At 42.0% G+C, this 72089-nt stretch overlaps 1 protein-coding gene across 1 annotated transcript; it reads left to right on the top strand.

Annotated features, from left to right (window-relative positions):
• Positions 1–25397: 25397 nt before the first annotated feature.
• LOC140208171 (protein-glutamine gamma-glutamyltransferase 2-like) lies at positions 25398–70284 on the top strand. Its single transcript, XM_072276664.1, has 13 exons — positions 25398–25500; positions 45904–46077; positions 46802–47041; positions 48304–48422; positions 49455–49583; positions 50977–51154; positions 52577–52712; positions 57282–57385; positions 58656–58898; positions 62582–62851; positions 64762–64922; positions 66681–66817; positions 69224–70284. Exons 1-13 carry the CDS (start codon positions 25491–25493, stop codon positions 69372–69374), a joined length of 2052 nt encoding a protein of 683 aa, XP_072132765.1. The 5' UTR covers positions 25398–25490; the 3' UTR covers positions 69375–70284.
• Positions 70285–72089: the final 1805 nt, after the last annotated feature.

Genomic DNA, 72089 nt, shown 5'->3' with positions numbered 1-72089 from the left:
AATACATACACAAATGTAAAAGACAACAGTGTAAATGGCAGCCCACTTCCAACTAGTGTGGACACCTCACTCGGTACGGGATATCATGTAAACAGACAGGTGAGCCCGGATCGTCATACCACTACTGTCTGCAAGAACAAGAGACTGCAAATTGCCACTTGGCATAGAAACATAGAAAATAGGTGCAGGAGTAGGCCATTCGGCCCTTCGAACCTGCACCGCCATTCAGTACGATCATGGCTGATCATCCAACACAGAACCCTGTACCTGCCTTCTCTCCATACTCCCTGATCCCCATAGCCACAAGGGCCATATCTAACTCCCTCTTAAATATAGCCAATGAACTGGCCTCAACTGTTTCCTGTGGCAGAGAATATCATAGATTCACCACCCTCTGTGTGAAGAAGATTTTCCTCATCTCAGTCCTAATGTTCGAACCCTGCACCAAGCTGGTAAGCTAGAAAACGTAAAATTAGAAATGAAGAGGCTAGAAGTCAGCATCCTAGGCCTAAGTGAAATAAGATGGAAAGGCACTGAGGTATTCCAATATTCCAACCAGACGACTACAAGATGATATACTGTGATGGAGATAAACATGAAAAGGGTGTTGCAATTATCTTAGACAAAGAAACATCCAAGAGCCTTCTCGGATACTGGATATCTCAGACAGAATGATGCTGATCAAACTAAAAGGACAACAAAACAACATCTTGATCATCCGAGTATATGCACCCACAATGGCAAGCTCAGAGGAAGAAATTGATGCCTCCTACCACTCCCTAGACAAAGCACTAGAAGAATGCAAATCACAAGAAGCCATCATAGTCATGGGCGACATTAATGCAAAAGTTGGTGAGGGAAGAGAAGACCATATTGTTGGAGACCAGGGACTGGGAGAAAGAAATGAAAGAGGAGAAAAGCTTATATCATGGTGTAAAGCAAACAATCAGATAATCACCAACACTTGGTGTAAACAACATCCAAGAAGAAAATGGACATGGAGAAGCCCAGATGGGAACAACAAAAATCAAATCGACTATATAACAATCAATAACAGATTCTAAAACCTGATAACTCAATCTAAAAGGTACCCTGGAGCAGACTGTGGAAGTGACCACATTTGCAAAATGAAAATAAAGATGATAAAATTAAAGAAACCAAAAAGATCAGAACCACTGGATTATCAACAACTCCAAAACAGCCCTCATCTGAAGACAGAATACACAATCAAGGTGAAAAACCTTTTTTAATTGCTGCAGGATGAAGGAGGCAAATCTTCCTGGGACATACTGAAGGAATCCATGGTTGTAGCTGCAAAAGAAACCATCCCACGAAAAGAACAGAAAAGTAAGAAGAAATGGATAACTGAGGATATAATACAATTGATGCAACAAAAACAGATCATCAAACCAAGAGACAGCGAAGAATACAAACAACTTGATAAGACAATAAAAAGAAAATGCAGAGAAGCTAAAGACAGATGGCTAAATGAGAAATGCTCAGAGATAGAAATGCTACAAACCCATAACCCTGGATCAAAGTTGATGCACAATAAGATTAAAGAACTAACAGGGAAATTACCTTGCTCAGCAAGTGGATGCATCAAGGCAAAAGATGGCAACTTAATTATGAACAAAGAGGAAATCCTAAACAGATGGACAGAATATATAAAAGAACTTTTTGGAGACCAAAGAGGAGAAAAACCGAACATAAAGAAGAATCTTGAAGGGCCTAGTGTTCTAAAATCAGAAATTCGAACAGCCACAAATAAAACAAAACATAACAGAGCAAATGGTCCAAACAACATCGCTATTGAAATGATACTGGCCTTAGAAGATTTTGGAATAGAGAAAATAACAGAAATAGCAAAAGAAATCTATGATCATGGGAGATACTTGATGATTTAAGTAAATCAGTGTTCATCACACTTCCAAAGAAAGAGGGAGCAACAGAATGTGAGTTACATCGTACAATAAGCCTGATGAGCCACGTGGCAAAAATTATTCTCAGTGTAATCATGATGAGAGCAAGACGCTGTATAAAACCAGAAATCAGTAAAGAACAATGCAGTTTTGTGGAAAACACTGGAACCAGAAATGCAATTTTCATGCTACGGATGATCTGTGAATGAGCCATCCAGGTACAAAAAGACATCTACCTATGTTTCATCGACTATACAAAAGCTTTTGACACTGTCAGACAGCAAGATCTTCTGGAAATACTTCAAGATCTTGACATAGATGGGAAAGATATACATTTCTTAAGAAACTTATACTGGGACCAGACAGCATCCATCAGAATAGAAGGAGAAGTGAGTGAGTATGTGAATATCATGAGAGGAGTCAGGCAAGGTTGTGTCTTTTCGCCAGACTTATTCAACCTGTATAGCGAAAATATCTTGAGAAGTATCAAAGACATCAAAGGATTCACAATTAGAGGCCATAATATAAATAACATCAGATATGCTGATGACATCGTACTAATAGCTGACTCAGAAACAAAACTTCAAGAACTACTCACTATAGTGGCAGCAGAAAGTAATCGCAGAGGCCTCTCAATCAACACCAAGAAGACAGAAAGCATGGTCATCTCCAGAAAGACAAACATCCCATAATGTGTGATCAAGATCGGAAATACAAACATCAAACAAGTCAACAAATTCAAATAGTTTGGCAGCCTAATAACAAGTGATGGCAGGTGTGACACAGATATCAAATACAGAATAGCAATGACGAAAGAAGCTTTCCAAAAAATGAAGACCATATTAACAGACAGAAAGATGAGCACGTACTGTACACTAAAAACAGAATACTGCAGTGCTACATTTATTCTATCTGGACGTACGGAAGTGAATGCTGGACCATTTCTCCAGCAATGGAAAAGAGACTAGAAGCAGCTGAATTGCAGTTCTACAGGAGAATGTTAAAAATATCATGGACAACACACACATCAAATGAAGAAGTTCTCAGAAGAGCCCAAGCAGTTCGATCACTCATACCAACAATAAGAGAAAGACAACTCAGATTCCTGGGACACATCATGCGGAAAGATGAACTAGAAAATCTCATACTTTCTGGAAAGATTGAGGGGAGCAAACCTAGAGGAAGACCTCGGCTTATGTACATCAAAAGCATAGCCAGGTGGCTACACATCGAGGAAAAGGAAGTCATCCAAAAAACGAAGGATAGATCTATATGGAAAACCATGGTCACCAAAGTCCGCATCAGATATGGTACCTAGACAGACAGACTCTGGTTTCCTCCCACATTCCCACATTACTGAGTTGTGGGCATGTTATTTTTGGTGCTGGAGAAGTGGCAACACTTGCAGGCTGCCAGGTACAATCCTTACTAATTTGATTTGATGCAGTAAACATATTTCATCATGTGCTTCGATGTACATGTGACAAATAAAGCTAATATTTAAAAACATGTTTAGAAAGAATGCAACTTGGAGTGGACGCAGAAATTGTGGATAATGCAGCTGATGATAAAATGTCATTGTGTGTAAATTCAGCTTGCAGGCTCAGTCTCTGAGGGTGTATGCGCACTAACAATTGTGCCCTGCATAGGTAATTTACTGATCCTGTGATTTTTGGAAGGTTTATATTGTGACAGATGTTACTGAACTGTGCAACAGTTCCACTACAATACGCAGCAGCTCCTTGCTTAAGTAACCAGAGACCTTTGAATGCCTCCCTTTCTATGGAGAAGTCCAACCTTTCACCACTTGCCTGTGCAGTGCATGCAATAAGATTTATGTGCTCTTGCCTGCTCCCTACTTATCTGAAATTCTGAAGAGTTTTAATTTTAAGGAATGAGTGAAATCAGTTTCACAAATATTAGCCTGTAGATCTGGAAGAGTTCCCAGGCTAACATGAAATTTTGAGTTGGTGATTTAACATTAGCTGATTTGACTTCCTGCACTCCAGAAGCTTATGGAATCATGTGAATTTCTGGACATCAGGACAAAGCAATATTTTATAAACAAAGAAACCCCCACTCCCTAAAAAAGCAGCACAGAATAAGAAAATAATTGTTTGGGAAAAATTTCCGATAGGTAAATAGATCACAAAGCAAATTACAGTGTCACAGTAATATTATAAGTGCACAGGTATACAAATATTAGAAGAAAAGTAAAAAAGAATAAAAAAATAAGTTACCTCAAACAGTCTAACAGAAAGAGGTCATCACTTCCCCAGCTACAGGGACCACACGTGATGTTTTTCACACAGTTGGGATCCTTTCCAGGCTGAGACTCAGATTGAAAATGCCCTGGAGAACGCCACACAACAGCTCAGCACACTCCTTCAGGACCTTGGGGTTCACACCATCTGGTCCCAATATTTTGCCGTATCTGATTTTTCCCAGAACTCTTCTCACCTGATCAGTAGTGAAGATGAATCCATGATGACTGGGAAGTTGGTGGAAGGTGGGTCTGGGGTAGGTGAAGGTTGGGACAATAGTAGTTGGTATGTGGAGGTGTGGATGGTAGGCGCAGGGCAAGGACGGGATGTAGACAGTGATAGCCTGTGTTGTTCATCCACTTGTTGAACTGAGGGGGGAGGAGGGAGTAGGGGAGGCATTGGTGCTGAGGGAGAACTAGGTGCCTCGGCACTTGGACTGGTGTGAACAGGAGGGCAACTGTCAAACCTATTGAAGAATTAGTATAACTCATTAACCCATTCCCGGCTGAATTCCAAGGCTCTCAAGCTAGGCTGATTGAAGCCAGTGATGTTCTTCATGTCTCTCCACGTCTCCTGTGTACTACTCTGCCCAAACTTGTTCTCCAGCTCTCTCCTGTATTCCTCTAAACCCACCCTGATCTTCTCATTTAACTCCCTCTGCACATGTTTCCATTCCCCCGTTTCCTCATCTAAAAGCTCTCTTTTTGTGGTTGAGAAGAGCCTTTAGATCACTGCTGACCCATGGTTTGTTGTTGGGGAATCAGCAAACAGATCTTGATGGTATTACAGCATCCACACAGAAGTTGATGTAGCCAGTGATGCAATCAGTAAATCCATTAATGTCCTCCCCATATGGTTCACAAAGCACGTTGCAGTCCGTAACCTCAAAGCGGCACTTCAAGGCCTCGATGGCCTCTGGAGACCATTTCTTCACTGTCATGGTTGTAGCTAGCTGTTGCTGTACTTTGGGTTTATACATGGGCATGATGAGAACCAGGTTGTGATCTGATCTTCCAAGTGGGGGGGAGAGCTGTGGGACTGCATGCGTCTTCAACATTTACAAACAAGAGACCCAGCGTTTTATTGTCTTGAACTTATTTTATTGTCTGAACTCATGCGGTAGATAGAATTGACGCAAGCTCACAGCAAGCAGTTGGTTGATGAGCCAGAGAGGTGCCATGAGCATCACAGCTACCTCATAGTTCCAGTGGCTTGCTTCTGATCCTGGCCTCAGGCATTGTCTGTGTGCAGATTAAGCATTCTCCATGTGGCCAACCTCAGGTGTGCTTGTCCCTCCCGTATCCCACGGGCGTGCTGGTTAGTACGTTCATTGATGACTGTGAATGAGGTGGCTGAAGAGAGAATTAGGGAGGTTGTACAATTGGGCAAGTGAGAGAGAATAGGTTACAAAAAAAGAGGGAAAAAAGAATTCTGCTGATGTCTGGCATTGACTTGTTAGGGCGAATGTCTTTGTGCTATATTTTGCAAAGTCCTGTATAGAAAATGTGGAATATGGAATTAAGGAAACACCCACATAGCAAACACAAAGGGATAAAGCCGTATCACCTGTATGACACAGAATCTGTTTCTACAGTAAGTTGTGGCAGAACCACTACCTGCTGTACTGGAACAGACCTGGGCAGTTAATAGATGATGACTGATCACAACTTCATAGTCATAATCTACCTCTATTTAATCAACAGATTACAATATCTGTAGAATGGCTGTCATTGCGGTCTTCAATACTCTTCCAGACTTTGTGCTGCCAAAATTGTTTCTTTTCTGTGCACTTGTGAGTGTTATCATCAGCAAAATGACACCAAAGAAAATAACTTGTTAAATTTCTAATGCACGTCAGTCCTTCCTGCAGATCTATCATTGACAATTTAATCACCAGATATTCATTGCAGAGCAGCTTGCTTTCTCACTGCCTGCTAGGGGAATAAACTTGGTCAATTTTCACCAAGACTACCTTGACTGTACAGTGACTGGTCCCTTTAATATTGATTTAATTTTCTTGCTGGGCGTTTGGTTCACGAAATGACTGATATTCTGATTCCTCAGACCAGTCGCATTGAATCTAATTCTTTCTGTTTCATTTTGATTTTTTTTAAAAAGTTAGACAATAAGTATGGTAACAGGCCATTTCGGCCCAACAAACCTGTAATGTCCAATGATGCCCATGTGACCAAATAAGCTGCTAACCTGTATATGTTTGGAATGTGGGAGGAAACCAGAGCACCTGGAGAAAATCTACATGGTCACAGGGAGAATGTGCCAGCTCCTTACAGACAGCAGCGCGAATTGGATCTGGGTCACTCGCACTGTAATAGTGTTACAATAACAGCTACACTCCTGTTCCACCCCTGTTCTTGCTGATCCAGTCTTTCTGCACTATCCTTCCTCAATTTGAGCTCAAGCAGAAGCCTCCTTTTAGTTTGCTGCCATTATATTTGTAATGGATTCAGGCTAAATTGTCCTTTTATACCTCTGAGATCAGAAAAAGCCTTAAATTAAGAGGTGCTTCTGTTGTGATAAGAATTTGTGATTGGGTTCTAATCCCCCAATAAAATTAAAGATTAAAGATTTAAAGAGTGTTCAATATTTAAGTGTGGAGTTCAATATTCCACTGGAATGAATTCCTTCTCACCTTCTTGCTTTCTTTTTTCTCATATCAGAGTGTAATAGTACCTTTGTAACTGATTAGCTTAGTTTATCAACTCTATCAAATATACTATAAATGGTGGAGGTCCGTTTCCAATCCATGCTTTATGAAATGACAGTACATTTGAAAATGGGTTAAGAAACCCAATAGAGGCTTCTTAAGTCCCTCCAACATCATGGCATTTAATTATTCATGCAAATGCATGCTTAATAACACTGGTACTGTGTGTCACATGTTGGATGAGAGAAAAGCAAAATATTTTCAATGGAACAGGATGGCTCAGTTTCTTGCCTTTCCTGTACTTCTGATCCAGAGTGGTTATACAACATTCCCTTGTACCTTGGCAGGTTGACTGCAAGGAAATGCTCTGTCTTGGAGTTCCTATTATGGTAGAGTTCAAGGATTCCTGCATGGGTTTTTACCGGGTCCATGTAATTATCCTTCAGGTGCTCCACTTTCCTCCCACATTGCAAAGGGATATAGTTGAGTGATGTTTCATAACTTGTGAACATGTTCTTTTCACACTAGGATCATGGTAACACTTGTGGACTACCGCTAGCCCATCTTCAAACTCCGTTGGTCATTGACACAAACGACGCATTTTGCTTGTTTTTGATATTTTTATATACATGTGACAAATCAAGATAATCTTTAAATCTTTATATCCTTATTCTAAACAAGCTCATATATAGATAGGTATAGTATAGGCACGTGGCCAAGTGGTTAAGGCATTGGACTAGCTACCTGAAGGTGGTGAGTTCGAGCCCCAGCCGAGGTAACGTGCTGTGTCCTTGAGCAAGGCACTTAACCACACATTGCTCTGCGACGACACTGGTGCCAAGCTGTATGGGTCCTAATGCCCTTCCCTTGGACAACATCGGTGTCGTGGAGAGGAGAGACTTGCAGCATGGGCAACTGCTAGTCTTCCATACAACCTTGCCCAGGCCTGCACCCTGGAGAGTGAAGACTTTCCAGGCGCAGATCCATGGTCTCGTAAGACTAACGGATGCCTTAAGTATGCTCCTTAATCTAATAAGAAAGGAGATGAATGTTTCTGGTTTGAATACATCTTGTCAGATTGGGAATGATCAGATTATTCCAAGCTCCATCATTATGTTATTTGCTGAAACATAATATTCCATCAGACTCTTTCAGGATCTGATTATACATTACATCTGCCCTCCCTACTCGAACTCCCCTATTAAATCTTAACCTTACTCATGTCTATTCTTGCCTACTCTTATTTATCTTATGATGTGGCATTTATTTCTTCACTACAATAAGATCTACTTTTCTCCTTGTCCTGATCTCGAAAACCTTAATGATTGGTAACACAGGAGATTCAGCAGTTTCCGGAAATCTTGAGCAAAACACACAAAATGATGGAGGAACTCAGAAATAACCAGTTGACCATTCATCAGGACTGGAAAAGAAGAGGACAAAAGCCAGAAATAGAAAGTAGGTGGAAGGGGAGATGTAAAAACTAGTGATAATTGGGACTAGGTGTAGGATCCCATTGGAGATGGTGAATGTTGTGGAGAATGATGTGCTGGATATGAAGGTTTTGGAGTAGTTTCCATTGCATCCAATGGAATCATGTGACCAGGCACCTCTCCCGCCTCTCCCCGACCCTGCTTTCCACAGGGATTGATCTCTGCATGACTTCCTTCACTCATCCCTCCCCACATATCTCTCTTCTGGCACTATTCTCTGCAGACATAATAAATGCTTTCGCGTCCCCTACACCTCAACCCTCACCACCATTCAGAATCCTAAACAGTCCTTCCCAGTGAGGCAGCGCTTCAGCTGCAATCTCTTTTGGGGTCATCTACTGTCCATTACCTCTCTCTAGTTCACACCTCCTTTGTTTATTCTCCTATCAGGCTCCTTTCTCTTCAGCTCTTTGCCTCTATCAGCTCCCAGCTTCTCTCATCATCCCACATCTGCCACCCATCCATTTCCCCCCTCACCTAGTTTCACTTATCACTTTTTAGTTAATATTCTACCCCCCCCACCTTCTCATTCTGACTTCTGTCTCATTCTTTTCTTGTCCCGATGAAGTGGCTCAGGTGGAAATTTCCTCTCTTTATTCCTCCAGACTAGATGCTGCCAGACATGCTGTGTTCCTCCAGCATTTTGTGAGTTTTGCTTAATGATTGGTCATAGGGTCTGATCTTTTATCCTTTTAAGTAGATTGAAAATGTACATATTTACTGAGTGGTGGAATTCTTGCCATTTCACAGGATTTTGATTTACGATATTCCATGTTGAATTTGCAGCAACACAGACTGGTCACACAGTGAGAATCTCTGTTGTTCCATCAGCAAAATACATGAGATTATACCACCACTTTCAGTTCTCCATTATTTGAATGGTTGCACAACTTATAGCTTCATTTCTTGGATCCTCCTACACTGATTGGTTGTACTGCGAAGATGAACATCAGAGTTGTACTGTACATGCATACTTTGACAATAAAAATGAACCTATGAACTTTAAGAGTCACTAGACAACCGGGTGACCCGTTGGGGCACCTTTTGCGAGAAAGGTAGTGCAGTGTGATGTGATGTGCTTTGGAAATTAAAGAAGGAGAGCTCAGTGTATTAAAGAAGAAAGACGCGTAGCAAGACAAATATTTCTCCTCCTCATTTAACGAATCACACTTTTTATGACCACATTTCTGGTTGATCTGTCACCCTTCAGGAATACTCTTAACATCTTCATTTCATTTTCCCCGGCTTAAAGCCACATACAGCTGACCAGGCTGGAATACCGGTTTCTCCAGATAAATCAACATATTCTCTACGGTTTGGCTTTGCACCTTATGTATAGTCGTAGCAAAGCATGGCTGTATCGGGAACTGGCTCCGCTGAGGAGGGACATCTTCCCCTTCTGATAAATTGAGAGTAATTCTTGGGATCATGACAATGTCATTTTTGAATGCACCAATGTTTATCTTTGCTACGATGAGATTGTCGTGCAGTTCTTCCACCATCATTCGCGTTCCATTGCAAAGCCTTGGTGGATCCAAGTTCCTCATTGAAATGATGGGAGATCCCCTCTTCAATTCCAGTTCATGTGGTGGCAATCCAGGGATTTCGACAGAATCAAGGATTTCTGAAGGAAAATGAGTGGCGTTAGCTCCTTCACTTACAGCATTGAAGGAATAGTATTCTTTCATGATTCCAGGGAAGTGTCTAATGCATGTGAAGTTTATTTTTCGCATCATTTCATTACGAGGAACCAAGATAGAATTCCTCGAGAAGAGTTCTGCAGGATTGTCGAATGTCGGGTAGATGAAATCAATGCATTCTTCCTTAGTTGTTGCTGGCAGAATCATATCTTCAGGTAATTTGATTTCACTGTTTTCATTTTTCTCAATCTTGCCTTCTGCAACATCCAATAAGAACCAAGAATATTGTCCTTCTCCCTCACTCAATTGCATGTTTCTCTTCAATTGAAACTTGATGAAGCTTCTCCATAAGTATGATTTTTAGTGCATGAATTCTCCACATCAGCATCATTTCCGTGTTTCACTACTACTAGAAGCTGACGGAAATTGCCACAGCAAATGGTTAAAATACCCCCGAAGGCCTCATTCTTGCTGCATGCATCACGAAGAGTGCGGCCCACAGCTTCAAAGCTCTCCCTCCTAATCATGGGGCACTCATCGCAGACAATAAGCTTCACATTTTGGAGTAAATTTGCAGTGTTGGTGTTTTTATCGATGTTACAAAGGACATTCTCATTGACTTTGATGGGTATTTTGAATCGTGAATGCGCTATCCTACCACCAGGCACCTCTGTCTCTTCCTCTCTCCTCCTTCTCTGCCTGTTTTTGTCATTCTGGAGATGTGCAGCTCTTTCATCCTTCGTCTCTTCATCTCTTCTACCATTTGTTCTTTCTCTCTGATCTTGGAGTCGTGCGGCCCTGGCCTGATCGGATTCTTGTTCTCTCCTCCGTCTGTGCCTATTGTTGTCATTTTGGAGACATGCATGCCTGTCCTCCAGTCTCGTCTTCTCTCATCTTTTTTGTCCTGACACTTTTATTCTGGAGTTGTGCGGCCCTGTCCTCACCTGATTGTTGTTCTCTCCCTCTCCTTGCCGCTTCACGACGATGTTTGGCGTCATATCTTGACCATAATGTCCCTCTTCTCTTTCCACCTGGCATAATTAGGCTATCCACATACTTTTACCCTAATGCTTGATAGGAGATAGGAAGCAGTAAAACTAAAGCCTCCGAGATGCTGTTGTTTCTTGATGATGTGGTTGGTGCTCTGCTAAATGGATGTGATAGCCCTGCCCTTTTGCTGCGGTTGGTGTGGCTGCTGTGAGCATCGTGCGGTGCTGCTGAGGCTGGCCGTGCGCATGCATCGGGCTGTGGTGTCCTAATATCCATGATGGCTGTTCGGGTCTCGGGTGAAAGGCAGCCTGTTGATTTTTGGCGAATGAGCAATTTTATACGAATACATAACCCTGAACTTTGCGTGCATTCTGTAAGTTAGCGCATTTTAATTCAATTTAGGCAAAAAAGTGCCGCTGTAATGCACTGTTTGCATTAATTGAAGGTCACAAACAGACAAACAGAGTATGAGAGTTTTAGTAGTATGTAGTGTTACGTACCCCATAACTGGGTTGCCAAACCAGCAGAAATGGATCACTCAGTTGGAGTCTGGATTACTAGAGAAAGTTTTATTAAAGAAACAAGCAACACAGTAATCGAAAGGATAATAAGTGCAACAGTTCAGCAATGTTCAGCTTTCGGGCGAGTCCTTTGTGCTGTCGCCTGAGGTCACCGACTGTGACCCCTCCTCCAGATGCGGTCAATCCTCTGCAGTGAACCTGGCACCCAAGCAAGGGTGGACACACACCGGGTTCCCGCTGATCGTACCTTTCCACCCTGTGCGTCTATGGCTTGGTTCCGCAACCAGCCTTCCAAAACGACTCCCACGACTTGCGGGGGGGCATCGCTTCCAGGGTCTCGTTACCTCGTGGTGTCGTGTGTGTCCTGCCTTAGCGAACCTGTCCCTTTTTATCCCCCTGCTGGGGTATCGCCTGTCCATCACTTCAAACAGTTCAGGGTTCAAAGGGGGAGCCGCTCTAGACAGCTCTCTCTCCCGTCCCTTCATTACACATCTCCAAATGCTGCTCCATTGTTTTCCTTATCTCTCTCTCTCCTGAAGACAGGTGGCAGACCAACTGCTGATCACACAGGACAGCTAACATCTATGTGTATTCTTGTCACACTTCCCCCCTTTAAGGATTTTTACCGGGGGGGTAAAAATTACAAACGTGAATACATTATTTGATACACACACAAATATACATCTTTATCAGCTATTTGGCTAACACAGCGAGTTTGAAGTTGTCAACACCTTGACAGACAGTCAGTCATCACATTTTCTGTTCCTTTTATATGTGTTATTAATAATCCCTTAGACCAGGCTCCAACTTAGCAAACTTCATAGTGGCCAAAAACACTGATGAATTGCGATCAATGTAACCTCTCATTTGGTTTTGTCCCGGACCACAATAACAAGGGTCGTCCCATTCCGACTTAGTTTTCTCTCGCAAGGGCTTAGTAGGAGGGGGAGGGGTAGTGACCGCAGAGTTATTGCAAAACTTCCTACAGTACCCCACCATCTCCAAGAGCCTTCTGAGGGCCCTCTTGTCTGTCGGGGTTGGGAGGTCAGCGATAGCCTGCACTGTAGCTTGCATCGCTGCCAGCTGCCCCTGTGTCACCACAATTCCCAGGTAAGTGACCTTCGTGTGGCCGAACTCATTTTTTTCAAGGTTCACTATCAAGCTGGATTCAGGCAGCCGTATTACATTGCCAATACACACCTCTGTGTTCGTCAGCCCTTTAGTCACTGAATTACTCATTCTATGAGTTACTGTTGCTTACTAGGCTGACCTATTGTAACAGACACCACCCAACGTCCCAGTTCTTTGTATTGCCTCCGGACAATCAAACACACAGGTGCGAGTCGTTTAATTACTTCTCCTAAAGAGTCGCTTTTTTCGGGGGTTAAGGGAGAGACCTTATCAGCAGACCTGGCCAAAACAATAGCCTTCTCCCATCTGATCGATCCCATACTAATCTTTTCAAAATGGTTTTTTTCTCTTATCAGGGGGCCCCTAGCTTCATTGATTTCCGTGCTAACTCCGACTAGGTTTGTTAGCATATCAAAAGCCTGTGACTGTCTCAGTTCGCGTCGGTCATAATCAATAACATCCTTCCCCCTGGGCAGCCGGTAAACCTCTTTCATGGTTCCACCAACTGTTCCCTCCAGTACCGCAAAATGTCCACCAGGGGGTACCTTGTGGGCCAGGTTAAAAACCTCATCCCCATAACTCCTTTGCACCACCCCCCCATTCCTCATCTGCGGGTACAGTACTTGGTTTCCCTTTCTTCCTTAGCACTTCCTCCTCCACACAATAGCCTACTAGTTCCGTTGTCAAGTCTGTGTCAGAGAGAGCTGTCTCTGCCAAAACCATCAGCCCCTCGTCTCACTCCTGCGTCTGCACAAATTCTTTCCTGGCTAATGCTAAGTCTGTCTCAGCTCCCTCACTACCTCTTGTCTCACTACACTCCTTCTTTTCACTTTCTACCCCCGTCTCGTACAAGACTGGCAGAAACGTCTCAGCTAAATTCACTACCGCGGTCCCGTGATGAACCTGTGAGTCCATGGGCGAGGCCTCAATGCTGGTAGGCTGACTTGTCAATCTCACGACTGGGAACACGATTCCCCCGGCGATGTCATTACCGAGCAAGACTTCCACGCCTTTCATCGGTAATTCGGACCTCACCCCGATCGTGACTAGTCCAGAGACCAGGTTGCTTTGTAAGTGTATCTGGTGCAAAGGGACTGATTTTGTCCCTTCCCCAACACCTTTGACATTTACCTCCCCAGTCTGGGTCTCTGAGCTAAACTCTAATACACTCTTCAGTATTAATGACTGACACGCTCCCGTGTCTCTCCAGACCTGCACTGGAACTGGTTTTAACCCCTCCTTCACTGACACCAATCCGGCCGAGATAAACTTCTCGCGCCCTTCCTGAACTTTGGCAGACCTGTCCTTCCCTAGTGGTTCATGTACCAGCTCGATACAGCCAGTCAAAATCGCTGTTTTCCCTTTTCCCGTCTCCTTCTTTGGGGCAAAGCACATGGACGCAAAGTGTCCGACTTTCCCACAATTATAACAGACGACCCCAGGAGACTTCCTACCAGACTGCTCCCGGTCTACATTATCCTTCTCACTAGTCCCCGGCTTACTTTCTGATTTTTCCGGCGGACTCTCCCCGCCGTCCTGACTACCCTTCTGGTAGCCTTTACTCGGGGCAAACTTCATTTTATGCGTCAGCGCATACTCATCCGTTAACTTAGCAGTTGCGGCTAACGTGGCTGCCTGTTTCTCATCTAGGTAGGGTCTCGTACCCTCAGGGACACAACCTTTAAACTGCTCAATCAGGATCAGCTGCAGCAGTCTGTCATAATTCCCCTCTACCCCCTTCGAGGCGCACCAATGCTCACAATATGTCTGCATCTCACGGGCAAACTCTAAATACGTGCGGTCCCACTGTTTCCTCGCATTCCAGAACCTCTGCCGGTATGCCTCCGGGACCAACTCATAAATCCTGAGGATGACCTCTTTCACCACCTCATACCTCTGGGCACCTTCCGTGGACAAAGCCGAGTAAGCTTCTTGGGCTTTCCCTTTCAGTACACTCTGAAGTAAAACAGCCCACTTATCCCTCGGCCAGTCCTGACTTATAGCCACTTTTTCGAAATGGAGAAAGTACCGATCCACGTCGGTATCGTCAAATGGGGGAACCAGCCTAACCTCCTGGGTCGCCCGGAACCCTCCACCTTGGTTCCGCACAAGCCCCTGCTCTGCCCTTAATCTTAACTTCTCCAGCTCGAATTCCCTTTCCCTCTGTTTCTTCAACTGCCTCTCTCTCTCTTGCCTTTCTAACTCTCTCTCCTGCTCTTCTCGCTGTAACTGTCTGTCCCTCTCTTTCTCTTTTCGCTCTAACTGCCGTACCCAGAACTCATGCTCGAGTCTCAGTTTTTCAAGCTGCACCTGTACCGTGTCTCCAGCAGGTTTTTCAATAGACACCACCCCCAGCTCGCCTTGGGGAAACACACCTTTAGATACATAGTGCTCTACGGTAGCTCTGTGTATCTCCTCTCTCCTCATTGTCGACTTCCCCTTAGCAAGATTCAACCGTTTGGCCACAGCTACCAATTCCGATTTCCTGGCATCCTCTAATGCCTCCAAGGTCGGCGCCTTTATAAGTTCCTCAGCCTCCATTTCTGCTGTTTGTCTTTTCTTTCTTTTGGGAATTTTAACCCAATCAATTTACTCCGTCCCAAATTTAGCGTTCAAAATCGCGGACGAGAACCCCACTTATGTTACGTACCCCGAAACTGGGTTGCCAAACCAGCAGAAATGGATCACTCAGTTGGAGTCTGGATTACTAGATCTAAGGAAGTTTTATTAAAGAAACAAGCAACACAGTAATCAAAAGGATAATAAATGCAACAGTTCAGCAATGATAAACACACATGTGCACAGAATTAAGATAACTGGATCAATCAAGCTCTATCGTTATCTAGGGGTAAATGATCAATTTCAAAGTGACACAAAGTCCAGTTCAATTTAGTTTAGTTCGCAGTAATCGTTGCCATGGCGATGGACAATGTGGGGGGAAGGAGAGAGAGAACAAGAGCGAATGATCATTCAAAACGGCTTCCACACACAGACCTGCGATATTGCTCACAAGCAGCTTTCGGGCGAGTCCTTTGTGATGTCACCTGAGGTCACCGACTGTGACCCCTCCTCCAGATGCGGTCGATCCTCTGCAGTGAACCTGGCACCCAAGCAAGGGTGGACACACTGATCCCGCTGATCGTACCTTTCCACCCTGTGCGTCTATGGCTTGGTTCTGCAACCAGCCTTCCAAAACGACTCCCGCCGACTTGCGGGGGGGCATCGCTTCCAGGGTCTTGTTACCTCGGGTGTCGTGTGTGTCCTGCCTTAGCGAACCTGTCCCTTTTTATCCCCCTGCTGGGGTATCGCCTGTCCATCACTTCAAGCAGTTCAGGGTTCAAAGGGAGAGCCGCTCTAGACAGCTCTCTCTCCCGTCCCTTCATTACACATCTCCAAATGCTGCTCCATTGTTTTCCTTATCTCTCTCTCTCCCGAAGACAGGTGGCAGACCAACTGCTGATCACACAGGACAGCTAACATCTATGTGTATTCTTGTCACAGTAGATAGAGTTGCAGGTTTTCGCAAATAAAATGAAGAGAGGTGTTTAATGTTTAATGTAACCCTTAACACATTTTATTGAACTCCAAAAGCTAAACACCAAAGCGTGCTTCAAAATCTTTACATAATAACGTTGTCACGTCAGACCAGCTTCTGAAAGTGAAATCCCAGCTCAATGTCAGTGGTTGTGAATTATGTACATTTCTGCTAATTCTGTTACGTTACCCTACACGGCCCTGCAGAGAGTTCACTAAAACCACCATTGTGAGTTTGTCTGGAGCTTAAACAAGCCACTCGGCTTGGGTTCTGTGTTCCGTGGGTGGAGGAACAGCAGGAGCCTGTGGCTCATCCTGAGGTGTATCGCCACTCTCATGGTCATGTTGTGATGCCAGGGGCATGGCAGCATAACTCATCAAATCTTGGTGGGCCAGTTTAAGGTAATCTACTGAAATACGTTCGGATTAACCCTCTCATCTATGATAAAAGTCTTTTCTCCCCGTTCCGGATTATGGAACATGCCATTGTAAGAGGGTCTAAGGGGATGTTGGACAAAGATAAATGGGGCAGAATGTAGGTTACAGGAACATAAGAGCGCCGTATGCCATGATGGGAGTAGCAATAGGTAAAAAGGAATTGAGTTTACTGAGGTGGGTGGAACACTGTTGAGAGGCCGACCAGGTGGTCATGGCATTAGGAATGAAATCACCTGGCTCGTAATGGCTGCCGATATTCCAACTCTACCACAGATGACTGCAGGTCCTCTGTTGGAGCAGATCTGAACCCAAACAGGACCCACAGGAGACAAGTCTGTCAACACTCATTGGTCAGGGAAGCCCTCAGAGCAGCCTTTATGGACCGGTGAAACCACTTGCATAGGCTATGGGACAGTGGGTGAATACGCTGTGGTATGATGTAGCCTAACGCCAAGGTTCTGAGCCATCGCAGCCCAGAGGTCTGGAATGAATTGGGGACCGCGGTCAGAGGAAATAACAGATGGGGTGCCGAACCAAGCAACCCGAGTGCTGATGAACGGCTGAGTCATGTCTGCTGCTGTCGTCGATGCTCGAGGGATGACCTCTGGCTACTGATGGTACGATCCAGCATGATAAGAAGCTGCATGAAACAGTGGGAGGGAGGAAGAGGACCAACAAGGTCCACATTGACATGGTCAAACTGTGGCTCAGGGATCTCAAAAGGTGCTAATGGCGCCTGAACATGACAGCTAATTTTTGCCCACTGGCACTCCACATAAGCCGCAGTCCAATCACACACGTCCTTTCTGAGGTTGTGCCGAACAAATGTTAGTGTAACCAGTTGCTGTGAGACCTTCCAGCCTGGATACGAGAGGACATGTTTGTGTGTCTAGGTGGTCTAAAGCCATGTGGCGAGCCATTGCGATTGTATTTGCCATTGACCTATTGTGGCAATAGGCAAACTGCAATGAGTCTAGGTCCTTGCTGAGGCAGGAGTTCAGTCTAGTTATGACCAACCTCTCAAAGCATTTCATCACTGTCAGTGTGAGTGCTACTGGGCGATAGTCATTAAGGCAGCTCAAGTTACTCTTCTTAGGCACTGAAATAATTGTTGCCTTTTTGAAGCAAGTGGGAACTTTTGCCCGTAGCAGCGAGAGGTTGAAAATGTCCTTGAATACTCCCGCCAGTTGGTTGGCACAAGTTTTCAGAGCCTTACCAGGTACTCCATCGAGATTTTCCAACTTGCGAGGGTTCACTCTCTTTAAAGACAGCCTAACATCGGCCACTGAGACAAAAATCACAGGGTCATTAGGTGCAGTAGGGATATTCACAGATGTAGTTGTATTCTCCCTTTCAAAGAGGGCACAGAAGGCGTTAAGTTCATCTGGTAGTGAAGCATCGCTGCCATTCATGCTACAAGTGTCCCCCACTTTTCGAACGTTCGCTTTATGAAAACTCACTGTTACGGAAGACCTACATTAGTACCCTGTTTTCACTTTCAGAAGGTGTTTTCACTGTTACGAAAAAAAAGCAGCACGCGAAAAAATCAGCGCGCAATAAAAGGCAGCGCACCCCCAGCAGCCGCTCTCCCCCGGATTCGGGACGGCATTGCTTAAACACGTGCCTGTGACCAGCCGTTTGCAAGATGAGTTCTAAGGTATCGGAAAAGCATAAAAGAGCTCATAAGGGTGTTACACTTAGCGCAAAACTAGACATAATTAAGCATTTCGATCGTGGTGAACGAAGTAAAGGCAACGTGAGTTTGGCTTGTGGAAGCTGATGAAGATGGTGTTGAAGAGGTTTTGGCATCCCATGACCAAGATCTGATAGATGAATAGCTGATGCAATTGGAAGAAAAAAGGATAACAATCGAAACCGAATGAGTAATGATAAAGTATGACTTTAACTTTGAAAGGGTACATCGGTTTAGGGGATATTTGCAGGATGGTTTGAGTCCTTACAAAGAACTGTGTGATAGAAAAATGCGTAAGGCTCAGCAGTCAAGCAAGCCTTCCACATCAGCCACAGCAGACGACGAACCTCGACTTTCGACATTGAGGTGGGCAAAGATAGAAGATGACCTGCCTGCCCTAATGGAAACAGACGATGACAAGGTGACACCCCAATGTCCCACCACCCCAACCCCCCGGCCACGGACAGATACCGGGTCGCGGGGAATGCAGCAGTAGCCGGGAGACACACAGCACATCTTTAAGAAAAAAGCCGAAATAAACATGCTAATTAATTAGCTGTCACCCGACACCTAATTGTCGGCCGAGATCAGAGACGACACAATTGGAAATCGGCACTGATCTGGGCCGACAATTACGTGCCGGGCGGTACCTAATTAATTAGCATATTTGTTTCGGCTTTTTTCTTAAAGATGTGCTGTGTGCCTCCCGCTACCGCTGCACCCTTGCGTGCTTCGCAGCAGTATATCGGTTGGTGGCCCGGAGGGTTGGGGCCACTGTACCACCCCAACCTGCAACGACTCAGTCTAACACACCATCATCAGTGTGCTCTGCGCTGTCTTCCCGATTCCGGTAAGTGATACTACACTGTACATACATTATTTCTACTTTATATAGGCTGTGTATTTTTACATGTTGTTTGGTATGATTTGGCAGCTTCATAGCTTAAAAGTTACCGGAGAGCACTTGCGCCGTGTTTTTGCCAACAGCGCTTGCGTGAGATTTTCTGCTGACGGCGCTTGCGTGAGATTTTTGGTATGGAGAATGGTGCAGTAATGATTGTGGAAAAGTATTTCTACTTTATATAGGCTGTGTATTTATCATATCATTCCAGCTTTTACTATATGTTACTGTTATTTTAGGTTTTATGTGTTATTTGGCATGATTCGGTAGGTTATTTTTGGGTCTGCGAATGCTCACAAAATTTTCCATATAAATAAATGGTAATTGCTTCTTCGTTTTATGACATTTCGGCTTATGAACCATTTCATAGGAATGCTCTACCTTCGGATGGCGGAGGAAGCCTATATTGGGTTTCGCTTGATGGAAGTAATGTCTTGCAAGCCCTGCCAGAGTTGTCCTGCATCCGATGCCGCCTCCAACCTCATTCAAAATTGTCTCTTCGCCCTTGAAATAGCCCTGCGCAGATCATATCTAGTTTTCTGATACAAGCCTAGATCGCCAGATGTGAATGCCACAGATCTAGCCTTCAGCAGACCACTCACCTCCTGGTTCATCCATGGCTTTTGGTTTGGGAATGTGCAGTAAGTCTTTGTAGCCACATACTCATCCACACAGGTTTCAATAAAGTCAGTAACAACTGCAACAGTCTGCCATCTCTCTAAGTCATGGGGACTGTTGGGTAGTCTGTAACATAATCCCATTAATGTGGTTAATGCTTTCTTATTCTTTAGTTTTACCCAGAAAGTCTCACTAGTTGAGTTCTCCAATCAGTTTTGAAAGCAACTACAAAACTTGTAAACCTAAGTACGAGTAAAAACAAGGACATAAGGTGAGTGGGAACACCAGCACCTATGGGTTGCTCTCCGCGTTTTGCTTCTCTGATTTGGAAATACATTTGCTGGCAGTTCATCACCAATGCATCTAAATCCTGTAACTCACTGTATGCCAGGGCAAATATGTACAAGAACAGCTTCTTTCCGTGTGCCATCAGTCTTATGAACACTTGAATTTTAGTTTATTATAAACCAAGTCCACCTGTACATACACAGGTATACCTCATTGTATATGGTTCATGATTATTTGCACTATTGTTTTGTTTGTTTTTTGATTCTGTACAGCGAGTACTCAGGGAAACCGGCATCAAATTCCCTGTATGTGTCCACATACTTGGCGATAATAAAGGATTCTGGTTCTGAAAAGGCCCTGTAGGAGTAGCTTCACCAGACGGACTCTAGCATTTCAAGAATTTGGCCACCACTATGTTCTCAAGGTCAAAAAGAAATGGACAGAAAGTGTTAGCCTTGCTTGTGAAGCACTAATCCAAAAAAAAAATGTTTTAATAAATCTGCAGATGCTGGAAATCCAAAGCAACACAGACGCAAAATGCTGGAGGAACTCAGTGGGTCAGGCAGCATCTATGGAAATGAATAAACAGTGGACAATTCAGGACAAGGCTTCTTCAGGACTGAAAAGGAAGGGGGAAGGAGCCAAAATAAAAAAGTGGGGGCAGGGGAAGTAGGCTAGCTGGTGAAGCCAGGTGGGTGAGCAAGGCCAAGGGCTGGAGAAGAAGGAATCTGATAGGAGAGGAGAGTGGACCATAGAAGAAAGGAGGAGGAGGGAACCTGGTGGAAATGATAGGTAGGTGAGAAGAGGTGAAAGGTCACAATGGGGAATAGAGGGATTGGGGGGGGGGATTTTTTTTTTTACCGGAAGGAGAAATTGGTATTCATGCCATTAGTTTGGAATCTAATATGTAGTTTTAATATATATTTTAATATATACTACCTGGAGTTAGAGATTTTGACATAATTCTAAAGGGGGAATGTGAGCAGCCAGGAGTTGTGGTACATAAATAGATCCAATGGCATAGGTAAGAAAAATGAAGAGGTCCTGAAAGATGGAGCCACTGTAGATAGAAAGCTGAAAAGCCGGACCACAAGGGAATAATCTCTAAATTACAGCCTGTGCCACGTACTAGGGAGGATGAGAATAGAATGATTTGCTGCAGATGAATTTGTGGCAGGGGGCAGGATTTCAGATTTCTGGATCATTGGGATCTCTTCAGGGAAGGATATGACCTGTACAAAAACAACTAATTACACCAGAACTTGAACGGGACCACTACCCTTGCGGGCAGATATGGTAGACCTGTTGAAAAGGGCTTAAACGAGTTTGGCAAGGGGATAGTAGGTCAGAGGATGGGGCATCTGGTGTACAGGTAGATGCTGCATGTAGAGAATCTGTGAAGAAGGATAGGCAGTTGAAAGAGCAAAACTTCAGTCAGTAGGATGGGTTGAAGTGTGTCTACTTAATGCAAGAAGAGTCAGGAACAAGGGTGATGAACTTTGAGCATGGATCTGTATATGGGACTAAGATTTTGTGGCCATTACAGAGGTGTGGCTATCACAAGAGCAGGAGTGGAGCTGGATGTTCCAGGATTTAGATGTTTCAAAAGGAACAGGGAGGGAGGTAAAACAAGTGGGAGACTGGCATTGCTAATCAGTGATAATATCATAGCTGCAGAAGGTGAAAATGATGTGGCGGGATTGTCTATTGAGTCAATGTGGGAGGAAGTCAGAAACAGGAAGGAAGCAATCACTACTGGGAGTTTTAGATACCCAATAGTAACAGAGGTGCTGAGAAACAGATTTGGAGGCAGATTTAAAATAAATAATAGGGTTATTGTCATGGGTGATTTCAACTTCTTTAATATTAGTGCAGAATATTTGGATGGAGCAGAATTTGTTGTGATCAGGAAGGGCTCCTAATACAAAATGTTGACAGGCCAACAACAGGAGCGACCATGTTGGATTTGGTGCTCGGTAATAAGACAGGTCAAGTGTCAGATATTTCTGTAGGAGAGCATTTTGCAGACGGTGACCAAACTTCCGGACTTTTGTATAGACTTGGAGAGGTACAGGAGCAGTCGTTATGAGGAAGTATTTAATTGGGGGTGGGTGAATTATCATGCTGTTAGACAGGACCTCAGCATCAGGAATTGGAAATATATGTACTCAGGGAAGCACATGTCAGAAATATGGAAGGTTTTTAGGGAGCACTTGATGGGTGTTTTGCATACATTTGCTCCTTTGAGGCAGGGAAAAGATGGTAGGGTGAAGGAACCATGGTTGACAGAAGATATGGAGCTTTAATTGAAGAAGAATAACAACATTTAGCTAAGGTTCGGGAGGCGAGGTTCAGCCAGGGCTCGAGAGAGTTACAGGGCAGTCAGGAAGGAGCTGAAGAATGGAATTAGACGAGTTTAAAGGGGGCATGAGAAGACCTTGATAAGTAGCATTAAGAAAAACTCCAAGGCAGTCGACATGTATGTAAAGAATAGGAAGATGGCCACAGTGAGGGTAGGATCGATCTGGGATGGTTGAGGAAACGTGCCTGGAGTCAGAGGAGGTACTAGTGCTTTAGAAAAACATTAGGATACCAGTACCATTAGGGTACCAGTGAGTCTTACTTCAGTGGTTGGTAAATTTTTGGGGAGGATTCTTAGAGCCAGGATTTGCAAATATTTGAAGAAGCATTGTCTGATTAAGGATAGTCAGCATGGCTTTATAAGGGGCAGGTCATGTCTCATGAGCCTGGTTGTATTATTTGAGAGTGCAACAAAGCACGTTGATGAAGGCGCAGCAGTGGCTATGGTGGATATGGTGTATATGGATTTTTAGAAAGGCATTTGATAAGGTTCCCCATGAAATGCTCATTCTGAAAGTCAGGATGCATGGGATCCAGGGAAACTTGGTTGAGTCGATACAGAATTGGCTTGCCTATTGAAGACAGAGTCAAGATGTAAATGGAGACTATTCTGCCTGGAGGTCGGTGACCAGTGTTGTTATGCAGTGATCGTTCTGGTACCCCTGCTCTTTATAATTTTTATAAATAACTTGCAAGGGTTGGTTAGTGAGTTTGCAGATGACATAAAGTTGTGAATAGTGTGGAGAATTGTTCAAGTTTGCATTGCAACTTTGACCAAATGCAGAGCTGAGCTGAGAAAATGGAGTTCAACACAGAAAAGTTCAGAGTGATACATTTAGGAAGTTCGAATATGCAGGTTTAAAGGGTTACTAATAGGATGCTTGGCAGTATAGAGGAATGAAGGAGAATTCAGTGGTCCATGTTGCCATGCAAGTTGAAAGGGATGTTATGGTAAGATGGCCTTCATTAGTTGGGGTGTTGACTTCAAGAACCATGAGGTAATGTTGCAGCTCGATAAAACTTGGTTAGACCACACTTGGAATATTGCATTTAGTTCTAGTTGCCTCATTATAGGAAGGTTGTGGAAGCATGCAAAGGCAATGACCAAGATGCTGCCTGAACTAGAGGACATGGGTTATGAACATAGCTTGAACAAGATATGGCTTTTCTCTTTGGGCTGAAGGAGCAAGAGATGTGACCTGGATTGGGGTGTACAAAGTAATAAGAGTGCAGAGCCAGAGACTTCCCCACATACAAGGGAGAATAATTTTAAGGAGACTGGAGGAAAGTAATGGGGGGATGTTGGAGGTAATTTCTTTACACAGAGTGGTGGATGTACCACCAGGGGTGGTAGAGCAGATATATTAGGGGCATTTAAGAAACTCTTAGATAGACACAGGGATAATAGACAAACAGACGGCTATGGAGAACAGAAGAGTTGTATTTATCTTAGAGTACGTTAAAAGGTCAGCACAGCTTTGTGGACCGAAGGGCCTGTACTGTGCTATAGTGTTCTATGTTCTATTTTTACAATAGTAATGGATAAAAAGGAATTGCTAATGAAGCAGCACACAGTCTTATATTTGTATCCTTAATTAAGTACCACAGAGTATTTCCTTCATCAACCTTCTGCATAGTGGATGAATTATTTCATTCCATTGCTGAGTGGAGGATTTCATTTCCAAAGGCTTTGTGAGTAAATCTGGATTTGTTATAGCCGATGAAGCATTGATCTATGATTATTTTTGTCTTGTGGAGAACTAAAAGCACCAGAAGTATAGAGTGAAAAATTGCTTGTAAAACTTCAGCATAAATTGGTCCAACTCTCCTTCAGCTCAAGGCTAAGTCATAGAATTATAATGTTCTGTAGCATGGAGTGAGGTTTTTTGCCAATTAAGCCAACTATCAAGCATGTATCTACACTAATTCCATTTTTAAGAATTCTGTTCACATTCCCATCAATCCCCTGAGATTTTATTACTCATTTGCACACTGGGGTGATTTGCAGTGGTCAATTATCCCATGAACCTTCCAGACCCATGATCACTACCATCTAGGAGGATGAAAACAGCAGACAGCTGGGAACACCACCACTTGGAAGTACCCCACCAAGTCACTCACCATCCTGACTTGGAAATGTTCCTTCATTGTCGCTGGGTCAAAATCATGGAATTCCCTCCCTAACAGCACTGTGGGTGTACCTACACCTCAGAATCTGCAGCAGTTCAGGAAGGCAGCTCATCAGCACCTTCTCAAGGGCAACTAAGGATGGGCAATAAATGCTGACTTAGCTGGCGATGTCCACATTCTGTAAATGAATAAATTTAAAAAATTGAGATGGAAGAATTGGGAACACCTGATTATTACCCACATGGTCATGAACCACTACAAACTTTTAAGTGAAGGCCATCCTAAAGGGAAATTCTAGGGGTTCCTTTTGATAATATTTCTGATACTCAGTAATATGTGAGCTTGTTGGTACTTGTTGCCTTTGCACTTCCAAATGGCAGAGAATACAAGTGCCTGAATCCTTTCAGTCTTGCAACAGGAAGACACCGGGAGCTGCACTATCCCAGGAGTTGTGAAAGGAACTTGACATTGTACAAGTGTGGCAACCCTTTTTGATGGTTGTGCATCACATCTTTACTGACAGTTATTGTGGCTGACTATTAGGTTATTTAAAACAAAATCAGCAAACCATTGCAGAAAAAAGCAGATGACTGCAATCTGTCTTTTTAAAGTCACAGCCCAAAGGTGTAACAGGGTGGAACTGTGTGCATGTTTGGAATATACTGAACTTTCTTTCAAAGAATTGTTTATTTGTATGACGGGTTAAACAAGGATAGTAGTTGCATAATTTTTACATGGGTTCCTACTTAGGTACCTCCTACTGGGGTGTGGTTGTGGTTAGGTGCTAAAGCTGTAGATACTTTATAAGTAGGAACTGTAAAAGTGGAAGTAACTTTCTCATTTGGAGACGTTGATCTGAGCATTTGAGAAAAAGGATAAAAGATTATCTTGTCACGACAACATGGACACTTGTGAGTTCGAAATTTTAATGCTAAAAGATTGCTTGCTTTGCTTTCTCTATTCGTGGCAAATGATTTTTTTTGTTCTGCATTATGCCTATATATTCATGTAATTAGCATGTGGTACGATTAAAGAATGCCTGCTACAGTGATTGCGATGGTGTCTAACTCTTTCTCCTGTGCTCCTATTGGTTCTGCATTGTTTTTTTTTGAAAGCATGAATTCCTTTCTTTTTGGTATTTTGATCATGGATGAAAGTTTAAAATGCTTTGTACCTGGTTTTTCTTCTAGATGTTTATATTTAGCTTATGTGCTTAGGAGAAATTGTGGAAATCAAAATGCAAACCATTATCAAATTTTCTGGGGAGGCCCCATTATCAAAGACTATTGGAGTGGGACACATAATGCCCTACAAGACATCTTTGAATATGAACTATCCTTAGAGAGTAAGACCATATATTTTGGGTATATACCTCAAGAATGGTGGAAGAGAGATAAATATTAATGAATGTACTGCCGGTGGCTGGTAAAAAGACCCTTACCAGGAAAGCGGCCAGAGCGTGAGTGGGCCAGTGAAGGAGTGGAACTTTGAGGCTTTGACTCGAGAGATTCTGGCAGTGGGTCTGTGCAATCAAGTCAATCAAGATTTGAATAGATCAGCAGTAAGCCATTAATTAGACAATCAAGATTTGAATAAGCTCAGACTCAGCAGAAAGCAGCTGATTGGGCAGTCGAGGTCAGGTGACCAAACATTTTGAAAAGCTCAAACAGATAAATAGAGGGATAGCTCAAGCAAAGTGGCCAATGGAAAAGGACCAGTGAGTTGAGTGGGCCAGAGAAGGAGTGGAGCTTTGAGACTTTGACTCGAGAGGCTTTGACAAGAAGAGGCGGAGGACAAGCTAGCTTGCAGTTAGTTTTTACAATGTCCCCTGAGACGGTGATGTGCCTCTCATGTGAGATGTGGCAGTCTTGGGGGAATTCCCCTCTCCCGCAGAGTCACATCTGCCAGAAGCGCATACGGCTGGGCGATCTGGAAGACCGTGTAAGGAATCTGGAGCAGCAGCTGGATGACCTTTGACTCATAAGGGAGAAGAGGCATAGATGAGAGCTACAGGGAGGTAGTCACACCTAGGCTGTCGGAAGCAGGTCGTTGGGTGACAGTCAGAGGGGGGAAAGTGAAAGTGAGCAGACAGGTAGTGCAGAGCACCCCTGTAGCCATTCCCTGAATAATAAGTTTACTGTCCTGGATACTATTGGCGAGGATGACTGACCAGGTGTGAGTCATGGTGGCAGGGCCTCCGGCACTGAGTCTGACCCTGTGCTGCAGAAGGGTGGGACGGAGAAGAGGAGAGCTGTCGTCATTGGAGACACTATAGTCAGGGGAGCAGACAGGAGATTTTGTGGATGTGAAAAGGACACCCGCATGGTTTGTTGCCTCCCGAGTGCCAGGGTCCAGGATGTCTCTGACCGGGTGCACGACATCCTGGTACGAGAGGGAAAGCAACCAGAAGTCATGATACATGTTGGGACCAATGACATAGGCAGGAAGAGGGATGAGGTCCTGAAGTGTGAGTTTCGGGAATTAGGCAGAAGGCTGAAGAACAGGACCTCAAGGGTGACGTTCTCAGGATTGCTGCCAGTGCTACGTGACAGTGATGGTAAGAATTGGAGGAGGTGGCAGTTGAATGCGTGGCTGAGGAGTTGGTGCAGGGAGCAGGGTTTTAGATTTTTAGATCATTGGGATCTCTTCTGGGAAAGGTGGGACCTGTACAGATTGGATGGGTTGCACCTGAACTCAAGGGGGAGCAATATCCTTGCAGGTAGGTTTGCTAGCATGGTTCGGGAGGGTTTAAACTAATTTGCGAGGGGGATGGGACCCAGAGCGATAGAGCAGAGAAAGAAGTGCACGGAGTAAAGCCAGATCTAACATACAGAGAGGCTTTGAGGAAAGAGAAACAGAATAAACGGTGTAAAGACAGTAAGGTAGAAGGGCTGAAATGTGTGTACCTCAATGCAAGAAGCATCAGGAACAAAGGTGATGAACTGAGAGCTTGGATACATACATGGAATTACGATGTAGTGGCCATTACAGAGACTTGGCTGGCACCAGGGCAGGAATGGATTCTCAATATTCCTGGATTTCAGTGCTTTAACAAGGATAGAGAGGGTGGAAAAATGGGAGGAGGGGTGGCATTACTGGTCAGGGATACTATTACAGCTACAGAAAGGGTGGGTAATGTAGCAGGATCCTCTTTTGAGTCAATATGTGTGAAGTCAGGAACAGGAAGGGAGCAGTTACTCTACTGGGGGTATTCTATAGGCCCCCTGGTAGCAGCAGAGATACAGAGGAGCATATTGGGAGGCAGATTTTGGAAAGGTGCAAAAATAACAGGGTTGTTATCATGGGTGACTTTAACTTCCCTAATATTGATTGGCACCTGATTAGTTCCAAGGGTTTAGATGGGGCAGAATGTGTTAAGTGTGTCCAGGATGGATTCCTGTCACAGTATGTGGACAGGTCGACCAGGGGGAATGCCATACTAGATCTAGTACTAGGTAATGAACTGGGTCAGGTCACAGATCTCTCAGTGGGTGAGCATCTGGGGGACAGTGACCACCGCTCCCTGGCCTTTATAATTATCATGGAAAAGGATAGAATCAAAGAGGACAGGAAAATTTTTAATTGGGGAAAGGCAAATTATGAGGCTATAAGGCTAGAACTTGCGGGTGTGAATTGGGATGATGTTTACGCAGGGAAATGTACTATGGACATGTGGTCGATGTTTAGAGATCTCTTGCGGGATGTAAGGGATAAATTTGTCCCGGTGCGGAAGTTAAAGAATGGTAGGGTGAAGGAACCATGGGTGACAAGTGAGGTGGAAAATCTAGTCAGGAGGAAGAAGGCAGCATACATGAGGTTTAAGAAGCAAGGATCAGCTGGGTCTATTGAGGAATATAGGGAAGCAAGAAAGGAGCTTAAGAAGGGGCTGAGAAGAGCAAGACGGGGGCATGAGAAGGCCTTGGCGAGCAGGGTAAAGGAAAACCCCAAGGCATTCTTCAATTATGTGAAGAAAAAAAGGATGACAGGAGTGAAGGTAGGACCGATTAGAGATAAAGGTGGGAAGATGTGCCTGGAGGCTGTGGAAGTGAGCGAGGTCCTCAATGAATACTTCTCTTCGGTATTCACCAAAGAGAGGGAACTTGATGATGGTGAGGACAATATGAGTGAGGTTGATGTTCTGGAGCATGCTGATATTAAGGGAGAGGAGGTGTTGGAGTTGTTAAAATACATTAGGACAGATAAGTCCCCGGGGCCTGACAGAATATTCCCCAGGCTGCTCCATGAGGCGAGAGAAGAGATTGCTGAGCCTCTGGCTAGGATCTTTATGTCCTCATTGTCCATGGGAATGGTACCGGAGGATTGGAGGGAGGCGAATGTTGTTCCCTTGTTCAAAAAAGGTAGTAGGGATATTCCAGGTAATTATAGACCAGTGAGCCTTACGTCTGTGGTGGGAAATCTGTTGGAAAAGATTCTTAGAGATAGGATCTATAGGCATTTAGAGAATCATGGTCTGATCAGGGACAGTCAGCATGGCTTTGTGAAGGGCAGATCGTGTCTAACAAGCCTGATAGAGTTCTTTGAGGAGGTGACCAGGCATATAGATGAAGGTAGTGCGGTGGATGTGATCTATATGGATTTTAGTAAGGCATTTGACAGGGTTCCACACGGTAGGCTTATTCAGAAAGTTAGAAGACATGGGATCCAGGGAAGTTTGGCCAGGTGGATTCAGAATTGGCTTGCCTGCAGAAGGCAGAGGGTGGTGGTGGAGGGAGTACATTCAGATTGGAGGATTGTGACTACTGGTGTCCCACAAGGATCGGTTCTGGGACCCCTACTTTTTGTGATTTTTATTAACGACCTGGATGTGGGAGTAGAAGGGTGGGTTGGCAAGTTTGCAGACGACACAAAGGTTGGTGGTGCTGTAAGTAGTGTAGAGGATTGTCAAAGATTGCAGAGAGACATTGATAGGATGCAGGAGTGGGCTGAGAAGTGGCAAATGGAATTCAACCTGGAGAAGTGTGAGGTGGTACACTTTGGAAGGACAAACTCCAAGGCAGAGTACAAAGTAAATGGCAGGATACTTGGTAGTGTGGAGGAGCAGAGGGATCTCAGGGTACATGTCCACAGATCCCTGAAAGTTGTCTCACAGGTGGATAGGGTAGTTAAGAAAGCTTATGGGGCGTTAGCTTTCATAAGTCGAGGGATAGAGTTTAAGAGTCGCGATGTAATGATGCAGCTCTATAAAACTCTGGTTAGGCCACACTTTGAGTACTGTGTCCTGTTCTGGAAGGATGTGGAAGCATTGGAAAGGGTGCAGAGGAGATTTACCAGGATGCTGCCTGGTTTAAACTGTAAGGATTATGATCAGAGATTAAGGGAGCTAGGGCTTTACTCTTTGGAGAGAAGGAGGATGAGAGGAGACATGATAGAGGTGTACAAGGTAATAAGAGGAATAGATAGAGTGGATAGCCAGCGCCTCTTCCCCAGGGTGCCACTGCTCAATACAAGAGGACATGGCTTTAAGGTAAGGGGTAGGAAGTTCAAGGGGGCTATTAGAGGAAGGTTTTTTACTCAGAGAGTGGTTGATGCATGGAATGCACTGCCTGAGTCAGTGGTGGAGGCAGATACACTAGTGAAGTTTAAGAGACTACTAGACAGGCATATGGAGGAATCTAAGGTGGGGGCTTATATGGGAGGCAGGGTTTGAGGGTTGGCACAACATTGTGGGCCGAAGGGCCTGTACTGTGCTGTACTATTCTATGTTCTATGTTAAATGGTTATCACAGGAGAGCCCAACTTTAAATGTATGGATGGAAATTACAATGGACATTTACAAAATGGAGAAGAAAACAGCATCTGTTAATCATAAGTTGAAACAATTTTATTCATACTGGAAAAAATGGTTTAGCTACATAACACCTCATTGGCCTGATTTTATTCTCACAAGTCAATGAATATGTTGTAAAAAAAAGATCACTCCCCACTCTGTACATAGTTTACTTCTTTCGATTGTTCTTTCTTTCCTCTCCTTTCTATAAACGTATACCTCAGATAAATATTATGTGGAGATGTGTGACAAATAGGATTATATGATATATATGTACAGTACCTGAAATACATCATATGGAAATGTTTGTTTGATGATGGAATTCAATTAAAAAAATGACAAAAAAAAGAAAAGACAGTTGTGGTGAACTTTGTGAATCTGAGTCATTTTAATGTTGGCAGAGGCACTCCTTTACAATGATAGTCAATGAACTCAGCAAGAAAAAAAACAAGGATTTTGAAGCAAGCTTGGGATACAATCTATGTGTATGCACATGGTACATAGTTAGCTTTGCTAGTAACAGTTTATATGGAGGGCTAGAGGGTGGTAGGTATTGGTATGATTACCTTCAGGGTAGCAAGATGGTGCAGCAACAATTGGCATTAGTTTAATCTTGTCATGTGTACCGAGATTCTGAGAAAACTTGTCTTGCATGTTGTTAATACAGATCAAATCATTATACTGTGCCTTGAGCTCGAGTACGTAAAAGAACAGCAATGCAGGATAAAATGTAAAAGCTACCAAAAAAGTGCAGTGCATGTTAGCATAAAGTGTAAGTTCATAACAAGGTATGTTGTGAGGCCAAGAGTCCATCTTATTGCACTAGAGGTCCATTCAAGAGTCTGATTGATAACAGTGGGATAGAAGCTGTCCTTGGGCATGGTGGGACATGCTTTCAGGCTTTTGTACCTTCTGTGCAACGAGAGACTGTCCAGTATGGGTGAGGTCTTTTATTATGCTGGCTGATTTACTAAGGTAGCAAGAATTATATTTGGAAACAATGGGATGGGGAGAGTGGGGTAGGTTGTTTCCTTTGATGTGCTGAGCAGTGTCCACAACTCTCTGTAGTTTCTTGTGGTCATATGCAGAGCAATTGGCATACCAAGATGATATTCATTCAGACAGAATGCTTTCTCTGGTGCATTGATAAAAAATGGTAAGAGTTGAAGGAGACATGCTGAATTTCTTTAGCCTCAGAGGAAGTAGAGGCACTGTTGACTTTTTTTGATGCTGACATCAACGTGGTTGGACCAGGAAGGTCTATTGGTGATGTTCACATCTAGGAGTTTGTAGCTCTGCACCCTCCGAACTTCAACACCATTGATGTGCACCAACACCTCCCCCCCCCCCCACTCCCACCCACCTGTCTAGAGTCAATGATCAACTCATTTGATTTTTTGACACTGAGGAAAAGGCCATTGTCATGATACCATCTCCTCCTGTATTCTGACTCATTGTTATTTGAGATGCGGCCGACTGCAGTGGAATCCTCTCCAAACTTATAGATGGAGTTAGTGCAGAATCTAGCCACGCAGTCTTGAGTGTTCAGGGAGTGGAGTAGGGAGCTCAGGATACAAACTTGTGGAGCACCAGTGTTTAGAATAATTGTGGCAGAGGTGGTGGCACTAATCCTAATTGTGGTCTGTTGGTCAGAAAGAAAAGGATCCAGTAACAGAGGGAAGCATTAACTCTCAGGGTTGGAATGTGGTGAAGAGTTTGCTTGGAACGACAGTATTGAAAGCAAAAATATAGTCAATTATCAACAGTCTGCCACGGGTGTCTTTAATGTCTAGTTGCTTCATAGACGGGTGTAGGGTCAGGGAGATGGTCTCTGCTGTTGATCTGTTTCGGCAGTAGGCAAATTGCAGAGGGTCAACAGTGTTTGGAAAGCAGGAGTTGATGAGTCACTAGTGAAACACCAAAGCTGGTGATATAAAGATCTTTATGTATCACAATAAGCAGGCATTCTCCTGGACGCCCTCTCTGAAGACTCATCCAAACTCAAAAAATATTCTATTTTATACCCTTAACATCAAAGGTAACAGCAGGTAATTCAATACATTTTCACTAGTTACAATGACATCACTCCAATTTCTTGGGTTGAAAATTCCTTCTTTGAATTATAGGGGTACAATAGGAGACATGTTCAAACGCTTTGACTGGGAGAATGTAATTCACACAGATATGCTAAAAGCTTCTGGGGACAGAAATCCCAGTCACCCAAAATAAATGTTGTCCGAGCTGACTTTGAATGCAAAAATATCCCAACTATTGATTGATCAATTATACCTATGACCATGTTTGATGTGTTAAAAGACAACATCAGTCAGCTCTGTCAGCTTCCTTGTACTCAGTCACAATGGTGCAAAATAACTTAGCCCATCTTGCTTGGTTTGATGCAGACTAATTATCATAACCTCATTGTCTCATGTTTGGCAGCTGCATACAAGAATATCTCGTGGTCACTTCACCTTGTGAACCACATAGCTTGAACAGCTAGCTCTGTTGTGGGCCAGCAGCCTGTGCTCAGTAGACCAGAAGACGTAGGAGCAGAATTAGGCCACCCGGCCCATCAAGTCTACTCCGCTATTCAATCATGGCTGATGCTTTTTTTCTATCTCCTCCTCAACCCCAGTTCCCAGCCTTCTTCCCGTAACCTTTGACGCCATGTCTAATCAAGAACCTATCAATCTCTGCTTTAAAGACACCCAATGACCTGACCTCCACAGCTGCATGTGGCAACAAATTCCACAAATTCACCACCCGTTGACTAAAGAAGTTTCTCCTCATTTCCATTTTGAAAGGGCACCCCTCTATCCTGAGGCTATACCCTCTTGTTCTAGACTCTCCCACCATCGAAAACATCCTCTCCATATCTACTCTGTCTAAGCCTTTCAACATTCAAAAGGTTTCAATGAGGTTCCCCCTTATCCTTCTGATTTCCAGCAAGTACAGACCCAGAGCCATCAAACGTTCCTCGTATGATAACCCTTTCATTCCTGGAATCATCCCTCTTCTGGACCCTCTCCAATGCCAGCACATCTTTTCTAAGATGAGGGGCCCAAAACGGTTCACAATACTCGAGGTGAGGCCTCACCAGTGTCTTATAAAGCCTCAGCATCACAGCCCTGCTCTTGTATTCTAGACCTCTTGAAATGAATGCTAACATGGCATTTGCCTTCCTCACCACTGACTCAACCTGCAAGATAACCTTCAGTGTGTTCTGCACAAGGACTCCCAAGGGCCTGTATTGTGCCGTAGCTTTTCTATGTTTCTATGGATAAAGCAGCTGACTGGCAGGAGTCAAAGAGTGGGAATAAAAGGAGCCTTTTCTGACTGGCTCCCAGAATTCTTCCTCATCTCCATTCTAAAAGGATGCCCGTCTATTCTGAGGCTGTGTCCTCTAGTGTTTGAATCTCCCATCCGATCTGTCTAGTGATGTTTCACAGGGGGTCTGTGTTGGGACTGATTCTTTTTGTGTTTTATATCAATTATTTGGATGGAGGAATTGATGGCTTTGTTGCAAAGTTTACAGATGATATGACGATCGCTGGAGAGGCTGGTACTTTTGAGGAAGTAGAGAGGCTACAGAAGGACAGACAGATTAGGAGAATGGGCAAAGAAATGGCAAATGGATTACAGTGTTGGAAAGTGCACTTTGGTTGAAGAAATTAAAGGGTTGGCTATTTTCTAAATGGAGAGAAAATGCCAAAAACTGAAGTGCAAAGGGACTTGGGAGTCCTTGTGCAGGATTCTCTAAAGGTTAATTTGCAGGTTGAGTCTGTGGCAAGGAAAACAAATGCAACGTTAGCATTCACTTCAAGAGAACTAGTATATAAATGCAAGGATATAATGTTGAGATTTTATAAAGCACTGGTGAGGCCTCACTTGAAATATTGTGAGCAGTTTTGGGCCCCTTATTGTAGCAATAATGTGCTGAAACTGGAGAGGGTTCAAAGGAAGTTCACAAAAATGATTCCAGTCAGTACTGAATGGCTTGTCATATGAAGAGTGTCTAATGACTCTGGGCCTGTATTCATTGGAATTCAGAAGAATAAGGGTTGGCCTCATTGAAACCTATTGAATGGTGAAAGGCTTCGATAGAGTGGATGTGAAGAGGACGTTTCCTATGGTGGGAGATTCAAACACCAGAGGACACTGCCTCAGAATAGAGGGGCATTCTTTTAGAATGGAGATGAGGAAGAATTCTTTTAGCTAGAGAGTGGAGAATCTGTGGAATTCCTGGCCACAGGAAGCTGTGGAGGTTAAGTCATTGGGTATATTTAAGGCAAAGGATAAATTCTTGATTTGGCAGGGCATGAAAGGATACTGGGAGAAGACACGAGACTGGGGCTGAGAGGAAAATTGGATCAGCAATGATGGAGCAGACTCAATGGGCCAAATGGCCTAATTCTGCTCCTATATACTATGGTCTTGTAGTCTAATATGTGGAAAGTTAAAATCACCTACTATCACAGTCATGTTTCTTGCAACATTCTGCAATCTCTCTACAAACTTGCTCCTCTAAATCTTGCGGACTGTTGGGTAATCTGTAACATAATCCCATTAATGTGGTCAGTTCAAGTGCGAACTGTCTCTTCTGTACTGGTCCCACCTTCCCTGAAAGAGTCAATGATCCAAAAATCTGATGCCCTCCCTGCCACAACATCCCTTTAGCCACATGTCAAACAATATGATCTTCCTATTTCTAGCCTCATTCGCACATCACAGGCAGCAACCCTGGGATTACAACTCTAGAGTCCTGTCATTTAATTTAGCACCTAATTCCCTGAATTCACTTTGCAGGGCCTCTTCACCCATCCTACCTATGTCATTGTTAGCGACGTGGACACCGACCTCTGGTTGCTCGCCCTCCCACTTAAGCATGCTGTGGACTAGCTCTGAGGTGATCCTGGCACACAGGAGGCAACAAACTACCGGGGAACTTCATTCTCATCTGTAGAACCTCCTTTCTGTTCCTCTAACCAATGAATCCACTCTCACTGCCATTCACCTCTCTCCATCTTTCCCTTCTGAGCCACAGAACCAGACTCATTGCCAGCAACCTGACCCCTGTGGCTTTTCTCCGCTGGGCCATCACCCCAGAAGTATCCAAAGTGGTATACCTGTTATTGAGGGGAATGGCCACAGGGAGACTCTGCACTGGCTGCCTATTCCCTTTCTCCCTCCTGATGGTCACCCAGTTAACTGTGTCCTGCACCTTGGATACAACTACTTCCTTGCATGTCCTGTTTTTCAAACCCTCAGCTTCCTGAATGATCCAGAATTCATCCAGTTCCAGCTCCAACTGCATAGCACAGTCTGTTGAAAGCTGCAGCTGGATGCACTTCTTGCAAATGAGGTCATCAGGGACACTAGAGGTCTCCTTACATTCCCACACCCACAAGAGGAGCATTCCAGTATTCTGTCTGGAATCCACACTAAATGCGCAATAAGAAATAACTATTCTCACTGGAATTCAGAAGAGGAGATCTTATAGAAACATATAAAATTATGAAAGGGATAGATGAGCTGTAGGCAGAAAAGGTGTTTCCACTGGTAGGTGAGACTAGAACTAGGGGAAGATTTGGTGGAGTAGATTTAGGGTGGAGATGAGGAGGAACTGCTTTTCCCAGAGGGTGGTCAGATCTGCCATGATCTTATTGAATGGTAGAGCAGGCTTGATGAGCCAGATGGCCTACCCCTACTCCTATTTCTGAAGTAAAGAAAGAATAAATAATGGAAAATAATCTACCTACGGACTAGTCTCTCCTTGCCAGAGCCTCAACTTCCCACTCCGACACTAGCCTACTCTTACAATGACCACTCGGCTTAAACAACTTTCTTTGATTCGTCCTTGCCAAGTGCCTAATAATGTGTAATCCAATGTCTCCTCAGGAACGTGGCATGCAAAATGTGCCGACTACCTCTGCTTGCATCTTTTAAACTTTCTCTCTCCAAGTAAACCGGTGCCTCCTTAATTTAAAGCTGTGATACCTTCTTTCATTATTGCCATTTCCACCCGTTGGCCATGTGTCATCCCATGCTCCTGAGCTGGATTGTTTCACATATTCCTCGGTCATTTCACTTTAACCACTTCACAAGCCACATCTCTTGAGAAGCCAACACTTTGCTGCGGGCTATCATCCTGTGCACTATAGACAGTACTGTTTGCAAAGCTGTACTTGCAACTTCAAACTGATTACTGCTTGCAATTTGCATTAAGAACTGAAGACTGGCTCCTGTTTGAATTAATACATGATATGGTGTATTCACATAACTCCTGAATATTCTTTAAAATATCTCATGACTAAGCTCTCGAAGCTCCTCATGATGGTACGTGTTAAAGCCACTGTGCAGAAGTTATTAATGCACATTATCTTACTCTTCTAATGCTGCTACTCATAGCTCAAGGGACCTGCATTCAATTCTACTTTTAGGTGCTATTTTTGTGGAGTTGCAGTTCCTTCCTGTTAAGGGATGGGTTCCTTTAATTGACTACAATGAATTGCCCTTTGGTGTAGGCAAGTCACAAATGAACCAAACATTGGTTGATAAGCAAATGAGAAAGAAAAAGCTGGAGGCAACAAGGAAGGGTGCAGTGAACCTGATGAGATCCTTCTATTCAGTAAACATAAACTTAATGATCTGACTGTGTTGCACATCATCTCAATTTAGATTCAGGCAATGTGCCACATTAGGGTGAAAACAGTGACATTACTTGCCATAGGGCTGCGTAAGTCGAGCGTGACGGGTTACTGTTTCAGATTTTTCCTGACATATAATGGGTTGATGATTGGTATGTGTAGGATTATTTGAAGGTGGGGTTGGAAGGAGTGTTATTGCACTCAGAACAATGATCAGCTAAAATGCATATCAGGCATATCTTCTTGTTATGATAGATAGCTGAATTTAAATTTGAACAGCCACCACCCTAAATCAAATGTATCACAGTCAAATTTGATACCTACAGGAAGGGAGAGGATGAGACTGACTGGGCAGATTATACTAGAATCAGAAACCAGGAACCAGCAACACCTACAAAACTGGCTGGTGCAAATTATCCTAAGGAGATAATTAGGACAGTGTTGCACTCTAAGATTACAGGAAAATAAATTCAGGGGTGAACTCCACGATGGATGCTCCCAAGGCAGGCTGCGGAAGGAGAAGGGTTGGGCATGGGGTAGTAACCTCATCACGTAAAATCCACAACTACAGAAACACCAACAGTAACTCTAAAGACCAGACCCCTGGGAAAGGAAGGATATCAAAGATGGGGCTACACCTGGGAACAACTTGAAAGACTAGTCCGGGAGAGGGGACTATGCAAGCTGCTTTCAGTGGCTTATGCCCCAGTAGGGGTGTTGAGCTTAAGTGAGTAAATTCAGGAATGGGATTGATAGGAATGCTCTGAGAGCAGGAAGGAGTGTAATCTACAGTAAATAAATCAATTATGAGAACTCAGGAATATTAGTTTAAAGAAATGAACCAAATAGAAGCAAGAAACTATTTAGAAGAAACAGCATAATAGCTTATAAAATTTAAATCTTGTGTTAGTACACTTTCCATCATGTGACTTTAAAAACACATTTATATTTACCTTGTCATTTTCCTTTAAAGCACTGTATTTCAAACCAAACAGCTGGAGAATCAATACAACATTAAGACCATCAGACTTAATGAAGATGTAGCAAGACTTTGATTCCCCCAGGGGATTTCCCAAGTTATCAGGAACACCAACTTAAAAAAAACTGTGTCTGGGTGAAATTCATAGAACACATTTAATAGTATATGCCTATATTTAAATATAAACCACAATGGATTTCTATCAACGGGGTTGTACAGCGTGGAAGCAAGATCTTGCAGTCAACAGGTCCAAGATGACACTTAAGAATTCACAGAACATAAAACATTGAAAAGCACATGAGCATATCGTTTGGCCCATGATGTCTGCACCAAACAAGGTGCCGAATTAAATCTTTTCTGTGGTATGATCAATATTCCACCATTCTCTGCAGATTCATGTATAACCACCACTATCATATCCGCTTCCTCTACGACTCTTGGCAGCACATTCTAGTCACCCACTACTCTCTGTGTAAAAACCTTATCCCTCACACCTCCTTTGATCTTTTCCCATCTCATCTTACATATATGCTGTCCAGTACTTGGTATTTCTACCCTGGGAAAAAGATTCCAACTGTACGCCCTATCCATGCTTATCTTCATTTTATATTAGGTTCCCCCCTCAGCCCCAGGTTCTTCATAGAAAGCAACCCAAATATCTCCTTATAGAACACAGCCTTTAATCTAGGCAGCATCCTGGTGAACATTTTCTCCACCTTTTCCCAAGCCTTAAATTCCTCTCTGTCCTCCCTGTAATGGGGTGACCAGGATTGCACAGAATCCTCCATACAGCCTAACCAAAGATTTATGTAGCTGCAACATGACCTCTTTATTCTTTTACTCAATGCCCCATCCAGTTGAAGGCAAGCATGACATTCACAGTACCTTCTTTTGTACGCTTTACTACTTGTGTGACCACTATCAGTGAGACATTCACTTCCACTAATGATAAACTACTCCCATTTGATTCTTCCCACATTCCCATCGATTCCCACTGGATTCCATCATTTACTTATAGACTAGGAGTAATATACAGTGGCCAATTAACCTTCCAAACAGCACAATATTGGGATGTGAGTAGAAAGCTAAGCATCCAGACAAGGCTTTATAAAGCACTGCTGTGCTCTTACTTGGAATATTGTGAACAGTTTTGAGCCCCTTAGCTAAGAAAGGATGTGCTGACATTGCAGAGGGTTCAAAGGAGGTTCATGAAAATATTCCAGAACTGAAAGGCTTGTCATATGATGAGCATTTGATGGCTCTGGGCCTGCACTCACTGGAATTCAAAAGAATGAGGGGTGACCTCATTGAAACCTATTGAATTAGATTAGATTAGATTATGAGGACACTCAGTCCTCGTTTATTGTCATTTAGAAATGCATGCATTAAGAAATGATACAATGTTCCTCCAGAGTGATATCACAAAAGAAACAGAACAAACTAAAGACTAACACTGACAAGACCACATAATTATAACATATAGTTACAGCAGTGCAAAGCAATACCATAATTTGATAAAGAGCAGACCATGGGCACAGTAAAAAAAAGTCAAAATTCCGATCAACTCCCGATAGTCTCCGATAGCAGGCGGCAAAAGGGAGGAACTCTCCCTGCCATAAACCTCCAGGCACTGACTACTATTGATGCATTGGAAGCACCCAACCACAGCCGACTCTGAGTCTGTCCGGAAACTTCGAGCCTCCGACCAGCCCTCCGACACCAAGCACCGAGCACCATCTCTGCCGAGCGCTTCGACCCCATCCCGGCCGCTGAGCAACAAGCAAAGCCGAGGACGCGGGGCCTTCCCCTCTGGAGATTCTGTATAACACAGTAGCAGCGATAGCGAAAAAGGCAGTTCAGAAGTTTCTCTAGATGTTCTCCGTTCTCTCACGTATGTCTCCATCAAATCAGAATTGTGCACGGCACCCTACTTGGCAGATTACAGATATCACTCACCGGAGTGGCCACGCGCGCTGAGTCGCGCCGCCATCTTCTCCATATTGAAAGGCCTCAAATAGAGTGGTTGTAGAGAAGATATTTTCTATGGTGAGGGAGTCTAAGATCAGAGGACATAGCCTCAGAAAATTGGGGTATCTTTTTAGAAGTGAGATGAGCAGGATTTTCTTTAGCTAGAGAGTGGTGAATCTGTTGTATTTGTTGCCAGAGGAACTATGGTGGCCAAGTTATTTTGTGTATTTAAGGCAGAGGTTGATAGATTCTCGATTAGTGAGGGCATAAAGGGATACGGGGAGAAGGCAGGAGTTTGGGACTGAGAGGGAAAATGGATAAGCCATGATAAAATGACAGAGCAGACTCGATGAGCTATATAGCCTAAGTCTGCTCTTATATCGCATGGTCTTATGGTCTAAATGCATGCCGTGACAGGGAGACCCCACACAGCCTGGGTTGCTGGAGGTCTGAGGCGGCAGCAATACTAGCTGCACCTATGTGCCTTGCAAGGTTAGTTACTGTCATTAAAAATAAATGTTTTCCTCAAGGCACCGAGATGTAGCAGGTAGAGCAGCTGCTGCACAGAGCCAATGATTTGAGTTCAGCCAGCACCATCTGTGTGGAACTAACACATTCTACCTGTCACCATGCGAGTTTCCCGGTCATGCTCTCATTTCCTCCTAATCCACCAGATATACTGGCTGTAGGTCAACTGCCTACTGCAGATTATCCCCAGGGTGGGTGGCTGGGAGGAAAATCAAGGAATTAGTGGAAGTTAACTTGCATGTGTGAGAGTATAGGTTATGGTGAAATAAATGGGGGAATGGGATTGACAGGATTGCTCTGCAAACTGGTATTGGCTCAGCAGGTGAAATAGCCCCTTTCTTTATCATAAGGGAATAAATGTCAAAACTTGCACTGACTAAAATTATGAATTAGAAGAATGACCCAGTTTCTACAGGGACTGCAGGCATGTTGATATTTTCCTGTTTGCAAATTGGCAACTTTATAACCATATAAACATTTAACAATTACAGCACAGAAACAGGCCATCTCAGCCCTTCTAGTCGGTGCCGAACGCTTACTCTCACCTAGTCCCATCTATCTGCACTCAGCCCATAACCCTCCATTCCTTTCCTGTCCATATACCTATCCATTTTTTTTTAAATGACAAAATCGAACCTGCCTCCACCACTTCTACTGGAAGCTCGTTCCACACAGCTACCACTCTCCAGGTAAAGAAGGTCCCCCTCGTGTTATCCCTAAATTTTGCCCCTTAACTCTCAACTCATGTCCTCTTGTTTGAATCTCCCCTACTCTCAAAGGAAAAGCCTATCTACGTCAACTCTATTATCCCCCTCATAATTTTAAATACCTCTATCAAGTTCCCTCCCCAACCTTCTACGCTCCAAAGAATAGAGACCCAACTTGTTCAACCTTTCTCTGTAACTTAGGTGCTGAAACTCAGGTAACATTCTAGTGAATCTCCTCTATACTCTCTCTATTTTGTTGACATCTTTACTATAATTCGGTGACCGAAACTGTACCCAATACTCCAAATTTGGCTTCACCAATGCCTTGTACAATTTTAACATTATATCCCAACTCCTATACTCAATACTCTAATTTATAAAGGCCAGCATACCAAAAGCTTTCTTCACCACTCTATCCACATGAGATTCCACCTTCAGGGAACTATGCACCATTATTCCTAGATCCCTCTGTTCTACTGCATTCCTCAATGCCCTACCATTTACCATGTATGTCCTATTTTGATTAGTCTTGCCAAAATGTAGCACCTCACACTTATTAGCATTAAACTCCATCTGCCATCTTCCAGCCCACTCTTCTAACTGGCCCAAATCCATCTGCAAGCTTTGAAAACCTACTTCATTATCCACAACGCCACCTATCTTAGTATCATCTGCATACCTACTAATCCAATTTACCACCCCATCATCCAGATCATTAATGTATATGACAAACAACATTGGATCCCATACAGATCCCTGAGGCACACCACCAGTCACCGGCCTCCAACCTGACAAACAGTTATCCACCACCACTCTCTGGCATCTCCCATCCAGCCACTGTTGAATCCATCTAACTACTTCAATATTAATACCTAACGATTGAACCTTCCTAACTAACCTTCCATGCGGAACCTTGTCAAAGACCTTACTGAAGTCCATATAGACAACATCCACTGCTTTACCCTTGTCAATGTTCCTAGTAACCTCTTCAAAAAATTCAATAAGATTTGTCAAACATGACCTTCCACACACAAATCCATGTTGACTGTTCCTAATCAGACCCTTTCTATCCAGATAATTATATATACCATCTCTAAGAATACTTTCCATTAATTTACCCACCACTGACGTCAAACTTACGGGCCGATAATTGCCAGGTTTACTTTCAGAACCCCTTTTAAACAATGGAACAACATGAGCAATTTCTGATATACAAAGTGACAGATGAAATCTCCATAAAGAGGAGCTATTTTGAGACCTTAGCATGCTTAAAGGGGAATAAATCCCCAGGGCTGTGAGTTTATCTCAGGTTGCTCCCCAAGACAAGGGAAGAAGTTGCTGGGGTTCTAACTGAGATTTTTAAGGCTTGTTGGCTATAAGTACCAGGTGGATAGCAAATGTGATCCACTTTTTCAAGAAAGCAACAGAGTAATTACAGACCTGGGAGCCTGACATCAGTAGCAGGGAAGTTAGTGGAAAAGATTCTGAGAGGTAGGAGTAATGATCATTTAAAAAGGCAATAGCATATTTTGCTTGACCAATCTACAAAATTTTTTTGAAGAGTTGTACTGACTGTGGGCAGTGCAGTGGACATGTTTTACATAGACTTCAATAACAGACTGGTCTAAGCAGTTAGGGTCCAAAGCATCCAAGGAAAAATGGTAAATCAGATCCAAAATTGACTAGGCATTAGAAGATAAAGGGTGACTGTATAAGGTCATCTTTTGTGTTTGGATGCCTCATACTAGTGGTGTTCCACACTGATCAGAGTGGTACCTTTGCTATTTGTAAAACATGAATAATTTGGATACAGATGAAGGAAGCATGATCAGCAAGATTTCAGATTTTACAAAGGTTGCTGGAGTTATTGATAATATGGGGGGTACACTTATGTTACAGGATGATATCAGTCTGTTAGTGTAAAGGACCGAGAAATGACAGATGGAGTATAGTCCAGATAAATGTGCGATGATGCATCTTGGGAGAGCTAATGAGGACATACCCAGTAGAGTCTGAGGGAGCACCAAGGAACAAAGTGGCCTTGCTGTACAAGTTCAAAGATCTTTGAAGGTGGCAGCATAAGTAACATAGAAACATAGAAACATAGAAAATAGGTGCAGGAGTAGGCCATTCGGCCCTTCAAACCTGCACCGCCATTCAGTATGATCATGGCTGATCATCCAACTCAGAACCCTGTACCAGCCTTCCCTCCATTCCCCCTGATCCCTTTAGCCACAAGGGCCATATCTAACTCCCTCTTAAATATAGCCAATGAACTGGCCTCAACTGTTTCCTGTGGCAAAGAATTCCACAGATTCACCACTCTCTGTGTGAAGAAGTTTTTCCTAATCTCGGTCCTAAAAGGCTTCCCCTTTATCCTCAAACTATGACCCCTCGTTCTGGACTTCTCCAACATCGGGAACAATCTTCCTGCATCTAGCCTGTCCAATCCCTTTAGAATTTTATACGTTTCAATAAGATCCCCCCTCAATCTTCTAAATTCCAACGAGTATAAACCTAGTTGATCCAGTCTTTCATCATATGAAAGTCCTGCTATCCCAGGAATCAATCTGGTGAACCTTCTTTGTACTCCCTCTATGGCAAGGATGTCTTTCCTCAGATTAGGGGACCAAAACTGCACACAATATTCCAGGTGTGGTCTCACCAAGGCCTTGTACAACTGCAGTAGTACCTCCCTGCTCCTGTACTCGAATCCTCTTGCTAAGAATGCCAGCATACCATTTGCCTTTTTCACCGCCTGCTGTACCTGCATGCCCACTTTCAATGACTGGTATATAATGACACCCAGGTCTCGTTGCACCTCCCCTTTTCCTAATCGGCCACCATTCAGATAATAATCTGTTTTCCTGTTTTTACCACCAAAGTGGATAACCTCACATTTATCCACATTAAATTGCATCTGCCATGAATTTCCCCACTCACCTAACCTATCCAAGTCACCCTGCATCCTCTTAGTGTCCTTCTCACAGCTAACACTGCTGCCCAGCTTCGTGTCATCCGCAAACTTGGAGATGCTGCATTTAATTCCCTCATCTAAGTCATTAATATATATTGTAAACAACTGCGGTCCCAGCACTGAGCCTTGCAGTACCCCACTAGTCACTGCCTGCCATTCTGAAAAGGTCCCGTTTATTCCCACTCTTTGCTTCCTGTCTGCCAACCAATTCTCTATCCACATCAATACCTTACCCCCAATACCGTGTGCTTTAAGTTTGCACACTAATCTCCTGTGTGGGACCTTGTCAAAAGCCTTTTCAAAATCCAAATATACCACATCCACTGGTTCTCCCCTGTCCACTCTACTAGTTACATCCTCAAAAAATTCTGAGATTCATCAGACATGATTTTCCTTTCACAAATCCATGCTGGCTTTGTCCGATGATTTCACTGCTTTCCAAATGTGCTGTTATCACATCTTTGATAACTGACTCTAGCATTTTCCCCACCATCGATGTTAGGCTAACCGGTCTATAATTCCCTGGTTTCTCTCTCTCTCCGTTTTTAAAAAGCGGGGTTACATTAGCCACCCTCCAATCCTCGAGATCTAGTCCAGAATCTAAAGAGTTTTGAAAAATTATCACTAATGCATCCACTATTTCTTGGGCTACTTCCTTAAGCACTCTGGGATGCAGACCATCTGGCCCTGGGGATTTATCTGCCTTTAATCCTTTCAATTTACCTAACACCACTTCCCTACTAACATGCATTTCCCTCAGTCCCTCCATCTCACTGGACCCTCTGTCCCCTACTATTTCCAGAAGATTATTTATGTCCTCCTTAGAGAAGACAGAACCAAAGTAGTTATTCAATTGGTCTGCCGTGTCCTTGCTCCCCATAATCAATTCACCTGTTTCTGTCTGTAGGGGACCTACATTTGTCTGAACCAATCTTTTTCTTTTCACATATCTATAAAAGCTTTTACAGTCAGTTTTTATGTTCCCTGCCAGTTTTCTCTCATAATCTTTTTTCCCCTTTGATCATTTGGTTACGGAGGCATATGGGATATTGGCCTTTGCTGGTTGTAGCATTGAATAAAACAGGGAGTTCATGCTCCAAATTTATAAAAGATTGGCCAGAGCTCAGATGGAGTAGAGCACATGGTCCTGGTTTCCACACTATCGAAAGATGCATAGGCAATTCACCAGGTTGTTGCCTACCATGGAATGCTTTTGTCCTGGGGAGAGATTGTAGAGAGTAGTTGGACATGGTCTGTTCTCCTTGGTCCAGAGATGTTAACAGGAGATAGGGCTGAGATATATAAAATGAGGAGTGGTATAGATTGTGTATCTTCATATCAGATGTAGATAAATCCAGAGAACATGTACTTTAGAGTCTGTAGCTTTAGGGTCAAAGGTAAGAGATGGATGAGAGAGGACCGAAGGGAGGACCTACTTCACCCAGAGAGTGGTGTGTTTTTTTTCTTGTCTGGTATGTACAAACTAAATCCAAAGTTGTTTCAGTGCTAAGGCAGGAATATTCATGACAAAAATTGACAGCAAACATGATTAGCTACTGCCAGCCATGAATTCTGTTCCATTACTTCTCTTCAATTCATGTTATAGATATTTTTTATTCTCCCTTCAAGAGTCACAGAATCCTCAATCAGGGGAGCTCAGCAACATATAAATCTTTAACAATAAATCTTTAATAACAATCTTTAATAAATCTTCCTCAAGCTAACAGGTGCCAAGTTGACTTCCAGTATGAAAAGAATAACAAGGAGCACCGAACAATTGAGATTAGCAACAAGCGACTGATAGTCAGAAGGGGACAACCCTTCAATATTAAGGTGACCTTCAAAGATGGATTCAATCCCCAAGAGGCCACACTAAACTTGATTTTAGAGACAGGTAATGAGACGTGCACTTTAAAATGTCCTGCAATATTTCAATACAACATGAAAGATATAAACAGATATGTTAAAAAGTACTCTTATGCTGTGATATTTATTTAATAAATGAACAAATGTGATATATTTACTCCTATGTATAGTTACACTTGCTTCCACCAAAATGCTCCCACAGGAGTTGGATTAATAGTCATCCAATGCCTATGACTGGGGAAGACTGCTTTGGAGTAACACCAGAGCCTGTCCCCAGATATGAACTGAACATTTAGAATTGGGACAATTTTCAATGTTTTCAGTGTATTAAAGTTGTACTGTAGGAGAATTATAAGTTCTAACAAACTATTATCTTGCAAAGGATTCAGTATATACTTAAATACAAGAGATTCTGCAGATGCTGGAAATCCAGAGTAACACACACAAAATGCTGGAAGAATTTGGCAAGTCAGGCAACACCGATGGAGATGAATAAACGGTCAGCATTTTGGGCCAAGACCTTCTGTCCTGATGAGCGGTCTCAGCCTGAAATGCTTATTCCTCTCCATAGATGCTGCCTGACCTGCTGAGTTCCATAGCATTTTGCTATAGTATATACAATGTATACTGAAATAAAATTGCATTGTCTTTACAAAATAGTTTGGTTAAAAGAGAATTATTATTGCATTTTCAAAACAGAATACTATTTGCTTTTGATATATTATTAGTTATTTGTGTTGGTCTTGCTTTAGGTCAAGAACCTAAGAGAAAAAACAATACCAAAATAGAGGTTCGCTTCGCTGAGTCATTAAATGCAAAAAGATGGAGTGGAGTGATCTCCTCTGTCACCACAAATGAATTATGCTTGGCCATATCATCATCGCCAAAAGCCATAATTGGTTACTACAACTTATTTCTGAAGCATGCTTACAAAGAGGAGGTGAAGTACAATCTTGGAAATTTTGTTGTACTCTTCAATCCCTGGTGCTCAGGTACATCTCATTTTAGGTAACTGTATTTCTGCAGTTAGTACCTCATTGCAATAGATGCTATGATGAATTTCCCCAATGTAAGTTTGCCTATGTTTAACAGATGGCACTGGAACTAGTGCTTTGTAAGTCTCAGTCGAATTTGCATTATTAATATCTTACAAATCAGAATCGGGTTTAATATCACGAGCACATGTCATGAAATCTGTTAACTTTACAGTAGCAGTAAAATGAAATATGAAGGATGATTGATAAGTTTGTGGCCTAAGGTAGAAGGAGTCAGTTTTAGAAAAGCTAGCACATTTATTTTTCAACATACCCCTCCTACATTTACACACTTAGTCCAGCGGTCGTGGAGCATATGGATCTTAGACCTCCAGAAAGTGTCCACAGCAGGGGTGATTGATAAGTTTGTGGCCTAAGGTAGAAGGAGATGAGTTATACAGCTCTCGTTACATGCACGTGCAGTTAAACTCTTTGAGTGATTACGCAGAAAGCCTGAAGTTAATAACTCATCAGTTAATAACTCATCTGGGGTGATTGATAAGTTCATGGCCTAAGGTAGAAGGAGATGAGTTATTAACTTCAAACCTTCTGCATAATCACTCAGAGTTGAAATGCATGTGCATGTAACAAGAGCTGTATAACTCATCTCCTCCTATCTTAGGCAACAAATTTATCAATCACCCCTGCTGTGGACACTTTCTGGAAGTCAAAGATCCGTATGCTCCACAACTGCTGGACTAAGTGTGTGAATGTAGGAGGGGACCATGTTGAAAAATGAATGTGCTAGGTTTTCTAAAATTGACTCCTTCTACCTTAGGCCACAAACTTATCAATCACCCCTCATACATGATAAATAAATGAAAAAAAATTGAATTACATTTTTATATCTGTCTATTAATTAGTGAAGTTAAAATAAGTAGAGCAAAAGAAAACAGAAAGTACTGAGGTGGTGTTCATGGGTTCAATGTCCATGTTCATTGGATGGCGGAGGGGAAGAAGCTGTTCCTGAATCACTGAGTGTGTGCCTTCAGGCTCCTGTAGCTCCTGCCTGATGGTAACAATGAGAAGAAGACATGTCCTGGGTGGTGGGGATCCTTAATGATGGACACAGTCTTCCCTAGGCACCGTGCCTTGAAGATGACTTGGATACTACGGAGGCTAATACCCATGATGGAGCTGACTAATTTTACAAGTTTCTGCAACTTACTTTGATATTGTCAGGATCATATGATTATTGCCTTGTCTCCTTTATCTTTCAGAGGATGAAGTTTTTCTCAACAGCGACATTCAACGAAATGAATATTTGTTGAATGAAAATGGAATTATTTATGTTGGTAGCAGTGGTTACATCAGTGGCAGAGACTGGAATTTTGGACAGGTATGTGAGTATTAGGAAATAGCTTATCGCTTTACTTTGCTGGACAGGGTAAAATCACATAACGTTTTTATACTTCTACTGGTTAACATGGAAAGAGCTCTTTTGATTCCATGGTCACGTATCTCTGTGTTAAATCATTCCTTGTTAAGTAATTTAAAGAACTAAATGTATTCATTTTGCACTAAAATAATGGAAATCAGCTGAGATATGCTAATTTCCAGAGATAGAATAATGTTAGTTGATTTGGGTTAGGATATTGTACATAGAACAATGTAGCACTGCCTGGACCCTTTGATCAATGATGCTGTGCTGATCTAGATCAGCCAACTCCTTTATCCCTTCCCTCCTACACATTCTATAACTGTTCATTTTTCTTCCATCCATGCGCCTATCTAAGAGCCTCTTAAATGCCACTGCGACTACCACCAGCACATTACCACTCTACAAAACCTGCCTCTGACATCTCTGCAAAACTTTCCATCACTCACCTTTTAGGGCTTGACATTCCAGAGTGCCTTTTTCGTATTACATAACATACTGAAATTAAGCTGTATGTACTGTTCCTGTAACCAAAGACCTGCTGATTCTTGCATTGGGCCTATGTCTGAATACTGAAAGTGTGAATGTTTGAGCTGTATAGCCATGAGTACAGAATCCCGATCTGCAAATGAAAAACTGTTACATGAATTAATCACCGCAGTAAGCTGTACATTTGATAGCAGAAATTGTTGGGTGGCCTCTGAAACTGAAACAAAGGAAGAAGGTAGGTGTCTCCAATGCTGGGATTAAAAATCTGTACTTTAATTGACAAGGCGAGTGAAGCTGAGAAAGGATGAGCCACTTTTGGGTTCAAGGTCAAAGAACTGAAGAAAAAATGCTAAGAGCAGCTGAAATGTTACTTTCTTAATTACTGGAGAAAAGGAAAATAAAATTAAGTAACTTTAAGTTAAATTTAAAATGATATAGCACGGGAATAACTCTGGGAATTAAATTTGTGATGTTTAAAACTGATATAAACATTCATTTCTCCAGTTTGAAGAAGATATTTTGGACATCTGCCTAAAGATATTGGACAACACCCCCAAATATCTGAAATCACCATACAAGGAGATTAGAAATCGAAACTCTGCTGTGTACATTGCTAGAACTGTGTCTGCCATGGTAAGCATTTAAATGTCAAGGATAAAGCTACGGCATCCCTGGTGTACTCTTGGCAGAGTCACTCTGTCAGAAACAGTGCAAGCTTGAAGGTATCTTAACTCATCTAGGATAGAAAGACCATTTTGCACACCAGTTATCCCCAGTCTCTGGGTCAAGGAAGAGTGAATGTGGTCAGGTTCAGATACTTCCATTCCTGTGGAAGTCTATTGAGAGGATTAGTGATACATTAATTTGCCAATTCTCACTTTGAAGAAGTATCACTTTGATGAGGAACTGAAGAATGCATGTCATTGAATGAAACCTACAAGGCAGGAAACTCAGAAGAGGAGGAGGAGAATAAAACACCGAGCATTAACAATACAGCACAGTACAGACCCTTCAGTCCACAATGCTGTGCCAACCCTTTAACCTAAGATCAACCTAAACCTTCCCTCCCACGTAGCCCTCCATTTTTCTTTCATCCAAGTGCCTATCTAAGATTCTCTTATATGTCCCTAATGTATCTGCCTCTACCACCACTACAGGCAACGCATTCTATGCACCAACGTCTCTTTATGTGAAACAAAAAACTACCTCTGATATCCCACCCACACCCCCCATGCTTTCCACCAAACATCTTAAAATTATTCTCCTTTGCTTAAGCCATTCGCTCCCAAGGGAAAAATGTCTCTGATAGCTCACTCTACACTCAATGAACCATTTTATTAGATAACTCCTGTTACTAATAAAGTAGCCACTGAGTATATGTTCGTGTGAGGGAAATGGACAATCAATGCCTGGAATGAGAACCTTCATCTGGACTGATCTGGACTGGATGTAGATTTCTTTATACTTTTTCACTAATAGCAAAACTATGATTTAATGTTCTATCCCATGCCATTGGTCCAAACAAAATCTCGTCTGCTCACCCCTGGACATTCATCTTCTGTTTTCTCTTTCCTGCCATCTTGATTCTAGCTTAGGCATTAATAGGGACTTTTCACAGTGATTTGACTTCATATGCATGTAGGCTCAGGGAATATTGGGGGTGGGGTGCAGAAGATAGGAGACTGGGGCTGAGAGGGAAATTGGATCAGCCATGATGAAATGTCGGAGTAGACTGGATGAGCCAAATAGCCTAATTCTGCTCCTATATTTTATGGTCTTAAAGTAAATAAGGTTATCCCTTACCACCATGCTTGTGGAATATTCATTTCCTTACCAGTAGATCCAGAAAAAACAATATGAGGTAGGACCAAATAATATGTTGAAAAAAGTGAAATTGTCATGACTGTCAGATGCAAAAAAGGGAGCCAGTTCTTTGTAAGTTATCCAATATACTCATTCGTTTTATTTATTTTTCATTGTCACATTTTTGCATCTTCAAAAAATATCTGTACACATTCATTTCCAGGTGAATTCTCAAGATGATAAAGGAATTCTGACTGGTAGGTGGAGTTCCCCATATAGTGATGGAGTGAATCCAGGGAGATGGAATGGAAGTGTTGCAATTCTTCGCCAATGGAATAAAAAGAACTGTACAGCAGTTCGCTATGGGCAGTGCTGGGTGTTTGCAGGAGTGACTTGCACAGGTAGAGAGACAATTGGCATTTGATCTATCAAAGAAACTGACAGTTAAAATTTGTGTTAAATGTACATATACTGTACATTTAAACATTTCTGAGTATAATTGAAGTATATTTTTTCATAGGTAAATGGTTATTTTAATATTAAATGACATATTCCTAAATGTTGCATGGGAACAGCATTTCAGTAGCAGATTAACATAAATCCAATGGAATAATACAAATGACAGTTTACATAATGTCACTAATGGTAGGAACTAAGGAGAGTACGAAAATACATGTAGTGTGTGAAGAGGCCAGTTCTCTATATTAAAATAAGCATATGGCAGAAATAGAGAAAAAAAGCAACTCCAAAGTGTGCACCATAGACTTAAGTGATATTAACTGGTGATATTATGCTTTTGTCACAACAGAAAATATGATAACCTGACAGAATTAATGCACGAAATCAGCAAAGTGCAACTGGTTTCAATAAGCAGTGTCCTGAAATTTGCTCTGCAGATGATCCACATCAAAGTGAAAGATTTTATCATAACTTCTTTTACTGTCAGTAAAAAAAAAGCAGTTACTGGAATTGATTTTCCAGCTGAATTATTAGCTGGTATCTCTTTTAAATTTGCTATTGACATTTAAATTTCTGATGATCATAATTTTCAGTGGAAACATTTATTATTTAAAATTTTTAAATTTCATTCACTCAACCAAGAGGATATTTCGCCACTACTGGAAACTGTAGTGCTCTCGTGCAGTGTGTTGAAACTCTGACTAAACACCAAGTTAAATCGGAGCCAATGAAGACAGAGTAACCATTTACTGTTCACTCTTCCACATTAATGTTGTATGGTGAAAACCGTTGATAAAAAATACAAACATATACAGCGTCTGTTTCATTCTGGAGACCACCCGTACTCTCTTCTTTTAGCGATTGTCTCCAGCCGCCCGAGTAGGGAGCGAGGAGGTCGCATCAAACCGGCATCGGGCTTGGGCCCAGCCCACATTTGAAATTGAAAAGCCGACACACGTGCCACCCGAACCGCCACTTCCTTAACAGAAACCGCGTTAATATTTTTACTTCAAATACATTCTTATGAAATTACGGCATTGCTTCTGCAATGTTTCTCCGTGAGTAGAAACGGAGCTCTTCACGATCATGCTGCATGCATGGCACCTGCCTTCACACCTTCCCGGAACGGAAGTTACACACAAGACGTGGCGAAACTGGAGGTGACGTCATTACCTGCCACGATATACCATAGACAATGAATTTACCTTTGTTAAACTGTAACATAATTATCAACCTTTAACTTTAACTAGAAAATAGTTACAAACAAATCATTTAAAACGTAGACCAAACAAAGTCAAATAAAAGCCTTAAGGGCAACACAGAAACATATGCGCAAAATTTAAATTAATAACTTCTTTCTTTAGTTTTAAGATGCTTAGGAATTCCGACCCGTGTGGTTACAAACTTTGACTCTGCTCACGACGCTGATGCAAACTTAACCATTGACAAATACTATAATATTGAAGGAGATAACACCGGAGAATCAAATGACAGTGTCTGGTGAGTTAAAAGATATGAATATTGAAATAGAACAATGCTTTGCTACCAAACGCATTCTGCAAAACATTGTAATGTACTTACTGTGAATTCTAATTGTAGAAAATTTCATTGCAACAATCCCTTGAGCCATGGAAGAATGGTGGGGGGGGGGGACACGGGTTGAGGGGTGATGAACATCCTTCTTAGAATCATTGAGTTATTGAGTTGCACAGCACAGACGCAGGCTTTATGACCCAATTTTTCCAGGTTAAGTAAGTTGCTTACTTGAGCTAGTTCTATCTTCTTGCATTTGGCCCATGTTCCCCTCAACCTTCCCTGTATGTGTACATCCAAGTATTTTTAAATGTTATTATTTTACCCACTTCTATCACATCCTTCTGGCAACTCGTTGCATATACCTAAAATTGTTTGAGTGGAAAAGTTGTCCCTCATTTACCTTTTAAGTCTCCTCCACCACCTCTGTCTTCTAGTTCTAGACTCCCATATCTTGGGAAAAGACTGTGACCATTCACTGTTTTTCTGCTCCTCATGATTTATAAACGTCCAAAAGGTCATGTTTGATGGTCAGTATATAGCACCAGAGGTAAAACCAAAGGGTAGGAAGAAAGGAAATTGAAATGAAAGAAGAATGAGACTAAGAAGAAGGGCAGATCCAATCAACAGGTGGAGCTAGGTTGGGAAATATTTCAGCAGCACTTCTGCATGCAGTGATAGTTTTGGTAAGTAGAGAATGTTTTAGTACAACAGAAAAATGTCTAGCTGTCAACATTTCAGAAATTAAAGTAAAGTTTGTGTTGTAAGTATGTTGCTACTCACATTTCTAGATTCACTGATCTGTGTGAAGTCATTAAGTCTGTGAAATTTTTGAAAGTGTTCAAGTACACTGTACGTGGAAGATTTGGGTATTTTATTAATTACAATTGGCAACTGGAACTCTATAAATGCATCCAACTATTGATAAGCATTGCCATCACAAAATATTTAGTTAAGGTTGTCTGTGATAAATATTTTTAAAAACAGTGTAGATTAAGAGCTCAATATAAGATGTTAATATTGAAAGAGTGTGCATTACATGTAAAATATTAAATGCATTGGTAGTTTAGTCACAGTTAGATGTCTGCTTGGAGTACCTAGTGACTAACTTTTTAAACTAAAGAGCAACAAAAGAAGGTCATTGATGCAGACCAAAGGTAGTAACTTCTGGATTGCTGCCTGTACCACAGCCTGTGAGGATAAGAATAGGAAGATTTTGGCAGATGATTGCGTGGCTGAGAAATCGGGGCAGGGCGGCAGGGAGTTAGGGGAGGGGCTGAAGAGCAGGACCACCAAGGTAGTAATTTCTGGCTTACTCCAGATATGACATGCTAATCAGGGCAGGAATAGGATGATAGTACAGATGAATGAGTAGTTGGAGAAGTAGTGCAAGGGGCAGAGAGGCAGACTTCTAGATCATTGAGATCTCTTCTGGAGAAGGTATGACCTGTACACAAGTAAGCACCTGCAGATGATAGGACAAAAACTAGTCAGTGAAATGAGTTGAAATGTAACAGGGAGGCAAAAGCAAAAAGAGTGATGAGTACAGGACTGAAGGTGTTATATTTGAATGTACTCAGTATATAGAATAAGGTAGATGATCTCGTACCACAGTTAAAGATTGGCAGATATAATATCATGGGCATCACTGGGTCACGGCTGAAAGAAATCCATTGTTGGGAGCTTAACATCCAAAGATACACATTGTATCGGAAGTACAAACAGATAGTTAGAGAGGGTGCAGTGGCTCTGTTGGTAAAAAAATGAAATTCAATCCTTAGAAAGAGGTGACATAGGATCAAAAGATATAGATTCCTTGTGGGTAGAGTTACGAAAGGGTGAAAAAAATCCTTATGGGAGTTATATACAGGCTTCCAAATAGTAGCCAAGGTGTGAGATATAAATTACAATGGGAAATAGAAAAGGCATGTGAAAATGGCAATGTTATGATGGTCATGGGGGATTTCAATATGCAGGTAGATTGGAAATATCAGGTTGATGCTGGATCCTAAGAGATGGAATTTGTAGAATGCCTATGAAGTGGCATCCTAGACCAGCTTGTGGTTGAACTCATAAGGAGAAAGACAATTTTGGATTGGGTGTTGCATAATGAACTAGACTTGATCGGTGAGCTTAGGGTAAAGGAACACTTAGGAAGCAGTGATCATAAACTTATAGAATTCAGCCTACGGTTTAAGATGGAGAAGATAAAATCAGAGGTATCAGTATTAAAGTGTAAAAGGAATTACAGAGGCATAAGAAAGAATCTGGCCAAAGTTAATTGTAAGGGGACACCAGCAGGGGTGATGGCAGAATGGCAATGGATGGTATTTCTGGAAGAAATTCAGAAGGCACAGAAAAGATACATCCCAATGATGAAGAGAAGTTCAAATAGAAGGATGACACAACTGTGCCAGACAATAACAGTCAACAAGAACATGAATGAAAACAAAAAGTAGCAGGAAGACAAAGGATTGGGAAGTGTTTAAAAAACAACGGAAGGCAACCAAGAAACTGCAAGGAGAGATAACGTGAAATATGAAAGTAAGCTAGACAATAGTATAAAAGAGGATACCAGAAGTTTTTTTAAAGATATATAAAGAATGAAAGAGAGATGAGATTGAATGTCAGAGTGCTGGAAAATGATGCTGGAGAGGTAGTAATGGAAGACAAAGAAATAGCATACAAACTTAATAAGTATTTTGCTTCAGCCTTCACTGTGGAAGAAGCAAGCAGTATGCTAGTAATTCATGAGAGTCAGGGTGCAGAAGTGAATGTAGTTACTATTAATTAGGAGAGGTCTTTGGTAAGCTGAAAGTTCTAAAGGTAGATAAGTCACCTGGACCAGATGGAGTACATTCCAGGGTTCTAAAAGAATTAGCTGGAGCAATCGTGAAGGCATTAGTAATGATCTTACAGGAATCACTAGATTTTGGAATGATTCCGTAGGACTGGAAACTTACTAATGTCAGATAAGGAGAGACAGTGAAACTCACAATAATAGATCAGTTAGCATGACTTCAGTGGTTGGGAAGATGTTGGAGTCCATTATTAAGGATGAGGTTTCAGGATACTTGGAGGCACATAATAAAGTACTGTAGTCCAAAATGCACCTGGTTTGCTTAAGTGTAATCTTGCCTGAAAAATCTGTTGGAATCCTTTGAGGAAATAACAGGCAGAATATGCAAAGAAGAGTCAGGGGAAGTTATTTATTTAGATTTTCAGAAGGCCTTTGACAAGGTGCCGCACATGAGGCTACATAAGAAGATAAGCGCCCAGGGTATTACAGGAAAGATACTAGCATAGATAGAAGATTGTTCAACTGGCAGGAGGCAACGAGTGGGGATAAAGGGGACCCTTTATGGTTGGCGGTGACTAGTGGTGTTTCACAGGGGTTGATGTTGGGATCACTTATTTTCCCATCATATTTCAATGATTTGAATGATGGAATTGATAGCTTTGTGGCAAAGATTGTGGATGATATGAAGCTAGGTGGAAGGACAGGTCACGTTGAGGAAGCAGGAAGTCTGTGGAAGGACTTGGACAGATTCGGAGAGTGGACAAAGAAGTGGCAGCTGGGGAAATGAAGTAGGGGACTGTATGGTCATGAGCTTTGGTAGAAAGAATGAAGGCATAGACTACTTTCTCAACAGGGAGAAAATTCAAAATTCAGAGGTGCAAAGTGACTTGGGAGGATTCCCTAAAGATTAATTTACAGGTTGAGTTGGTGGTAAGGAAGGCAAATACAATGTTAGAATTCAGAATCAGAATTAGATTTAATATCACTGGCCTATGTTGTGAAATTTGTTAACTTTACGGCAGCAGTACAATGAAGCGCATGTTAAATAAATATAGAGAAAAAAATGAGTTACATTAAGTATATTTATATTCATTAAATAGTTCAGATAAAATAAGCAGTGCAAAATAACAGAAATTTAAAAAGTAGTGAGGTAGTGTTCATAGGTTCAACGTCCATTTAGAAATCAGATGGCAGAGGGGAAGAATCTGTTCTTGAATCACTGAGCGTGTGCCTTTAGGCTTCTGTACCTACTTCCTGGCAGTAACAGTGAGAAGGGGGCATGTCCTGGGTGGTGGGAATCCTTAATGAGGACACCACCTTCCTAAGGCACTGCTCCTGGAAGATGTCTTGGATACTATGGAGGCTGGCACCCATGATGGAGCTGATTAATTTTACAAGTTTCTGCTACTTATTTCAATCTTATGCAGTAGCCTCCTCCTCCCCATTCCAGATGGTGATGCAGCCAGTCAGAATGCTCTCCACACTACATCTATAGAGGTTTTTGAGTGTTTTTGTTTACAAACCAATACTCCTCAAACTCCCAATGAAGTATAGCCACTGTCTTGCCTTCTTTACAGCTGCGTCAATAAGTTGTATCCAGGTTAGGTCCTCAGAGATATTGACACCTAGGAACTTGAAATTACTCACTCTCTCCACTTTTGATCCGTCTGTGAGGATTGGTTTGTGTTACCTCGTCTTACCCTTCCCCTGTCTCATGTCTATTGCCTTTATTTCAGGAACTTTCATGTTTGGGATGAGTGTTGGACAGCACGAAATGACTTACCCCCAGGATTTGATGGATGGCAGGTTGTGGATGCAACACCACAGGAGGAAAGTGAAGGTAATAGTTGAATGCAGGTTGGGGCATGCTATATGCACCAGGAACATGGCAGAATCTCTGGAGTCCAGTCTGGCATTTAATTAAATCTCAGTTTACTCTTTCCTTTCTCCTATTGAATCCTTAAAGAAAGGAATCACAAGGGAAGTGATCTTTGAAAAATATCTTCACTTTTTAAAAAGTAATTAGGAATTTTACTCTGTAGCCAATGGTCGTGGTAGAACTGACAATGCCTTGGGAGGATTGAGGAGGCGTTTGAATGTAAGAAAGCCAAATACCAGGAACAGTGCCAGAGACGGGGGTGAGCCCCTAGAGGTGAGGTGTAAAGGTTTTGTTGGCTGCTTGCTGTGCAGAACCTACTCCCTCCTTGGCATTATGGGAGTAGCAAAGAAATGAGCCGTCAGGACTGTCAGAGAGACTACTGAGAGAGCATACAGATGGTTATGGATCAAGAGGTCTGACCTGTAAACCAGTGCTCCTGGGACACAAGCCAGGGCCTGATCAATCCTGGTTGGATCACTTGGGCGAGGGTGACTGCTGTTGAAAGACCCAAAACAGCCGACGATCTCAGGTTACATCACTGATGGTGTGCCCATCACAGAATGTATCTCAGCATCTTACAGAAATGTGGCTCCAGAGTTACCTCATTTCAGGAAATGGTTCTAGTTTTAACAGATATACCTGTATAGTTCCCTCTGTCAAAATGCATGAGATAGCTAGCCTATTTACATACAATATTAATCGGAGCAGATGTGTTTGCTAAGATAATAACTTTCTACAGGAGCAAAATTGAGAGCATCCTGACTGGCTGCATCACTGCCAGGATTCTGCAGAGAGTAATGTGGATCTGTAGTTGTGAACTTCCCACGATTCAGGACATTTACAAAGACGGGTGGGTAAAAAGTGCCCGAAGGATCGTTGGCAACCCGAGTCACCCCAACCACAATCTATTCCAGTTGCTACCATCCAGGGAACTGTACCGCAGCATAAAAGCCAAGACCAACAGACTCCGGGACAGCTTCTTCCACCAGGCCATCAGACTGATTAACTCGAGCTGATTTGAGTGTAGTTCTATGTTCCATTGACTGTTCTATTTATGATTGCACATTGCACATTTAGACGGAGACGTAACATAAAGATTTTCACTCCTCATGTACCTGAAGGATGTAAAAAATAAAATCAATTCAGTTCAGTTAATTGTTAGATTTATTTTGATATCATTTATTTTGATATCATTTATTTTGAATTCTCCATAATTTGTTCACACTTTAAGGTGCTTATCGCTGTGGTCCAGCACCAGTAAGAGCAATCAAAGAGGGAGACATGGATTTGAAGTATGACGTCCCATTTGTTTTCGCTGAAGTGAATGCACATTGTGTGAACTGGCTGGTGCTCAGTGATGGAACAAAAGTGAAAATCGACGTTAATGAAGAACACATTGGCCACTACGTGAGCACAAAGAAGTGTGGCACTGATGAGCGTGAGGACATCACGCACATCTACAAGTATCCTGATGGTAAGAAAATAAAAATTAGCAGAAAGTAAAAAGAGGCAAAGAAAATTTTATCTCCAAACTCAAGATTGAGTTATGTGTACCTTGAAAAATACAGTGAAATTTACCAGTTGTGTAAACAATCAACGTATCTAAGGTTCGCCACACATTCCTGCTCCAACATCGCATACCCACAGTGCTAGGCAGAACAACTCAGAACACAAGCAAACAGAACATATGAAGCAACAAAGCACAACAGTGAAACAAGTCACATTCTTCCCTCCACCCACAAACCGCTCACCCACGCACATAAACAGCTCCCTAACCCCAGGACAGGCTGTCTTTGGTCTCCCGCCTCCAGCGGCCTGCGAATCTACAGACACAGGGCCCCAACTGCCCCAGTGGACTCAGCCAGGTTTTCAGACCTTGGGCTCTGGCCATTTGGTCCAGACCAGACTTTCAATTGACATTCAGGGTTCAATAATGGGCCTCCTATCAACCTTTGGACTTTAGAATGGACCTCCAATTGATCTTCAGGCTTTAATCTGTGGTGTTGACCCAGCACTCACAGACGATGACAAATGAGGAACTTGGATGAGGGCACGAACTCCAGGCCTCAAATACCAGACTCACTAATAATGGGACCTTAAAACCTAGGCCTCGAACTCTTGTTAGCCTATGCCACTGGCCTTTGAACATGGAGTAGAGGTTTAGACTTGTACTCCGGCCTGTCCTCAAAATATCCCCCACGCCTGTCTCTAACCTAACTTGACCCCTAATCTCCCTTTCTGTCTCCAAAACTATCCCTATGAAACTAAAAAAACCTAAAAACCAAGTAAATCTGAGCTGTGACCTCGATGGAGACCACAGTTTTGGCCCATTTTGACCCCACTACTCTCAACTATTTACTTTCAAGTGCTTTAAAAATACTCCAACCTGATGGCATGAACATTGACTTCTCTAACTTCCATTAATGCCCCACCTCCCCCTCGTACCCCATCCCTTATTTATTTATTATTTTTTCTCTCTCTCTTTTTTCACCCTCTGTATCTCTCACTATAACTTCTTGCCCATCCTCTAGGCTCCCCTCCCCCTTTCTTTCTCCCTAGGCCTCCCGTCCCATGATCCTCTCCCTTCTCCAGCCTCATATCCCTTTTTCCATTCAACTTTCCAGCTCTTAGCTCCATCCCTCCCCCTCCTGTCTTCTCTTATCATTTCAGATCTCCCCCTCCCCCTTTCAAATCTCTTTCTATCTCTTCTTTCAGTTAGTCCTGATGAAGAGTCTCAGCCTGAAACGTCGACTGTACTTCTTCCCATAGATGCTGCCTGGCCTGCTGCATTCACCAGCATTTTTTATGTGTGTTGATAATAAAACCTGCCGAGGGTATCATCGGGATCTCCCTCTCCCCCTATTTGTGACGTTTACCCAGAGCATTGTATACAAAGGATCGAAGCATGGTTGAGGATCCCTACCACCCATCCCACAATCACTTTGACTCACTACTATCAGGAAGGTGGTACAGGAGCATGAAGACTAGGACTGTCAGACTGGGTAACAGTTTCTCCCCTCAGTCTGTGAATACCCTGCCACCACCGAGGTCTCCTCACGAGGGCAGCAAGTTGTTTACAGTTTATTCTTTACCTGTGCTGTGCACTATATGCACTTTGAATTATATATTATTAACTTATTTGTGGTAATATTTTGTTTTACGTGCTATGTATGATATATGTCTTGTGGGTGTACCGCGGTCCAGAGAAACAGTGTTTCATTTGGTTGTGTATATGTACAGTACAGTCAGATGACAATCAACTTGACCGTGAACTTTTACCTGAAATAAGCTGAAATGCAACGTATTGTGCAATGAACTTTGTTGCCTTTTTGAGCCCTCTCCTGCTGATGTAAAATCCACATTCCCTCAAAAAACAGCTTGTTTTTAACAATGTGTTATTTGGATACTTCAATGAAACTAGTAAGTCAAAGGAAAGAGAAGGAAATCTGTTTTTTTCACTAATCTGGTCCAAAATGATCAGTGTTCTAGACTCTTAACCGCTTCCTCATTTTCAGGAGAATTAGGGTCGGTCAATAAATGCTAGCGTTGACAGCAGTATCTATATTACTCAAATAAATGAATAAACCAATATCAAAAACGAGTCAATACAACAAAACAAAACAAAATCAACAATTTTGTGTTCTTCCATGCTGAAGTTAAAACTTGGTCAAAGTGGAACTGGAGGAGGATTGTGGGTGTGGGGGTAGTGTCAGGGAAATATCTGAGAAAAGGATTTTATTACCTTCCACAGATTCTTAATCACCTCAACCACTACAACTCTCTAAGAAATTTACAGTTCTCTTTTTCTTGGCTGGTTTGAATCTCCACTTTATTTACAACATCACTAGCATGATCTTTTTAAGTAATCCAAATCCTAAACTACAAAATTCTCTCTCTAAACTTCACCTGCCTCTCTATCCCTATTTTAACCAATATACAAATTAAATATTCTGTATATAAGTATCAAATTTTACCTCGTAAGCATCTTTTTGAGTCAGTGTTTTGAAGTAACCATATAAATAATAGTTGAGTTATATCTTACTGCAAATGTTCAATGCTAAACTGAGATTGTGGCCTGCAACTAATGGGCTCCTGGACCAGCTGCAGTGATGACTGGCCTTGTGGCTGCAAACTCACTTTTGTGAACTTTAGTTCTGAATGTAATTTGCTTTCTTTTTATCGTTTGCACAATTTGTTTTTCTTTGCACATTGGGTGTTTAATGGGTTCTATTGGGTTTCTTTGTATTCTGGCTGCCTGTAAGGAGATGGAAGGTTGTATATCATATATAATTTGATAATAAATGTACTTTGAACTTTGATATGTTTAGGTTCAATATACATCCTGAAATTCTTTTTCTTCGCAACCATCCAGAAAAAACAGAGGAGTGCCCCAAAGAATGAATGACGGTTAAACATTAGAACGCCAAAGTCCCCCCCCCCTCAGCTTCCCCTCTCCTATGCACAAGCAACAGCAAGGCAATGACCCCTTCCCCCACTAGCAAAAAAGCATCTGTTCCCTCCACTGAGTACTCAAGCGTGCAGCAAAGCATTAATAAAGACACAGACTTGCAGTACCCCAAAGACTACTCGTTCACCCGGTAATTCGACATACCACAGGCTCTTTCTCTCTCCCTAATAAGGGAAAAAGAGGTGACCTCCTCTTCAGTCCCACTAATCAGTCAGGGTTCTGGTAGACTCAAATGACAACATTTCAGGGACAAAATTTCACTTGTTGAATCTAACATTGTAATGAAATCTGCCAATGGTTAATCTTACAAATTTTGTGGGAATTTTAAAAGAAGGTTTCTTAAAGCATGTGTTTAAATAGTAGAGTGACAGTATGTTGTAAAAATGAATTAGTTTAAAGGAAAGCTTGAAACTGACATAAGTACATAATAATTAAGACCATAAGACCCTAAGACCTTAAACCAGAATTTAAAAAATTGGTCAGTTTATGAAACTACTAAATTCTAAAAATAAGAACAATAGATCTTAATTTTATAGTTATCAGAATGTGATTAGGTACTAAAGGTTTTAATTTTGGATCATATGATTTTGGTGCCAATATATACAGCTGTGTCAGAATACAATTATTAAGTAAAGATAGCAGGTGTTTTTATTTTACATAATGACACTTGATTTTTTTTTTATTCCAAGGCTCCACGCAAGAAGAAGATGTGTTTGCAAAGGCTAACAGGATACAAAATTTTCCACCACCCGAAAAGTCACCGCAAGTGTCTCTGCTCACTGAGCAGCCCATTTACAATGGAAATCCTGTTCCAGTCTCCATAGTTGTTGCCAACAAGTCTTCGGAGAAAAAGGTCTATGACCTCAAATTTTGGGCTAGGAAAAGAAAATATGATGGAAGTACAGAGAAACAATGTGTCAAGACACATAAAGAACAGATCAATCTTTCCCCTGATGAAGGTAATAGAAGACATTTTAAGGAGAACGTTGATTAATTGCCAAATTATTAGGGATTCAGTTCTTCACTCCACTACTGAGGGACTGTTGAGTGTTTTGAATTAAATAAATTATAAACACAAGAGGTTCTGCAGATGCAGGAAATTCAGAACAAAACATACAGTATGCAGGAGAAACTCAGCAGATCAGGCAACATTTATGAAAATGAATAGTCAACATTTCAGGCCAAGTCCCTTCTTCAGGACTGGAAGGAAAGGGCGTGATGTCAGAATAAAAAGGTAGGGGGACAGGGAAGAAGACTAACTAGAAGGTGATAGGTGAAGCTCGGTGGGTGGGAAAGGTAAAGCGCGTGAGAAGAAGGAGTCTGATAGGAAAGGAGAGGAGAGGACCATGGGAGAAAGGGAAGAAGGAGAGGAACTAGTGGGAGGTGATAGGCAGGTAAGAGGAAGAGGTAAGAGGCCAGAGTGGGGAATAGAAGAAGAGGGAAGGGGGAGGGGAACAATTTAGTGCAAGGAGAAATTATTTTCATGAATACTACATAGACAGAATATGAGATGTTGCTCCTCCATCCTGACAGTGGCCTCATTGTGACAGAAGAGGAGACAATTTAATGGTATGTTGGAATGGGAATAGGGATGGTTGGCTACTGAGAAATTCTGCTTTTGGTGGATGAAGCAGAGGTGCTTATCAAAGTGGGCACCCAGTTTACATCGGGTCTCACCAATGAAGAGGAAGCCGCATTGGCAGCACCAGATGCAACAGTGAACTCCAACGGTTTTGCAGGTGAAATGTTGCCTCTCCAAGAAGAACTGTTTGGAGCCCTGAGTGGAGATAAGGGAAGAGGTGAATGGGCAAGTATAGCATATCTGTTGCTTGCAAGGATATGTGCCAGGAAGAAGGTTAGTGGGAAGGAACAAATGGACTAGGGAATCATGGAGGGAGCAATCCTTGCAGAAAGCAGAGAGAAGGAAGGGAAGGCAAGGTGTGTTTGGTGGTAGGATCTCATTGAAGATGGCAGAAGTTTCAGAGAATGATGTATTGGATGTGAAGGCTCATGGAGTGGAGGTAAGGACAAGAGGAACTCTATCACTGTTAAGGTAGTGGGAAGATGAGATGAGTAGAGATGTTCAGGAAATGGAGGAGATGAGGGTGATGGCAGCATCAATAGTAAAAGGACAAAAATCCCATTCTCTGAAGAACGAGGACATCTATGATGTCTTGGAAAGGGAAACCTCATACTGGGAACAGATGAGGCGAAGATAAAGGAAATGAAAAAAAGGGAATGAATTTAATGAATTAAATTTGAGAAAGTGACAAATTTTTTCTGGCATTTGGAAAGTAATCAGCCACCACCAATGCTTCATATTAGCTAGACATCTATTTCCTGACTACATCAAAAGTCTTGCTATATGCATTATTACTGCATGTGTAATATATAGCCTCAGCACTTCAGAAGTAACCAGAAGTATGCATTAGCATTTTCTTGTGCCTTCTCTTATTTAAAGTTTTAATGGACTTTCAAGTATAATTCTCTTAAAATAATAACTTCTACGAAAATAATCTAATATTAACATTTGGCATTCATCAGTTAACAATGGCACTGCAAAGCCTTGGTGAAATCTGTGCTCACCTTCATTTAACTGGAGCCGAAATTATATAACCCACACAGAAGTCCAGGGGCAGAGTATTGTTCCAATTTGCTTTCATGAGTAGACAGCTTTGCTATGAAATATAGCCTTATTTCTGTTGCAAAGAGGGCTCAACTCTTAGCATTTTCTTCAAATACCTGATTCAGGGGTAATAATGTTTGAGCCTATATTTGCCCCCCACCGCCAAATCTATAGCTGGTTTGTATCAAAAATTCCATATGATTCTTAAATACAAGTCATTTGCTATTTCCTAATATTTCATAGCTAAGAAAATTTCTTTGGAAGTGAGCTACAAAGAATATGGATCATTCCCTGACATGTACAACCTAATGAAGCTGATAACTGTTGTAAGTGAGCCAAAATCTCAAAAGAATTCAGCAGCTGTAAAAGATCTTGCTCTGATCAACCCTCCCCTCACAATTAAGGTAAGGATTTATATATGTCTTCCTCATTGAAGTCAAAACTCAGTTGACATTACTTTTCTTACAACGCCAGGGCAGATTATGTGCTGATGAACTTTATCGTACTGAATGGAAATCAATGCATGAGTGTCAGGAAATGAAATCAAATTGCCTGAGTTTTACTGCACGAAATATATAAGAGGTATTCCAAACTTATCATGAATGTCACTGCCCAATTAGCCATCGCTTTGGAAGGGCCTAGCCTATCTGGGAAATGAGCATGAACAGGTAGCTCAATGGATTAAAATCAAATATAGTGATAGTTCAGGCAAATTGTTTGGCACATCTTCAAGGACAGGAAGAAACTGTTCTGGTGGGAAATTTGCTCACCTCTTCATATGAAGAGTTGTAGATGTTAAGGAGCTGACAACTTTAAGGCTAAGAGAAGCTTTTCGATAAGAGATGCAGATCAAATATAGACAAATTGCGCTGAAGTGGAGATCAGCCTAATACATCTAAAACAGAAAACAATTAAACTAATTAAATTAGAAAAAAAAACATAAAATGTATTTTAAACATGCCTATCTTCATAATCATTCATTTCCATTGAAATGAATGCAGTTCCTAAATCTATGCTAGATCTCACCTGGTGCAGATTCAACATGCAGATTTTCACTAGGAAACTGTTGTAAGATTTTCTTTTGCAATTAAGCTCCATGGGGAGTTCAGCCTTGGAAAGAGCACTGAAATAGATCCTTTGGCCTGTCATGTTTACACCTACCATAAATTTCCTCAGTGCTTCAAGTGCTGATATGAATATTTCATAGCTGTTGTGAGACTATCTGCCTCTTTCACCAATAGGAACACCTGAAAGTTTTCAAATATACTGGAGATTTTGTAGATGCTGAAAATCCGGAGTGACACACACAAAATGTTGTGGAAGCTCAGCAGGTCAGACAGCATCAATATAAAGGAATAAAGAGTCAACATTTTAGGCTGAAAATCTTCATTACTCTAATGAGGAGTCTCAGCCCGAAATATTGATTCTTCACTACTTTTCTGTAGATGCTGCCTGACCTGCATCTGAAGATCTTCAATGTCTTTTCACAGTTAATAACCCATGAGGTGTGACTTAGCTGGCTTCCAAAACAATGACGGGAAATGATCTTTCTACTTCCAGAGCATCACACATTGACGATCAGGAGTCATCTTCATGGCCCAGATTGCTACACTGTCAAAGAGAGGGCAATGAAGCAGTAGCAAGGGCAACATGTAACTTACTGAAACCAAGTAGGATTAAAGCAGACTTTCATTATATTATGCATCAAGGATTTAAAATTAATGACAAGGCTTGGTTTTATAGAAACTTCCAAGAAGCTTTAAAGCTAAGCAAGACCTGCCAACCAAAGCTTGTAACTTTATCTCCCTTCATCTATTGGTTAAGCCACCAATCATATCTACAAACCTTGCCAGCTATCAGCAATAATAATACCGACCACCACTAATATCGGGTCTGAAAATTGTGATACCTGCGTTGGGTGACCAAGATATGCATACTTTTTTTTTCAATATTCAGTTGCCTACCATCCTTTTATGACCTGTTTCTGATATCTGAGTTGAAAATTTAAAATGTAAAACTAGATATATTGATTTTATATGTTGTTTTCAGTTGGTTCCCATTTATTTGTGAATTGAGTCATGACTAAGCCGTTCGATTAATCTTTATGTTCCAAAGAATGTGAAGTATCAGTTACAATGCTAAAAACTGATTTACTTCATCAGATGCTGAATTATCGTGCTATCGTGAATGAAAAGTTACATGTACAGATCAGCTTTAAGAATCCTTTTCCTGAAACACTGAAGGATTGTGTCATGACCCTTGAGGGAAAAGGTCTGATTGAAGATGAAATGACAATAATGTAAGTTAACATATTGAAAAGAACATGAATCACACATATTTGTGACATCTGGTTACTAATAATCATGTTGTAAGACTTGATACAGTAATTGAGGATGACAGAGAGTGCAAACAAGTTTTGAAACTTTATGTTAGGGGCTACTGGAGAATGCACAAAGGTGTAAGGTTGTAAGGTTCTAAAATCTGCTTTAATACGCTTAGCCAGATGGAAGCTCATGTTCTCCTGAAATCAGACTGAAGTCTAGTCTCCTAGAGAGCTAATGCCAGCATGGAGACTCCTGTCCAAGGGCTCTAGTCGGCAGCACACTCTTCGTCAGATTTCCCACAACGTATGCAGGGAGGTCTGCCAGCTGAGTCTGCCAGGTGCACCTGGAAGGTGCAAGTACATATATCTACTGAAATGATGGGACTAAGCACTGGACTAAGGAGAGGGGAAAAGCCAATTTCCTATATTTACATCTTTTAATTCAGTTATTTTCAATGGATTTGAATGTCCTTAGTATAATTTTGCGTATGTAGTGTGTGCATGTGTGTGTAAAAGGCAATCGCAGGTGTTGAATTTAAACACTAATGGTGACAATCAGTGAGTTTGGGGCACACTATTCTAGGAGGGAGCTGGTTCATTATGCTCAGGAAGCTCCAGTGCTACACAGCTTCACTCTCATCAGCTAGCATTTGGTCTACTAGAAGATTGTGCTGGGCATTGGAACGGTACATCCTCTAAGGGGAGTTGTTGGTGAGCTCAGGCATTTGACAGACAGTACAAGATCAGGGTCTATCTGAGAATCTATGAGGAGAATCCAAGTCCTTACAGGAGGATTTCTTTTCTGACTATTCTCTTTCCAACTATTGTGACTGTGATCAAAGTCACTGGAGAGGCACAGAAGCTGGAGATTTAGGTCACCACAAGCAGTGTGGAGATACTCTCAGTTGAGGCTCAAGACCTCCAAAGTACATCGTATTTAATACCCTTAAGATCAATAGGTGATTCAAAAGTTTCAACAGTTACAAATGACATCATTTACTTAAGTACTTTGGGTGAACAGTGCTTCCTTTGAATTCCATATCTACAGTGGAAGACATATTCAAATACCTTTTCTAACTGCAAGCTTGCTTGAGCTTATTTACATTGGTGCAAATTACTTAAGTCCATAGTTTCCTGGTCCAATGCAGGTCAATTAACCCCATTGTCTTAACATTTAGTTCATGCATACGCAAATGTCTCATGTCATCATTTTGCAAAGCATATCTCATAGTTTGTGTGCTTTAACTCTAGTTTACTGCTTGTCAATGCAGGCTAGTGGCAAGCTTCCTGAACTTATTTTCACATTTACAATGAGAACTGAAGCTTGGTTCATGTTTAAATTAATATCCGCTCTATTCCCATAACTCCAGAATATTTGCTAACGGCAACCCTTTTTGCTTCTGCACAAGAAATGTAGCACAATTCACTCCCAACCGTGCTTTCCAAATTGCAACTCTTTATTCCTCCTCTCATCATTACATTCCTACAACATCACTTAGCTCCTTCTTTGATGACCTGTTTGCATTAAAGTTATCTCTCTCCTTGGCCATTATCCCTATTATAGCCCTCACCTCAATTTCATAATGCCATGGATATAGATTTAAATCAGTATGGAAGACAACCATGCACTATCAGATCTGGGAGGACCATATTAAGCAATACCAGGACCTATCCACTGTCAAAACTCTTCACTGTTTTAGGATTTCCCTGGAATACCATTGGTTATTTGCTGCAAATGGCCTTCTTAAAATTCCTTTAATCTGCCTCATCCCTTATCAGATCTCACACATGTAATAAATACAGTTGTCCCGGAGGATATAATTAAGCTAATATCTTTGATTTCTTTTCTAAACATCATGTTTTAGCCAAACAAGACTTGCCTTTTCTGCATCTCTACCATCCCAGTTCAGTCAGGAACCTGACAAAATGTGGCAAAATTAAAAATGCTTGATTGTGCAACGTTTTGGGAGAGCTGGCATTTGGGTGCTTGTCAGCCTACTGTGTAGAGCAGCTCCATGCCTTGTGAAGAACAAAGACACCATGTGGCAGATAGTGATTTTAGAAGCTGTTGGACCTTTTTTCATGCATCAACAGAAGTTATTTCAATGGATAGGTTCATTAGTGAATTGTGCTGTTAAAAAAGATGAATATGATTGGATTTTTGGAATATGTGGAGGAGCAGAGATTAAGTCAAAGTGTTACGGCCAAGTGCTCATGTTTAATGCTTTTCCTCCAAAGAATTGTTTTTCCTTTTTAAGTATTCAAACAGAAGCTGGAGTTATTATGATGTAGTTCTTGACAGTGACTAGCCATGCAGTAGTCTTGTCTTAGTAATTTCATATATTTAAGGAAAGATCATTTTGTTTCCCTTGATTTTTTTAGGGTTAAAGATGTAAAAGCAAATGGAAATGCGAAAGTGAATTGTGACTTTACTCCCTTCAAGACAGGGAAAAGAAAACTCCTTGTGGATTTTGACTGCAATCTACTGAAAAATGCAAAAGGTTGCTTAGAGTTTGATGTCCAAGAAGAATAGAGAAAGAAGACAACATGAAAAGTTCTTTTGTTTTATTTTCTAAATTTCTGTGATTTTTGCATATCATTATATATCTACAGTCTACATGTTTGAATGTATGTGGCTATAATTGTAACTAATGATCAGCTTTGACATTACACTACTTTGGTGAATGGTAATATGGTTGTGGGAGGTTTTATTGGAATAAGCTTATCCAGATATCCAGGCTGCAGATGGAGTGTTGAAAGACTGAAGAGTCAGTCAAACAATACAAACAGTGCTTACGTGAACTTTTAGTTCAGTTATCTATTGTACTCACATCTGTCCTCTCAGTGGCCAGGAAAGTTCAGTTCAAAGGAGAACAGCGATAAGTTTCCCTCAGTTGCCTATCCAAATTTATTTTTCACATAGCACTACTGTCTATAGAATATGGCCAATATAACTTTTGCCACCTGTAGGGTCCCGTTGTGTGGAATATATACCTAAATAATTAAATTGGTTTTAGATTTTTGAAGTAATGCAAGGAGATATTCATATTCCTTGTTCATAGATTTCATTTAATTCTCTTTGAGGTGTGACAATATGAAAAGCTGGTTCCAAATTGCTGATATAGCTAATATCACATTTTCCTCTATCTCTGCCTATTTGTGCATCTTGCAATTTTGATTTTAGTTGAATGATCTCCATGCCTGTTGATTTTTTTTTGCAAACTGATGATTTGCATTGGACGAAATAGTGAATGCCAAATGGATCTTCTTGAAGTATCCCTTGAGGCAAATTAAATTGATTGTTTGGTCTTGGTGCTAAGTATTTTAACGGCTAATAGCAAGGGTGAATTTCTCCTGCAAATGAGGCATGTTTCATCATATACCTGTATGCATCTTTGGGATTTCTGTTACCCTGAAATTATTTCATGAAATAATAAAATTGACAGTGAAATCCAAAATATCATCAGACACTGGGAAACTATTTTGTTTATTTCTGGATCCATATTCTTTCCACAAGCAATTACATAAGCTAATTCATTTTGTGTAAGCTCTGCTTCTTGTTAAACATTTCCACACTGTGTTCCTGTAACTACTTATAGTTGATAACTGAAATACTTTTTTGGCGGTAGACTTTAGCAATGTTGCAGCACAGTTAGCAAGTGTAAGCCAAAAGATTGCAGGTTCAAAGTTTACTCCAGTGACTTGAGAACATGTGTCCAAGCAGCCCTGCCAGTGTGACACTGAGGAAATGCTGTTGTTGGAAGAGCTGGTATTCAGAGGAGGGTGATAAGCCCCAGTTCTGTCTGCTCATTCAGATGGATGTTAAACAGCCCACATCACAACTGTGATAGAGAGGTATTCAAGGCAAATGAGCTAATATCAGTCATTTAGCCAATGTCAGAACCAGGAGAATCAGAATCAGGCTTATTATCACTGCATGTGTTGTGAAATTTGTTAACATAGCACCAGCAGTAAAATGCAAAACATTATAAAAAAAAGAACAAAGGAAATCAATTACAGTAAGTGTATGTATGTGTGTGTGTGTGTATATCTATTTAGATTAAAAATAATGCAAAACAGAAATAATATTACAAAAGTGAGGTAGTGTTCATGGGTTCAATATCCATTTAGGAATCAAATAACAGAGGGGAAGAAGCTAATCCTGAATCGCTGAGTGTGTGCCTTCAAACTTCTGTACCACTTTCCTGACAGTAACATGAGAAGAGACCATATCCTGGGTGATGGATGTCCTTAATAATTGACGCTGCCTTTTTGAGGCATGGCTCCTTGAAGATGTCTTGGATACTACGCAAGCTAGTACCCACGATGGAGCCGATTAAATTTACAACTTTATCCGCACAGCTTTTTTCGATCCTTTGCTGTAGTTCCCCCCACCCCCATACCAGACAGTGATGCAGCCTCACAGAATGCTCTCCACGGTACATCTATAGAAGTTTTGTGAGTGTTTAGGTGACAAACCAACTCTCTTCAAAGTCCCAATGAAATATAGCCACTGTCTTGCCTTCTTTACAGCTGCATGCTGTTTATGCTGGGACCTGGTTAGATCCTGAGAGATCTTAACACTCTGGAACTTAAAATTGTTCACTCTGTCCACTTCTGATCCCTCGCTGAGGATTGGTTCATGTTCCTTTGTCTTACCCTTCCTGAAGTCCACAATCAGTTCTTACTTCTTACTGATGTCAAGTACAAGGTTGTTGCTGTGACACCACTCCACTAGTTGGCATATCTCACTCCTGTATGCCCTCTCATCTCCAGCTGAGATTCTACCAGCAATGGTTGTGTCATCAGCAAATTTATAGATGGCATTTGAGCTATACTGGGCCCACAGTCATGGGTATAGAGGGAGTAGAGTAAAGGGCTAAGCACACAGCACCGAGGTGCACCAGTGTTGATTGTCAGCGAGGAGGGGGTATTATCATCAATCCGCACAGATTATGATCTGTAGACATCCTGTACAAATGGGATGGGTGACCAATATCCTTGCAGGCAGATTTACTAGAGCTGTTGGGGGATGGAACCCAGGATGATAGAGCTGAGGATGAGCCAGCAGATTTACAAGTAGGTGATTGGTGTAACATGAATCTAAGGAAGGACAAGCCAATGATTGGGTCCAAATGCAACAGAGCAAAGAATTAAGCTATATAAAAGTGGCAAAATGCAAAAGGGTGAAAATTCAGCATCAGAAGTTTGCAAAGGAACATCTAAACAAGCCTGGTGCATTTTGGAA

This window comes from Mobula birostris, chromosome 2, assembly GCF_030028105.1.
Source record: "Mobula birostris isolate sMobBir1 chromosome 2, sMobBir1.hap1, whole genome shotgun sequence".
NCBI classification, from domain to species: Eukaryota; Metazoa; Chordata; class Chondrichthyes; order Myliobatiformes; family Myliobatidae; genus Mobula; species Mobula birostris.
The sequence above is the reverse complement of the archived record's forward strand: the minus strand, read 5'-3'. Positions and strand labels throughout refer to the sequence as shown.

What these genes read in the sequence shown, in the direction of transcription:
- LOC140208171 (XM_072276664.1), top strand. An exon ending in CTAGAACTGTGTCTGCCATG is followed by an intron (nt 49,584 to 50,976) that starts GTAAGCATTTAA and finishes ATTCATTTCCAG; the next exon opens with GTGAATTCTCAAGATGATAA. An exon ending in CAATCTTTCCCCTGATGAAG is followed by an intron (nt 62,852 to 64,761) that starts GTAATAGAAGAC and finishes AATATTTCATAG; the next exon opens with CTAAGAAAATTTCTTTGGAA.